The sequence below is a fragment of the Castor canadensis genome, chromosome 14 (genome assembly GCF_047511655.1).
Source record: "Castor canadensis chromosome 14, mCasCan1.hap1v2, whole genome shotgun sequence".
NCBI classification, from domain to species: Eukaryota; Metazoa; Chordata; class Mammalia; order Rodentia; family Castoridae; genus Castor; species Castor canadensis.
The window spans coordinates 47,927,646-47,999,734 of record NC_133399.1 but is presented as its reverse complement, the minus strand read 5'-3'; the positions used below and the strand labels follow the sequence as shown (position 1 = coordinate 47,999,734).

At 41.7% G+C, this 72,089-nt stretch overlaps 5 long non-coding RNA genes across 5 annotated transcripts; all 5 read left to right on the top strand.

Moving 5' to 3' along the window:
* Nucleotides 1-13,580: 13,580 nt before the first annotated feature.
* On the top strand, nt 13,581-19,326 carry LOC141416413 (uncharacterized). Its single transcript, XR_012441141.1, has 3 exons — nt 13,581-13,710; nt 16,366-16,544; nt 18,772-19,326. It is a non-coding gene; the product is annotated as an uncharacterized lncRNA (long non-coding RNA).
* Nucleotides 19,327-32,372: 13,046 nt separating this feature from the next.
* On the top strand, nt 32,373-37,400 carry LOC141416412 (uncharacterized). Its single transcript, XR_012441140.1, has 2 exons — nt 32,373-32,457; nt 37,297-37,400. It is a non-coding gene; the product is annotated as an uncharacterized lncRNA (long non-coding RNA).
* Nucleotides 37,401-38,193: 793 nt separating this feature from the next.
* LOC141416411 (uncharacterized) lies at nt 38,194-43,225 on the top strand. The gene is made up of 2 exons (XR_012441139.1): nt 38,194-38,278; nt 43,122-43,225. It is a non-coding gene; the product is annotated as an uncharacterized lncRNA (long non-coding RNA).
* Nucleotides 43,226-55,661: 12,436 nt separating this feature from the next.
* LOC141416410 (uncharacterized) lies at nt 55,662-60,692 on the top strand. Its single transcript, XR_012441138.1, has 2 exons — nt 55,662-55,746; nt 60,589-60,692. It is a non-coding gene; the product is annotated as an uncharacterized lncRNA (long non-coding RNA).
* A 793-nt stretch (nt 60,693-61,485) lies between these two features.
* Nucleotides 61,486-66,517, top strand: LOC141416409 (uncharacterized). Its single transcript, XR_012441137.1, has 2 exons — nt 61,486-61,570; nt 66,414-66,517. It is a non-coding gene; the product is annotated as an uncharacterized lncRNA (long non-coding RNA).
* Nucleotides 66,518-72,089: the final 5,572 nt, after the last annotated feature.

The window sequence follows — 72,089 nt, the reverse complement described above, 5'->3', positions numbered from 1 at the left end:
GGCCTTTGGAACTTCTTGATATTCCATTTTTGTTAAATGACTTGAAATCCCTTTTCAGAATACATTTGGGAAATACTTGGCCTTTATGATTCACAGAGTCCTTTCTAAATGAAATATGGTTTCCCTTTCATTCAATTTGTTCAAATCACAAGATAATTCTTCTTTGAAGTTATTCACATCAGTTACTGATCCTCATTTTTAGGGATTTTTTATTGTACAATTCAAGTAAGAATTTTTATGCACAATATCTGTAATTGGCATATTATGTTAAATTAGCCATTGCTAAAATTGTTTTGTTTTATTTCTTTTTTTGTTCTTTTTTTTCATTTTTCTTTTATTATTCATATGTGCATACAACTAAAATTGTTTGCAGACAAAATTTTTCTTCTTCATGCACCAGCCCTGCTTTCCTTGGGAATATTTTCACACTGAAGTAATATATTTCTCTGAGTCAGTCAGTATGACGACTTTGTATTTTGACAGACTTGTATTTGATGTCAGATTTCACATAAGGGAAGCCATTGTGTTGATTCCTGAGAGAACCTAATCTAATGTGTAAGCATTAGAAAAAAAATGTGAGGAGAAGCAATAAAATCAAATCTGTGATTATATTTTGATGTATCTTGACCAGATTTATAGTTCAAAGTTTCATAAGAAAATGGAATTTATATAATATCTAGGATATATGTTTAATTCAGACAGTGGATTAAATGTACTTTTCTATTTCAACATTCTATACCTTTTTTATGTTTCATTGAAGAAAGAATGTTGGAGGACATGTGCATAACCTGAAAACCACTGATAGCAGCAGGAAATTAGTGAGCTAACCCTTGGTATTACAACTGGGCTCCTCAGTATAATTGCTCAGGATTATGCACCCTCTGGTTCACAGTCTGTATGCTTAGGTTTTGTAGACGTATACGTAACTAATGACTCACTCGAATGTATAGAGCCACTTCAGAAAACTCTGAATTGCTCTCAGATTTGTCTGTGCACAGTATTACAAGTTCTGGGATAACTGATACAGGTAAGGTAGGATTTTTGAATCAGCTAATGAACTTTGAAAATTATATTTTGCCACATGGATTCTGATTAGTTGAATTCTGTTAGATTCCACTTTCTTTTGATCAGCTAAATGAACAAATTTTTATTTTGCCCTTTTGAAAACAAGGGTATTCTGAAATAATTATATTCTCAGCATGAAAGAAGATTTTTATTCATAGTCCTACTTAAAATTAAATCTTTTCCCAGTCCAAACTATCAAAGAAGAATACCTAAACACTGTCTCTATTTCACAAGTATTCCACTAAAATGTGTGATATTTTATTAGAGTTACACTGAATTTATGAACTAACTACAACAGAATTGGCATCTCAGTGCCATTATCTCATGTGTAAGTTTTATTGAACTCTTATTTACTGTTTCCTTTAATGTGACTTGATGAGCAATTTATAATTTTCTGTTTACATGTTTTACACGTATTTTGTGATTATTTCTGGAAGACTTATTTTATAGCACTCTCCTGAGGTTTGTTTGGAGACTGTACTAATGTCTTGTAAAACAGGAATATGGAAGTCAAAACGTTAAAAATCTTTTGTAATCATCCTGTTATAAATAATGTAAAATTAAGTAATGGCAATAAAGGTTTAAACAATAAAAGGATATTTGAAGAGGAAGATATCATCTTCATAATCCTTGGTGTTATCAATCTCTTTCACGAACTGAGGGTATAAAATGTGGGAAGTAAAATGGTAAATGAGAAATCAAAAAGTAGCAATACCTATGCACCTTGCATGCAGTGTTATCTCAATTCTCAATTTTCTGAGCTAGTAGACTAACATTTTGACCTATAAATTGTGCTAAGGGATTAAAATTCATAATGAGAAATATATTTTATTTCTCAATTGTTTCATCTCCCATCTTGAACTTATTTTTATTCAAGGCAACTAGACCAAGTCTAAATGTTCTTTTCATGAACTGGACAACATTTGCATTACATGAATAGATAAATAAGCAAAGTCTGTAAGAATGTACAAAATCATTTAACTAAGCAAAACATGCATATAACTCAAACTCAAATGGTGTAAATAATAAATGCTGAAACTTGACTCAGCCAAAAATTCCCCAATCTTGCCAATATAAGAATAATTATATACTTTTATTTAATATATTCAGTGTGCTATATTGACCTTTCAACTTCAGTCAATTTTGAAGATCAAAGAAGTAAATGTGAGAATTCTGGTTCATAGTTATTCAGAGATTTTAAAAGTGAAACTATATTGCTGCCTTAGGCAATATTGCCAATAAAAAGAAAGAGTTTGCTATCTGAAAGTTTGTCAATAAAATGAGTTACTCATCCTGATTCTCTCTGCATAGAATGATAGATAATATTAGTATCAGAAATTTTGAAAGGCTCTAACATTTAGGATCAGTGTATTTATTTCTGTGGTAAATATGCCTTTCTTTTTGTACTGACTTCCATCTTTTCTCAAGCTTCTAGTCACTAACCTTTCTAAGCAAACAAATTAAGAGAAATCACATATAAATTCTGTGCTCAAAATAATTAGAAACTTTTCCATTTAGCAAAGTGTAAGCACAGCTAAATTTGTGGAGGAAACAATTTGAGGATCTAAGATGAACTTGAGCCTCCACTCCAGTAGTTTGTTGATAAGTTTATGTTCACCATGGTTGTGAGTACACTTTGATAAAAAAAAGCGTCAATAAATTGGGCCTGGAATAAATTTTTTTCTTACCTCTCTTCAGCAATTACCAAGTAGCCTTTGCCTCCTGCTGACTTTCAGAGACTGTCAAGTGGCTATGAATCTAGTTGATTGACAACAAAATTCTTCAATGCACTCTTAAGAAGTAACTGCTCCATTGATCTTGAACTTGGGTTTATGAATAATATAGTAAGCTCTCAGTTTGTTCAATAAATTATTAATAAGGACATCTTACTAATAATAAGATATTATATTTGATGATTCTTCCAGGCAACATATAAATAATAGTTTCTAGTTTTATAAAGGGAATGTGTCTATAAGTTTGGCATATAATATTTTATTTGAACTTTGTAGCATTTTATAGAAGACTGGGTTAGATTTACTGTTTACTTTTAATGTCACTTCAATCCAGTGGGTAAACCATTCAAGTACCATAACTGAAACTAATTTCTTCATATTGTTTCTCTATGTCCATCCTTAATTGTATCTGAAGTTACCTATTGATTTTACATTCTATCATACAGTGTTGTTCATTCCAACTGGTCATCACTTATAATCAGTGTCCACTGTTGGGTTTCTTGAAACATCATCTGATAAACTAATCCTAGTATAAGTTCTCAGCCAAGATGTCAGGTGGAGATAGAGCCTCAGGATGTAAGGAAAATAGATATTTGAAATTGATGACTCATTAACTTATATACTTTTAATTTTGTGTTTGGTGTGCTCCTGATTTTATTACATTAGTATACAATTTTCAATACTTTCTTGGTTTAATAACCAAACTTGTGTCACATGCACTTGATTTATTAATATATATTTTTAAATTTATCTATTTATTAGCTTTGACCTTATGTTCAGTTTCTCTGGTTGCTCATCTTAAGTCCATTTTTATCTTTCTGAATCTCTTTGACATTAATGTGGCATGATTCAAGCTATGCAATAATTTGTCATTTCATTTTGTCAGCACCTGCAGGCTTACATGTTTTCAAAAGCTTTTGATAAAATTGTTTCAGCAATTTACTTTGTGATTTGGTTACTCTAGTTGCCAGAAATAAGTATAGGATCAAATTTTACCAAGTGACCATGAGGCATTATCCCATTAATTTTTACCTGTGTTCCTATAATCTGAGATCTTGGATGGTCTGTCCAGACTCAGTCAATCTAGAATACTATTTGCTCGGCAAGAGCTCTACCACTTGATCCACCCTAGCAGACACTTTATGTGGTTTTTTCCTTCTGAAATAGGGTCTCAAGAATTATTTGCCTGGGCTGACTTCAAACTACAATCCTCCTGATCTCTGCCTCCTGAATAGTTAGGATTACAGGCATTTTTTTATAACTGTGTAGCACTTCCTATGATTTGGATGCTGAATGTCCCCTAAAATTTAATGTTTGAAAGGCTTAGTCCCCATAGCATGGCATGCACTGTAGTGTACATTTTGAAAGAGGACCTAAGGAGATCCAAGATAGTGAATAGGTTATGGAAGCAGAAAGCCTAACCTCTGTGTCTCCAAACCTGGATTACTCTGACTGGTTCTAGCCAAAATAACAACTGCTATCTACTCATTGCAGGAAAAATTTCAAAGACTGATCCACAAGTCAGCCTTTAATTGTATCTAACAGCTGTAACCTGCTGCACAGCCAGAAAGGTAGGTCCAGCCCCAGGGAAACCCTCCTTTCCCATAGCGATTTTTTTCTATCCTCTTTTCATTTTTTCTTTCCTTCTCTTCTCTTTCCTTCTTCAAGCATAAATAAAGCACCAACCAGAATCAAACCATCAATACTCTGAACCCCTAGTCCATGGAAAGCTTCCCCATGCCACCTTACACTGAAAAAATTTGGAGCCATTCCTCACTGCTGCCACCACCACCAACTTCAAATCTGCCTGCAAGTCATTTGACAGAAAAACAGGTGAGTACCACGCACCACACAGAACTGCCCCAGCCACTACCAGGAGCATAAATCAGCACAGCCCCTGGGCACAATGACCCCCACCTAATAAAACTGAATAACAAAGAGTGAACTCACTCCCCGAAGCAGAGCAGGAAGTGGATCACAGAAATCATCTCCTGAGCCAGTGAGCAGCACCCAAAATTGAACTGCCCCACAAACTGAAAGTCAAACAGTGAAATGTCATAGCACATGAGGAGCAGAGGGGGCTGATGGAACATTGAACCTGCCCCAAAGAAAGGGGGCAGGGCAAATAAATAAGCCCCCAGCATGGAAATCCCAGTACACAAACACAGTGAAAAGCCATCTCCAAAGCAGGGCAAGTAGTGGATTGCAGAGCTGACATCCTGACCTAGAGACCACATTCAAAACTGAACTGCCCCACCCTGCTGGGGGAGGAGCTGAGCAACAGCTGCAGCCAAAGGGTAACAGCTATCAGCTGGGGAAATCAATAGTTCTGACCACCCTGCATGATCACGATCTCAATTTAACTGGTATACAGAAAAACAAAACACTAGCCACAAGAGAATCACCTAGTGAGACCATGTCAGAGCTTCTGCTTATATGACGATAAGAGGACCGGATGCTGGAGGAATAACTCCAGAACCTTAAACTAAAACTGAAATTCTATTGTTCCCAAACCTGGTGTTTTTGTTGTTGTTGTTTATTTTGCCACGTTTTTTGTTTTTTGTTTGTTTTGTTATTGTGTGTACTCTATCTTTATTTCTATTCCTATTGTCTCTTTTTTCTATACTATCAACTGTACCATCATCATCTTCTCATCCCCACTCTCATCCCCTTCACTCTCCCTCCTTCTCCTATGCTAAAATCCATTGTTTTCCTTCCCAAGAACTAATTCTGCCCCTTCTCACCCACTCTCTCCCCCTGCTTTCACTTTCTCCTCTCATTCTCTCCCAGCCTGTCACCAGACTACCCTTCCATCCTACACACTCATCCCCAACTGATCAACCTACTATACCAACATTACACATCCCCAAACCCTTGCAATCCCTGGCACAAGCACCCTCCACTACAACAACAGAAATACACCCAAACACACAAGGACCATAAAAAACCAGCAGGCCTGCACTGCTTCCCACACTCACCCACCTCACTTCCCACATCCCCTTTTACTGCCACCTTATCCAACTCCCCAAATTGCTATACCTAGCCAAAAAAACATTAACCCCCCAACTTGCACTACTTACAAATAATTACCACCAAGGGGCCTTCTATATAACATATAAACTACTGGTTGGGTGTTGAACCTGTGAAATAGTTGTTACTAAATTACACCCAGACCAGGGACAGAAATAGCACACCAACCTAACTAAGAACCAAGACAGGCACAAAACAAAAATTAAATTAGTGGAAAGAAAACAGGTGACTAAAACCACCAACTAACCTATCAAGAACATAGTTGCACAGTACCAAGTGGAGCAATGGGAAGAACAAAAAGGGATGGAAACTATGTTCCTCAAAAAATTAATTTAATACAGGATTCAGAGGAAAATGAATAAAATGGATACCCAGCTCCTGACCCCAACAAAACAAAGATAAACAACACCAAGGAACCCAGCAATGCCCTAAAAACATCCTCAAAGAAGAAATCCTGCAAGTAATCACTGAGAATTTCATGGAGAAAATACTAGACATGGTCAACCAAAATGTACAAGATGCACTAAAGAAATTTCAAGACCCCAAAAATAAAGAATACAAGAAGACACAGAAATAATAAGTGAACTCATAGTTGGTCTAAATAAGCACCAAAGTGAAACAGAGAACTCTATGGAGAGATAAATGAATTAATGATGAAAACAGAAAATATTAAAGAGGAAGAGACTCCTGATATGGAAAACCTCAGAAAAAAGAATGAAACAAACACAAAACACAATGGAAGTGCACTCCAGCAGACTAGAAAAAGCAGAAGACAGAAACTCAGAACTCAAAGATAAAATAGAAGTTAAAGAAAAAACTGAAGAGCTATTAGTCAAACAACTCAAGACCTGTGAAAGGAATAGGCAAGAAGTCATGGACTCCTCCATCAAGAGACTAAACCTGAGAATCACGGGCATTGCATAAGGAGAAGAGGTCCAAGTAAAAGGGATTAATAATATATTCAATAATATAATAACAGAATATTTCCCAAATCTTGATAAAGTTATGCCCATTCACGTACAGGAAGCCTCCAGTAGAACCTCCCATCAACACATTATCATTAAAACAATAAGCACAGAAAATAGAGAAAGAATACTGAAGGCTGTAAGAGAGAGAAAAAAGCAAATAACATATAAACGTAAACCCATCAAAATCAAAGCAAATTTCATGGAAACATTAAAAGCAAGGAGGGCATGGAGTGAGGTATTCTGGGCACTGAATGGAAATACCTTCAACCCTAGGATACTCTACCCAGCAAAATTATCATTCTAAATAGAGGGAGCAATAAACATTTTTCACAATAAGCAGAAACTAAAACAATATATGACTACCAAGCCACCACTACAAATGATTGTCCAAGGAATTCTGCACACAGAAGATGAAAAAAAACTAGCAGCACACCATGAGATTGGTTGTTCAGGGTGAGCCCCTAAAATCAACGCCACCTGTGTACCACAGTGAGATCCAGGGTGGCCTGTTCTGCTCGGTGTGTTCCAGGCCCAAAAAGGTCACAAAAGCCTGTGGACACTCCAAACCGTGGGGTATGGTAGCTTAGGCTAGCAGGTGAAGAATGGAATGCCCCAATCCTGTCGTGCTAATGTCACCCATGTGCTCCTGCTGTCCCTGCCCCATTTCCCTAGGCCCCACTTAACTGAGAAGTCTTCCACACAAGACAGGGGCACATACCTCCAGCTTCTTCCTGCTTGGCTGGCTGGGCTGCCATAGCAACAGGCCAGGCAGGAGCTTCCTCAGGACTCTTCAAGTTCCAGGGGCTGTGAGCCCACTGTGACATCACCACCAAGACTTTTCTGATTGGTCAGACTGCATAAGCAGTCCCTCTAGGCCCTGCCCCCTCCCAGCTCCAGCCACTTGTGTGGCAGTTTCCTGGCAAGATCTTCTGATCTCAGGATCGCTTTTCTCCTTCAGGTTTCCTAGTCAGCTTGTTCAAGGTTCAAGTGGGATGACACTTCTGTCCTGTTCCAAAGAACTCCCAATCTGGAACCCGCATTTTGGAGATCAGGAAGTGATTCTGGTGGTAAGTACAAAAACACCTCAAAGCCTTTGCAGTTCTATCAGCAAGGAAAACTCCCTCTACATTGGATGAGGCAATTTCCCTCCCAGAACTACATCTCCCATCATGTGGGAGGTTATTCCCTTATGTGAGGAAAAACATAGTACAGTGGGAACCAGGGGGTTGTGTTTCCAGGCTTCTGTGTTCCTAACTCCATCAAAACATGCAAATGCACACACTGGCTGCCAAGAGCTTCAAAGTGACCACAAGAATGCACTTCATGTTGACAAAGAAATTAATTCACTTTGATCCAAGAAATACACTGGCACACACAGTGTGTAGTCAAGGAATGCTTAATATTCCCCAGTCAGTGAAATTGTTACCATCTCTCCAGTGAACACCAGCTTTGAGGAACACCAGAAACTATGGAATACCATGAAGCACTCAGGAAGGACATTCATTTCTACAAAGATTCTCTCACAGACAAAATGCTACACCTTTCATTTATGGAACTGAACACATAAAGTCAGAGCGACTCAAGGCTGTTCCTCAAAGTGACTTCAGGAACTAACCTACCTTCTACCAATCAGTGATGCCAAATTGAACAAGATATCTCTCTCTCTCACACACACACACATACACACACACACACACACAAAGTGATGATATCCTAATTGTTATCTAGTAAATGAATTTCTTAACTTCTATCTACTTAATAGTCACGTTGAACAATACCAGAAGTCATTGAGCAACAGAACACCCTGGTGCATTCCATCTATTCCCAAAGTGTTAAAGACAGATTTTGATTCAAGGAGTCTTATGCATGCCTAAAGAGTGGATATGCTCAATGAGTGTGAAATAGTGTGTAGTATGAGAATTTATTAGAAAGAGCAAAGAAATTAATACACTGTGACACTAAAAGTATTACACACACAAACACACACACACACGCTGGTGTTATCTGTGGGGGATCAGAGTGATTGAGGTGACCTACTATTGCCTGCCCTGGCCTGGCCTATGTCCCTTTTGAGGTCCTTTGGTAAATTTTCCAGAAGCATCTCGGTTGAGGGTTGACCCAGTATCACTTGATATGGTCTATGCCTCCACTCTGGGCTCTCTTGCAGCCTGAACCTCCACACAGTGGGAGATAGCAAGAGAAGGTTCTTTTATCTACATGGTCTCCAGAAAAATGATCTGGCTACAGTTGGTTTGGAATGTGGGTATCTGGTCATCAGGGTTTAACATTCTATGGTCCATCATCCAGAAAGTGAGGGCTTCTCTAGTGGTACTCACAACTGAAACTCTTCTTCAGACAAGCCCTCCCCAAGGTCTAGTAGGATGTTGCACCCCTACCCCCCAGTCTAGCTCATAGGATAGGTTGGCATAGTCTGACTCACACAGCCCACCCCAGTGGTCTGTGTACCGTCACTGTTCCAATATTGGGGACACAGAGCTGGGGTCAGAGATGGCACCTACATTAATTAAACCAGGTATGTGACTCTCAGCAGAGCATTAGAGATCTCAGGACCTTCCCAGTCTTCCTGATTGCTCCCTGGGGGAGCATCCTAGCATCCAATTCCCAGGAAGTCATCAGTTTTTCATCGTGTCTAGTACCTGTATTTCCTGTGACACTTTCTGGCAGTTGATTCCTGTAGGCAATGCACTAAATGAGTATTGGGAAATTTAGAAGAAGGGAAGCAATAAGAATGGAATATAGATTCGATGAGGTGTTGCACAACTATAATTTCAAAACTAGGGAGGATGAGGCTGGGAGTATTAAAGTTCATATCCAGGCTGGGCTAGATAGCCATACATGGACTCTAAAAAAAACCAGAGAACCCCAAGTTAACATAGACTTGAGTTCCATGGCTTTATCTAGAGAAAATCAAAAGTGTGTACACAGAGACAAATACATACAGACACACAATGGCTTATATGAACACAAACTCATGTGCACACAGAGACGCTTACACATTTGCAAACAGATGCAGATAAGTACAAATGCTGTCACAGAAGTTCATGTGCACATGTGTGATTAGACCCACACATAAATGCACACTGAGGCAAAAATACATGCACACACATTCATCCTAATCCCAGGGTCCCTAAGGTGACCACAACTTCTCTTTTCCCTCTCAAAGAGCTACCCAGTTGCTAGTCAAACACTTAGCCTCCTTTCCTGCAATTCCAACATCCATTGCTAACCTGTCTACACAATACCTTGGTATGGATCCTCCTTGTCCCACTCATAAAATGAGTGTGGGCAGCTATCTCATGACTCAACCTTGATTTTGAAATCCTGGCACAGGCAACAAATGAGGTCATCTATGTCTTGGTCGTAGGCACCAAGGAAAGGCAGGAGCTGGTGATGAGGCTGCAGTGGGGCTCATGTGTTCAAGGCCCCTGTGTCTCTTCTGTGCTTCTAGGGACAGGGAAGCACTAACTGAAAACTGTTTCTGGAGATCAATCCTCTGAGGAACCAACACCTTCAGGGAAAGGAAGCAGTGACTGAACCCTGTGGTGACTGTGGTCATCCGCTGAGTGCTGGACTAATTGTACATGTTTGTGTAACAATAATGCGTGTGACAAAGATGTGTCACATTTGTAACTTGTCAATCCCAGTCTCTGTCGATATGTGATTCAAGCAGAAGTGCTGCTTAAAAAGGTGGTGCCCATCTGGTTTCAGTGGGACATGAAGTACAAGAATTACCTAGCACCCAGCATCCACACCACCATCAATCAGTTTGACACCATGGTTTCCTCTGTCATCACCACCTCCCTGGGAGATCAGAGCATGAAGGACTCAGATCAAGCCTGGGTGGTGGAACACTGGATTGAGGTAGCCAGGGTATTCTGCAAAAGAACTAGCCAAGAAGGATACCACAGTAAGATCTGCACAATCCCTCAAGTGTCTCCAAAAGATTGAAAATCTCTCAGGTTGCTGGTAGCTAGGACTCATTTCAGGACAATTTCTCACACTTGGCTCTCAAAGTCAGATTTATACTTAATATTCAAATCAACTCTATTCAATAGTCTAGGGCTTACCTTAGTGCTGAACGGGACAACACATACAAGGAAACAAGTTAAGGGGAGGACATGATACATGGTGTATTATTTACAATTTAAAAAATAAACACTACATTCCTATAGTTCCTTTTGGATATGTATTTGCCAAATGCATGGATGCTATTTTACTTTACCTGCCAATCTTTGAAGTAGAATCACCCAGGGTAGTTAGTTGTGAATTTCTCTTCAGGTGACCCTAAATCAGCACTATCATATTAAAAACAAAAATACATTGTTAACAGCATGACCTATTTTCTGAACACACAGACATTTTCATTGGAAAATAACTAGAAAACAAAGAAATGCAAATAGCAAAAAAAAAAAAACCCAACATGTTCCTTACTTCACATTCTATTTTTAACACTTTGTGTACTTCTGCTTCATTTTGTATGTAAACATATAAATTTTAAAATGCAATCTGTGTGGGGTGGTTCAAGTCACAGAGTGCCTGCCTAGCAAGTGCAAGGTCCTTAGTTCAAATTCCAGTCCTGTAAAAAGACAAAACAAAATCACAATTTAGACAACCCTATGGGTATAATTAGGTATCTTTTTCCCAATCATCATTACATTCTTTTAGAACACTACTTGACTGCTGTACCATACATTCCATAGATCCATAATTCATTTATAGTCGCCCACTGCACTGTAGGTGAATGAGTAGCACAGAATTAAGCAGGAGGCCTTTCTCCTTATTTTTGCTTCCACACAAGTGCTCTGCTCCAGCAGCCATCTCAGGGCTCTTTCATGGCAGATGGACCATAAGTCCCACTGGGATATTCATTTTTATGTGGTGCTGGATCACACGCAGGACCTCATGCATGCTGGGCTCTACCACTGAGCTATACACTCCTAAATGTTTCCCATTCTTAAAGTTTCCAAAGTAATCATTTCTCCTTGAAAAATTAACTTGAGAATTTTAACCCTAAAAGCTCTAGTGCAGTGGCACATGCTTATAATCCCAGCTTCTGTGGATGAATAGATGGAAGGTTTGTGTTTTGAGGTCAGCCCAAGCAAAAGTTAGAGAGACTCTACTATATCTAAAAACAAGTCAGGCGTGGTGGATCAATCCTATAATCCCAAATACTTGGGATCATCTCCATCTGAGGCCAGTCCAGGCCAAAGATGTGGTGGGGGAGAGAGAGAAAGAGAGAAAGAGAGAAAGAGAGAAAGAGAGAAAGAGAGAAAGAGAGAAAGAAAGAGAGAGAGAGAGAGAGAGAGAGAGAGGGAGAGGGAGAGGGAGAGGGAGAGGGAGAGAGAGAGAGAGAGAGAGAGAGAGAGAGAGAGAGAGAGAGAGAAAATAAGTGCAAGATCCTATCTCAAAAACAATGTAAAAGCAAAAGGACCAGTGGTGTGGCTCAAGTGAAGTGGGAGCATGCTTGCCTAGTTAGCTCATGGCCCTGAGTACCAACCACAAAATAAGAACAAAATTACAAGACAAAAGCTGCAATGGTTCTTATACTGTCTTGTTCTAAAGTCTCATGCATAATTATTCTTATGCCTCTGATATGGATATCTTCCCCTTATGTCTTTGAATGACACTAGCATTAACAGTTAAAATCAGTATAAGCAACTCAGGAGCATCTATTGAAATTTAAATATATACAACTTTATATACGCAACTTCACTTTTTGCCACGAACCCGGGGGGAAACACTTGAGCATCTATAAGAGACATCCTCAAGGATCATCTACAATCATGAAAAGCTGGAAGCAGTCATCAGTGGGACAGGACCAATTGCACTGTGGTACAGCCATTTTTGAAAATCATACAACAGTCATGACAAAGGAGGGGAATGTCTACATGAGCATAGAAGGTTGTGCAAACAGAAAATAAACATTTTACTATCTTAAAGTACACACATGCAAATGCACTGAATTCTATTTCTATGAGGTCTGGGGTTAAAGAGAGTCAGACTTGAGAGGGGATTCAGCTGAACTTGCAATGTGTGAATTTGCTAATAGCACATTACTTGATAATTTTAAATAAATGAAGTGAATATATAAAACGGATAACAATGTAAAGAAATAGTGATTAATTCCATGTAGGTCAAACCTTACCTGTGCAAAAAGTTCTCTTTTGCTAGTTGAATTTGTAGTATTCCACCCTTCCATTTCATTTAAAAATATTAAATAATATTTTTGCAGCACACATGTTTTCTAAATATTTAGTAACAGGAGAACTACACTTGTTTATCACAGAGACACCTAAAAAGTAGAAGAGCCAGCTTTGGTTATTCATTCCTATAATCACAGCTACTCAGGAGGGGACAGCAAGAAATACTGTGGCTTACTGCACAAGCAGGAAATCAAGTTGCTTTGGAGAAGGATGACGTCGTTGGAGGACTTGCAGACAGACTAGTGAGGTGGAGTCTTCAAGGGATGAGCGCCTGGATTCCTGGAGATGTGGCCATGGTCAGCTGAGGGTCCACGCTGTCCTCCTGCATGCGCGGTACCAGGCGCCGGGGCGAGCAGGGCCCCAGTCCTGGAGTCTCAGGCTGCTGCCAGCATTCTCAGCGCCAGGCAGGGGCATAAGTGTACTAGAAAATTAGACAAGTTTACTCAACTTTGTTCACTGCAAAGTGCCTACTGACAGGAGGCCGGCAGGGGGCGCCCTGGAGCAGCGCCTACGCTGGAAGCTCGAGAAGGGCAGGGCCTCAGCACGGACTCCACGCCCACTGGCAGGCCTTGGCTTACTGTATTGGCCCCACAGCCAGGCAGCGCTCGCCCCACAAGCCCAGGCAGTCTCAGAAAGTGGGCAAGGTGATCAGCGTGGGGTGATGGCACTCCGGAGTAGGGCTTGGCAATGGTAGGTCCCTCTTCCTATCTGAGGAGCGTCCTGTTGGCCCGGGCGGTGGGGACGGGTCGGGAAGTAGGGGTGGGGGGAAATAGGGGAGGTGGTGGGGTCAGGCAGGACATTGAGTCAGGTTGCGGGGTCAGGCAGGAGGTGCGTCGGGCTCCCCCATGGGGAGGGACGGTCAGGCAGTGGGTCTGGCTGCGGGCAGCGGGGGTCAGGCGGGAGGTGTTTGGCTGCAGACGGCGGGGGTCAGGCGTGCGGTGCGTCGGGTTGCCGGGGTCAGCGGGCGGCGGGGGTCAGACGGGAGGTGCGTTGGGCTGCTGACGGCAGAGGTCAGGCGTGCGATGCGTCTGGCAGTGGACGGCGAAGGTCAGGCGTGCAGTGCGTCGGGTTGCCGGGGTCAGTTGGCAGCGTGGTCAGGTGGGAGGTGCGTCGGGCTGCCGGCATGGGGGGGGTGGTCAGGCAGTGGGTCTGGCTGCGGCAGCGGGGTCAGGCGGGAAGTGCGGCAGGCTGCGGACGGCGGGAGTCAGGCGGGGGGTGCGTTGGGCTGCGGACAGCGGGGGTTAGGCATGCGGTGCGTCGGGTTGCCGGGGTCAGCTGGCGGTGTGGTCAGGTGGGAGGTGCGTCGGGCTGCAGGCCGCTGGGGTTGGGCAGGAGGTGTGTCTGGCTGCAGGCGGTGGGGGTCAGGTGGGAGGTGCTTCAGGATGAGCACGGCGGGGGGTCAGGTGGGAGGTGCTTCGGGATGAGCGCGGCGGGGGTCAGGCGGGAGGTATGTTGGGCTGAGAGAGGCGGGGGTTAGGTGGGATGTGCGTCGGGATGGTGGCGGTGTGGGTCAGGCTGGAGGTACCGGGGTGCGGGGGTCAGGCTTGCGGTGCGTCGGGTTGTGAGCAGCGGGGTCAGGCGAGCGGTGCATCGGGCGGGGGTCAGGCATGCAGTGCTTCAGGTGGCGGGGGTCAGGCGGGAGGTGGTCGGACTGCAGGCAGGGTGGGTCAGGCGGGAGGTTCTGCGGGCGGCGGGGATCAGGCATGCAGTGTGTTGGGTTGTGGGCGGCGGGGTCAGGCGGGAGGTGGTCGGGCTGCAGGCGGAGTGGGTCAGGCAGGAGGTACTTCAGGATGTGCTCGGCAGGGGTCAGGCGGGAGGTGCTTCAGGATGTGCGCGGCGGGGTCAGGCGTGCAGTGCTTTAGGCGGCGCGGGTCAGGCGGAGGTGCGTGTGGGGATGCTGGTGGCGAGTGCAGGCTGGAGGTGCATAAGGCTGCAGGCGGCAGGGATCAGGCGTGCGATGCGTAGGGTTGTGGGCGACGGGGTCAGGCGAGCGGTGCATCGGGCAGCGGGGGTCAGGCGGTAGGTGGTTGGGCTGCAGGCGGCGTGGGTCAGGCGGGAGGTGGGTCAGGATGCTAGCGGCGGGGGTCAGGCGTGCAGTGCGTCGGGTTATGGTTGGCGGGGTCAGGCGTGCGGTGCGGCGTGCGGCGGAGGTCAGGTGGGAAGTGCACAGGGCTGCGGGCATCTGGGTCAGGCAGTGCGTTGGGCTGCGCGTGGCAGGGGTCAGTCAGGAGGTGTTTCCGAATGAGGGCGGCGGGGGTCAGGCTTGAGGTGCGTGGGGATGCCTGTGGCCTGGGTAAGGCGGGAGGCGCACCGGGATGGGGGCGGCGGAGGTCAGGCGTGCGGTGGGTCAGGTTGTGGGCAGCGGGGTCAGGCGAGAGGTGCATCAGGCGGCGGGTGTCAGGCGTGCTGGTGCGTCCTGCCTCGGAGGTCAGGCGGGAGGTGGTCCGGCTGCAGGCAGCGTGGGTCAGGCGGGAGGTGCGCCAGGATGCGGGCGGAGGGGGTCAGGCGTGTGGTGCTTAGGGCTGTGGGTGGTGCATCCATCCGGCTGTGGGCGGCGTCGGTCAGGCGTCGGTGTGTCGGGTTTTGGGGGTCAGCGTGCAGTGCATCGAGTTGTGGGCAGCGGGGGACAGGCATGTGGTGTGTCGGGGTTCTGGGGTCAGCGTGCCCTGCATTGGGTTGCAGGCGGCATGGGTCAGCAGGCAGTGCGTTGGGCGGTGGGGGGATCAGGCGTGCAGTACCTCGGACACGGGGTGGGCGTCGCTGGGGTCCGGCCCCAGACCCCAGAGGAAGCACAGCCATGGATAACCTTGGAGCAGCACTGCGTAGAGAGCTGGTGGTCTTGGTGCAGAAGAAGGCTCAGAGCTCCAACTTGAAGCTTATGAACTCTGTGCTGTGGGGCAGGAACAGTTGGAAGGTGTTGCCCCGCCCTTGGTGCTCTTTGCTGGTGACAGGGGAAAGCAAGTCACACCTTCTCCTCCTGCCCTGAAGCCACTGCCTCTTCCCCCAGAACTGGTCTGAGGCTCAATGAGCCCTGACAAGGCTCCTGCTGCACTGCTGTCCTGGAGAGCAGCTCTGCGACCAGGGCTACTGTGGGTGCTTGTAGATGCTGTTTTGAGACCAGGTTTGTCACTGTGTTTCCCAGGGCTACAAATTCAGTACTATGATTTGGGGGTAATGATGGTATAGAAATGATGGTATAGGTCACATTGGTATTCAGAAAATTCTGAGGTTGAATGTGGAGAGATTATGAGGAACAAAATGAGAATGTTTTTAGCAAAATTGTGTATTATCTGAAATAATTGTTAGTAGTTGGAATAACTGTTTCTAATATTTGCTTTTTTACAGAATCATTTCAGAAAATCTGCAGATCATATTCTGTGGTGGGATGGATTCTTCTGAAGACTTGAGAAGTCAGCGTGGACATTTAAAACAAGAACTGTCATTTCTAAGTATGCTGACTGCTTTCAGTGCGAGAAATTCCTTCAGGAAGACAAGGACTACCAAGCTCTGAGAGGACAGAAAGGGTGAGCATTGTTTCAGTCCAGAAGAAGTTTTGAAGCTCACTGTATTATGCACAGGAACTTGGTTGTCAAACGTTGATTTAGGATTCTGCAAGTTCACTGTCACGGTGTACTTGTAAATGAAGGCATCTTTTGCACACCACATTTGCTCAATACTTTTTTTGTGGCACGAGGGTGCGAATTCAGACTTTGTGTCTGCTAGGGAGGCTCTCTAACTCTGAAGCCACATTCCAGCTTCAACACTCTTAAAGTTGCCTAAGGTAAATATTAACAGCACAGTGTCTTTAAGAACCTTTCTAGTCAAGTAAGTGGTATGGGATTTTTGTGTTTTAACACAACTTTATTTATTCTTTTAAGTATTGGGAATTGAATCTAGGGCTTCATGCATGCTAGGCAAGTGCTCTACCACTTGAACCCTGCCACCAGCTTAATTTTGATTTTTTGAGACATGAGCTTGCTGTGTAGCCCAGGCTGGCCTCCTACCTCAGATGCTCGATTGCTGACATTATAGGTATGTGCCATTAAACCCAGATTTTAATTAATAAGTCTTACAATTTGTTGCTCACTCACATGAAAGCTGTCTCACTGTAGTGCACTATCATTACATATAGTCAATAAATGTTCAGCCACTGAAGCTTTTTCCAGAAGGAAGATATCTGGTCTTAAAGAATAAGTTTTATTGCCAAATGTCTATGGTGCTCTGACAGATAAGAGGTAGCTAATTTAACCTTGCAACTGGATAACTAGATATTAGGAACTTTGGTTGGACAAGAATTACAATATTTGAGCAGAAATCATTTTTGGAAGAGGTTTCTGATTTTTCTACTGAAATAACTCTTAGGAGAGGGAGAGGCAGCTCACTGCAGGGATATTTTGAATTATTTATAGAGATGGAGTGATGGAATTTAGAGACCTTAATTACTTGAAAGGAAGAGATGGGTGCTGAATGTACGGAGAGTATAGACTGGTGGAGTGGCTCAAGCAGTTAGAGTGCCTGACTACCATGCCTGAGGCCCTGAGTTCAAATTTCATTACCACTGCAAAAAGAAATAGAGTGAGGCTAGCCAGATGTAAAATTTCAGGGTCTTAAAAAAACTCCTGTAGCTAGAAAGGAGATTTCAGACAAAGATATTTCAAAAGATGAAATAATTTTCTACTCTATGAGTAGTATGTACTTATTTTAGCAAACTTGGAAAAGAATAAAACTTATAATAAAGAATATATATACACACTCACATACATTTTTCCCCTCTGTGCTGAGGATTAAACCCAGGACCTTTGCACATACTGGGCAAGTGTTCTACAACTGAGCTACATCTCTGACCCAAGAAGTAGTATTTTAAAGCCATCAATCAAAATAGTTGTGAGAATGATTAGTGATATAATTTGGCAAGAGGAGTGGTACTGGAAGAGAAGCATTTTGAGCAGTAAAAGAATGCAGTCTGATGCAAGTACGCAAGTGGAATCTAGATGTGAATAAACTGTGATTATACAGTTTTTTGTATCACTGGTTTTCAGACTTTCTTTTCTTTTTTTCACACAAAAAAGCCTGCCCTTTAAAAATACTTAGATGATATCACAAAAAGCAGAACAGCTGATGAGCTTCACAGCATAAAAATGCCTGAGAGCCCTGGCATTGAAGATTATATTCACCTGGGTTATGCTTTGTTACAAAATATAAAAAAAAGATTGGCAGGTAAAAGTGACTGTTCCTGAGGCCAAGTGATACAGCATTGTTCAAAATGGTATTTATAATTCTATTTTTTGACAGCTTTTTGACATACTGAGCAAATTGACAGACAAAAAGCTTGATCTGCATTTGATGTCATCACATGTTTACTTAATCAACAAATTCATATTGTGTCTGCCTGAGTCACTGGGTCAGGTGCTGTTGGAAAGTCAATAATTTGAAGTCATCTCTTTCAATTGACATAATTGTGCTGTTACAGTTCCTCTGGATTATTAATGAATACATTAGAAGCCAGTCAATCAAATAGTAGTATTTGAGGAAAGTATCCTTTGAGGCGGTTATGTTTTCATTTCTCCAAACATTGTTAGAATTGTTTAGGAATTTCCTTTAGTGCACATGATCATTGTTTTGAGTATCCTCAGTTTTGTTTCCTAATGAGTTGGGTTATAAAATAATGAGTTTGAAATTAAAAATTAAGTGTACCTGCATGTATTAACAATGTAAGAACAGTTTTTCATTTAATTTTTGTTTTTTTTCCAGTGCTGGTGATTGAACCCAGTTCCTTGACTATGCTAGGCAAGTAAGGCATTCTCAGATTCTGTTCTTTTTAAAAATTTCTGATAATCATGGTGTTTGAAGTCAGGGTCTCTTACTTGCATGGTAGCTGCTCTACCACTTGAGCCATACCCCTATCCCATTTTTCTTTTAGTTATTTTTCAGCTATGGTCTCTTGAGTTTTTACCCAGGGTGGGCCCTCAGACCTTGATCCTCCTCCCTATGCCACATCACACAGATTGGATTATTTTGGGGGTGGTGGGACTTGGGACACCAATAAGAAAACAGGCACACAATAACATGCTCAGCTTACTGTTTGAGATGGGGTCTTGCTAACTGTGGGATTTTATTTTGTAGTATTGGGGTTTGATCTCAGGGCATTGTAATTGCTAGGCAGGGAGTATACCATTTGAGCCATATCACTAGCCCAGGTCTCATTAACTTTTTGCTTTCCCTGGATTAGAACTGTGATCATCTGCCTACCAAGTAGCTGGTATTGCTACAAACATGAATCACTCTGCCCAGCCTCTGTTCTTAAGAATTTTTTTCATGACTTCTCAGCACTGTAACAATGAGGAGTGTTCTTAACCATTTTAAGAGCTCTAAAATTATATGGTGAAGCATGAAAGTGTGGGCTCCATATTTGATTATTTGGAAGAAAATTAGTGGTGTTCGCTAATTTTGTTAAAAATATACTCAATGCTTAAATTCTTTTTCTAAATTTCCTGAAGACTAGAGCTCTAAATAGACTTTTTTGGTTTTGGTGGGATGTTGGGACTGGTAATACTGGCATTGAAACTCAGGGCTTTTCACTTGCAAAGCAGTTGCTCTACCCTTTTAGCAACACCTCCTGTCAAATTTCTATAAATCTTTAGATTAAAGAAGTACAGTGAACCCCGAAAAGAATAAACAGAGCCAAACCATCCAACACCAATCACTATATTGTTTAGGAATGGATCGGTATGTGATAAAAAACCCATAGTAATGTACCTGAAATTTGGGCTGTTTGCCCGTGACGTATACCTGCATTTCTCTCACCTCAGCAGGTAGAAACAGGAGGATCGCAGTTCAAAGCCAGCTCTTGCAAATATTTATCACAAGCCTCTGTTGAAAATACTCAACGCACAGAAGGTGTGCTGGAGTGGTATGGTTTTTCTTTTTTGAAATATTGTCTATTGAGTACTGTTGTACTGGGTATATGTTGTTACATTTACAAAAGTTTTTTACACTATGTCATAGTTAAAATCGTCCCTTCCATCATTTTCCTTTATTATCTCTCTCCCTATTCCTGGAATAGTTTCACAGGTCTCATGTTTGCATTTTCATACATGAGTACACAATATTTCCATCCTATTCACCCTCACAACCATTTACTAATAATCCTCCGTGCTCCCAATGTAACTAACCCCGAGACAAGACCAGGTTTACTTTCTTGTGTTGTGTTTTTTATTAGTTTATATGTTTGTGTTTGGTGGGACTGGGTCTGTTTTCTTCTTTTGAAAAAAAATGATATTTTTTTGTTTAAGATAGGACTATAGGGAGTTTCACTGTGACATTTCCATGTACATACGTCTTATGATCCTAATTGTTTCATCCCTTCCTGTTGTCCTTTTTACTTTATTCCCCTTCCATTTCTGATGTATAGAAAATACATCAACCGTATTCACATTCTTAACTTCGTTCTTTTAAATGTTCTCCCTCCCATTAGGGACTCCCCGTCAGATGGAGTTGTTTTTCATAGCAATCTTTGTATATTTATTGGGCCTATATTCTACATCTGAGAGAAAACATGCAGTGTTTGGTTTCAGAACCTGGCTAATTTCACTTAAGATAATGTCCATTTCCATCCATTTCTCTGCAAAGGATAAAATCTCATTCTTTATTGTGGCTGAATCAAATTCCATTGAAAATTCTTGTTTTTCTAATTTACAGATAAAAAGAAAGTTATGCAGTGACACAGATTATGAGGAAATTACCACATGGTTTCTGTTCCACTGGAATTTCAGATTCCACAAACTCAGGTGAGTTAAGGAGCATGTTTGATCAGAGATCTTTCTCTGTGAGGTAAACAACTCCCATACCCCCGCTTCTAGCAGTGACTGAGTTGAGGACGAGTTCATGAGCCCTGGGTCCCTTAGCATGTATGTATCATTGAAGCATTTTTTGTCAGCAACCCAGCAAATGCACTGGTAGGATTTTTGCAGAGGCCATAGATGCTTTATTGCAGGGCAGATGTCAAGATGCCCCTGGGCTTTCAGTGTAAGCCCCTGAGTTTATGGAGGCCTCTTGGATGCCACCAGTAGTTAGCAGATGGGCCTGTCATCTTCCATGTGTTAGTTACCTATATGTGTGTAACAAATTCCTCCAACTTTTAGCATAGTAAACAAGAAAACATAATTCACTCATTTTCTGTGGGTCAGGCATTTGGGAAGTGGCCAGTTGAGCAAAAGTGACCCAAAATGTTAGTAGAATAGGAGAAGCCAAACTGACCGTATATGTCATTTAGACCAACCTTCTTATTTGATAGGGAAATGTATGCAGAGAGTTTGAATGATTACCTGTGCTGGTGCAGCTATTTTCAGAGGTGTTTGGAGCACAGGGCTCTGTTCCTCACATCTGCTGTTGGGTGATGTGAGTGTGATGTCAGTGCTATAATGTTTGTGAGGAGGTATGAGATCATGAGAACTAACATGCATAGTCAGTCATTTGGGTGTTAGTTTGTGGGAAACCTGGCCGATCAAGTTTGGTTGTGTAACTTCTGTCTGTGAAGGTCAGTGAAATGAACACAATGATTAAAAACACTTTTTTCCATTCCTGAGTTTTAACAAACTTACTGTAGTGGGGGTACATTGTGACTTTTGCCAAAGTTCTTATAATATGCCATAGTTGAATTCATCCCTCCACATTCTCCTTTATTCTCTCTCACCGTATTCCTGGAATAGTTTCATCACGTCTCGTTTTTCCATTTTCATACATGAGTATATAATATTTATACCATATCCTACACCCTTTCCTTATATCCTCACCCCTCCGACAAGTAACAACTCCCTATACAGGACCTATTTTCCATTTCTGTTACCAAAAATCCCTTTTTGTGTTTATTTTGTTTTAGTGTGGGGGGCAGAACTGGGGCTTGAACTCAGGGACTCTATCTTGAGGCAGTTCACCAGCCCCTTTTTTGTGATAGGTGTTTTTGAGACAGGGTCTTGCAAACTATTTGCCCAAGCTGTGTTTGAACCAAGATCTTCCTTATCTCTCCCTTCTGAGTCACAGGGACTGCGGGTGTGAGCCACTGGTGACCCGCACGTTTTTGTTTGTTTAATTAAGATAGCTTTACGGGATGTTTTATTGTGACATTTGCTCATACATATATAGCGTTATGCATATATATATATGTACACGTTATAACACAAATTGGGTCATTCCCTCTATTTTTTGCTTTTCTACTTTATTCTCCTTCTTATGGTAGTTTCAAAAGTTTTTAAAAGTCTGCATTCCTCTACAGAAAGCACAACAACCATATTGACCTGGTTAACCTCCTCCTTTTACCCTCTCTCTCTCATAAATGAGCTCCCCTTAGACCTGTTGTTCATACTACTGCTTGTATGTGTGTCAGGTCTCTAGTGCATGTGTGAGAAAAAACATGTGGCCTTTGGTTTCCCCAACCTGACTAATTTAACTTAAGGTGATGTTCTCTAGTTCCATCCATTTACCTGCAAACAACAAAATTTCATGCTTATTTAAGGCTGAATAAAATTCCATTGTGTGTAAATGCCACAGTTTTGGATCCATGTATCAGTTGTGAGGCATCTTGGCTGTTTACATATGTTAGCTGTTGTGAGTAATGCTGCAGTAAACATGGATGTGCAGGTGTCTGTCTTGTTACCTGGCTTTCATTCATTCAGGTATATCCCTATGAATGATAATGCTGGATCACACAGCAATTCTACTTTGAGTTTCGAGAAGCCTCCATATTGTTTTCCACAGTTGTTGTACTAATTTGCATTCCCACTAACTGCATATGAGGGTTCCATTTTTTTAGACATCCTTGAAAACATTAAGTGTTTCTATTCTTGATTGCCATTACAATGGGAGTGGTTTGGAATCTTGGTATGGTTTTCATTTTTGTTTTCTTTCTGACGAGCGATGGTGACCATTTCTTTATGTAGTTGTAGGTCCTTTGGACTTCTGCCTTGGAACAAGCTCTGTTAAGTTCATTTGTGTATTTCTTCATTGGGTCACTGATTTTTACGGGAATTTAGTCTTTGAGTATATTCTCGGTATTAATTTCAGTCAGATGTATACCTGGCAAAGATTTCCCCATTCTGGAGCCTTGGTTTCTGCTTCTATTCCTCACCACGTCATCTCAAGGTGTGGTTCTAGTGGACTGGCAAGGGAGGAAAAGGTTCCATGGAGGCACAGCACAGACACCTGTTGATCTGATATAAATTCTTCTCTGGTCTGCAGAGTACATCAAAGCACAGGCAGTGAAGGTTGGAAGGAATTCAGCTCATTCACCGGTGTTTCCAGGTGTTCATAAGTATGGGTTCTGCTGAAAGGTACTGTTTTTCATTTAAGCCCAGAAATTGACTTCCACAAAGTGGTTAATATTCATGGGTCACATTCATTGTGTGGGTGTGTTTGTGTGTGGGGCCGCATGTGTGGTTGAAAATAGTTCCTGGATCATTGTCCGTGGATGCTGTGTTCCTAATAATGCCAGTCAGGAATGCTCTTTCGGAAGGCAGTAATTTTGGGTTTTTCTCTGTGTTGTTACTCCCTAGGTAAACTGTAATCAATTCACTGAGGAGGAAAGATTCAGGGATCGTTGAATATGTGCAGGGTATGAGAGGCTATCGTGATGCATATATGTATGTGCCTCGTTACCCTGCTAGAAGTGATTTGAGTTCAAGTGATGGCTTCGGACACTGACTCTCGGTTAGCCTTTAGTTGTTCCTTGGCATAATGGTGGTAGTATGTCTTCCTTCCAAGGACAATGTTGGAACTGATGTCACTTCTTGGGTTTTTCTAAGTTTGATCCTTCCTAAAGTGCTTAAAGTGTCGCCTCAGTAGGGTAACGCCAGGATTTCAGCCTTTGCAGATAACATTCGTCTTGCGTTGAATAGAGGCCAGGCTCCTGGGTGTCTGTGTCTACCTTTCTGTGTGCCTTTCTTGTGTGTATGTGTCTGTCTTTGTCTGTGTGCTTAATATTTCTCATTTGTTCATGTATTAATTTCTTTGCTATTTGTCATAAATTCTCATATTACCAATTGTTTCACACTCTTTGAGTGTATCCGCTGCTTAGGCATGCAGAAGTGTCTTTGAATCAAAATCTATGATTAACGTTGAGGAAATAGATGGAACGAACAAGGCTGGGTGATGTTCTATGACTTCTGGTCTTGCACAAAGTTGTAATTAACTCCATAGAATGTAAGAAATTCACATACAAGATAAATATTAGTATGTCACTCATTCTCTGTGTGTGAGTGTGTGTGGGATGTTTGTTGTTTAGTTTCCTACCACTGGTTGGTAGAATATAGGTTCCTTCCCCAAGTCACTTGAGGAACAGCCTTGTGTGGCACTGACTTTATGTCTTGGGTTCCATGAATGAAAGGTGAACTGTGATGTCCCTCAGAGAACCATTGCAGATTTGAATGTCCTTCCTGGGAGTTTCATGTTTCTTCCATAGGTTGTGGTGTTCCTGAAATCTGCCATTCTTCCGAGAGGTGGTAAGCATTTCAGTCACTAGAGAACCCTAAGCATTCCTTGGCTATAGCGTGTGTGTGCCTGTGTACTTCTCAGATCAAAGTGAAGTAATTTCTGTGTCGTTAGGAAGTGAATTCTTGTGGTCACCTTGAGGCTCTTGGCAGCCAGTGTGTGCTTTTGCGTGTTTTGTTCAAGTTAGGAACACTGTAGGCTGGAAGACAGCCCCAGGTCCTCACTCTGTGACATTTTGGGTCAGTTAAGGGAATACCCTCCCAGATGATGGGAGATGTAGTTCTGAGAAGGAAGTTGCCTCATCCAAGGTTCAGGGAGTTTTCCTGGCTTATTTACCTTCAAAGGGCTTGAGGTGTTTGTGTACTCACCAGGTGAAAGCCTTCCTGTCCTCCAAAGTGTGGGGTCCAGATTGGGAGTAGTTTGGAAGAAGTCAGAAATGTCATGCCAGTTGAACCTTGAATGATCTGAGGAGGGAACGTGGAGGAGAAAAGCAATTCCCAGATCACAAGTTCTTGCCAGGAAACTGCCACACAAATGGCTAGAGACTGAAGGGAGAGGGGCCATAGAGGCAGTGCTTACGTGGTCTGACCAATCAGGACAGACTTGGTTGTGATGTCACAGTGGGATCCCAGCCACTGCAACATACACATTCCCGAGGCAGCTCCTGCCTGGCCTCTTGCTGTGGTAGCACAGCCAGCCAAGCATGGAGAAGCTGGAGGTAGGTGCCACTGTCTCGTGTGGAAGACTTCTCTTTTATTTGGGTCCTCGATATACGGGGCACACGTGGCCTGAGCACACGGGTGACCTGAGCATCCTAGGATCGGGTGATACCATTCCTCAGTAGAGATCTTCATAAACTTTTTTGGTTTTGGTGGAACTGTTGGGACTGGTAATACTGGCGTTGAAACTCAATGCTTTTCACTTGCAAAGCAGTTGCTCTACCCTTTTAGCAACACCTCCTGTCAAATTTCTATAAATCTTTAGATTAAAGAAGTACAGTGAACCCCGAAAAGAATAAACAGAGCCAAACCATCCAACACCAATCACTATATTGTTTAGGAATGGATCGGTATGTGATAAAAAACCCATAGTAATGTACCTGAAATTTGGGCTGTTTGCCCGTGACGTATACCTGCATTTCTCTCACCTCAGCAGGTAGAAACAGGAGGATCGCAGTTCAAAGCCAGCTCTTGCAAGTATTTTCCACAAGCCTCTGTTGAAAATACTCAACGCACAGAAGGTGTGCTGGAGTGGTATGGTTTTTCTTTTTTTAAATATTGTTTATTGAGTACTGTTGTACTGGGTATATGTTGTTACATTTACAAAAGTTTTTTACACTATGTCATAGTTAAAATCATCCCTTCCATCATTTTCCTTTATTATCTCCCTCCCTATTCCTGGAATAGTTTCACAGGTCTCATGTTTCCATTTTCATACATGAGTACACAATATTTCCATCCTATTCACCCTCACAACCATTTACTAATAATCCTCCCTGCTCCCAATGTAACTAACCGCGAGACAAGTCCAGGTTTACTTTCTTGTGTTGTGTTTTTTATTAGTTTATATGTTTGTGTTTGGTGGGACTGGGTCTGTTTTCTTCTTTTGAAAAAAAATGATAATTTTTTGTTTAAGATAGGTCTATAGGGAGTTTCACTGTGACATTTCCATGTACATACGTCTTATGATCCTAATTGTTTCATCCCTTCCTGTTGTCCTTTTTACTTTATTCCCCTTCCATTTTTGATGTATAGAAAATACATCAACCGACCTTATTCACATTCTTAACTTCGTTCTTTTAAATGTTCTCCCTCCCATTAGGGACTCCCCGTCAGATTGAGTTGTTTTTCATAGCACTCTTTGTATATTTATTGGGTCTATATTCTACATCTGAGAGAAAACATGCAGTGTTTGGTTTCAGAACCTGGCTAATTTCACTTAAGATAATGTCCATTTCCATCCATTTCTCTGCAAAGGATAAAATCTCATTCTTTATTGTGGCTGAATCAAATTCCATTGAAAATTCTTGTTTTTCTAATTTACAGATAAAAAGAAAGTTATGCAGTGACACAGATTATCAGGAAATTACCACATGGTTTCTGTTCCACTGGAATTTCAGATTCCACAAACTCAGGTGAGTTAAGGAGCATGTTTGATCAGAGATCTTTCTCTGTGAGGTAAACAACTCCCATACCCCCGCTTCTAGCAGTGACTGAGTTGAGGACGAGTTCATGAGCCCTGGGTCCCTTAGCATGTATGTATCATTGAAGCATTTTTTGTCAGCACCTCAGCAAATGCACTGGTAGGATTTTTGCAGAGGCCATAGATGCTTTATTGCAGGGCAGATGTCAAGATGCCCCTGGGCTTTCAGTGTAAGCCCCTGAGTTTATGGAGGCCTCTTGGATGCCACCAGTAGTTAGCAGATGGGCCTGTCATCTTCCATGTGTTAGTTACCTATATGTGTGTAACAAATTCCTCCAACTTTTAGCATAGTAAACAAGAAAACATAATTCACTCATTTTCTGTGGGTCAGGCATTTGGGAAGTGCCCAGTTGAGCAAAAGTGACCCAAAATGTTAGTAGAATAGGAGCAGCCAAACTGACCTTACATGTCATTTAGACCAACCTTCTTATTTCATAGGGAAATGTATGCAGAGAGTTTGAATGATTACCTGTGCTGGTGCAGCTATTTTCAGAGGTGTTTGGAGCACAGGGCTCTGTTCCTCACATCTGCTGTTGGGTGATGTGAGTGTGATGTCAGTGCTATAATGTTTGTGAGGAGGTATGAGGTCATGAGAACTAACATGCATAGTCAGTCATTTGGGTGTTAGTTTGTGGGAAACCTGGCCGATTAAGTTTGGTTGTGTAACTTCTGTCTGTGAAGGTCAGTGAAATGAACACAATGATTAAAAACACTTTTTTCCATTCCTGAGTTCTAACAAACTTACTGTAGTGGGGGTACATTGTGACTTTTGCCAAAGTTCTTATAATATGCCATAGTTGAATTCATCCCTCCACATTCTCCTTTATTCTCTCTCACCGTATTCCTGGAATAGTTTCATCACGTCTCGTTTTTCCATTTTCATACCTGAGTATATAATATTTATACCATATCCTACACCCTTTCCTTATATCCTCACCCCTCCCACAAGTAACAACTCCCTATACAGGACCTATTTTCCATTTCTGTTACCAAAAATCCCTTTTTGTGTTTATTTTGTTTTAGTGTGGGGGGCAGAACTGGGGCTTGAACTCAGGGACTCTACCTTGAGGCAGTTCACCAGCCGTTTTTTTGTGATAGGTGTTTTTGAGACAGGGTCTTGCAAACTATTTGCCCAAGCTGTGTTTGAACCAAGATCTTCCTTATCTCTCCCTTCTGAGTCACAGGGACTGCGGGTGTGAGCCACTGGTGACCCGCACATTTTTGTTTAATTAAGATAGCTATACGGGATGTTTCATTGTGACATTTGCTCATACATATATAGCTCTATGCATATATATATATGTACACGTTATAACACAAATTGGGTCATTCCCTCTATTTTTTGCTTTTCTACTTTATTCTCCTTCTTATGGTAGTTTCAAAAGTTTTTAAAAGTCTGCATTCCTCTACAGAAAGCACAACAACCATATTGACCTGGTTAACCTCCTCCTTTTACCCTCTCTCTCTCATAAATGAGCTCCCCTTAGACCTGTTGTTCATACTACTGCTTGTATGTGTGTCAGGTCTCTAGTGCATGTGTGAGAAAAAACATGTGGCCTTTGGTTTCCCCAACCTGACTAATTTAACTTAAGGTGATGTTCTCTAGTTCCATCCATTTACCTGCAAACAACAAAACTTCATGCTTATTTAAGGCTGAATAAAATTCCATTGTGTGTAAATGCCACAGTTTTGGATCCATGTATCAGTTGAGAGGCATCTTGGCTGTTTACATATGTTAGCTGTTGTGAGTAATGCTGCAGTAAACATGGATGTGCAGGTGTCTGTCTTGTTACCTGGCTTTCATTCATTCAGGTATATCCCTATGAATGATAATGCTGGATCACACAGCAATTCTACTTTGAGGTTCGAGAAGCCTCCATATTGTTTTCCACAGTTGTTGTACTAATTTGCATTCCCACTAACTGCATATGAGGGTTCCTTTTTTTTAGACATCCTTGAAAACATTAGTTGTTTGTATTCTTGATAGCCATTACAATGGGAGTGGTTTGGAATCTTGGTATGGTTTTCATTTTTGTTTTCTTTCTGACGAGCGATGGTGAGCATTTCTTTACGTAGTTGTAGGTCCTTTGGACTTCTGCCTTGGAACAAGCTCTGTTATGTTCATTTGTGTATTTCTTCATTGGGTCACTGATTTTTACGGGAATTTAGTTTTTGAGTATATTCTCGGTATTAATTTCAGTCAGATGTATACCTGGCAAAGATTTCCCCATTCTGGAGCCTTGGTTTCTGCTTCTATTCCTCACCACGTCATCTCAAGGTGTGGTTCTAGTGGACTGGCAAGGGAGGAAAAGGTTCCATGGAGGCACAGCACAGACACCTGTTGATCTGATATAAATTCTTCTCTGGTCTGCAGAGTACATCAAAGCACAGGCAGTGAAGGTTGGAAGGAATTCAGCTCATTCACCGGTGTTTCCAGGTGTTCATAAGTATGGGTTCTGCTGAAAGGTACTTTTTTTCATTTAAGCCCAGAAATTGACTTCCACAAAGTGGTTAATATTCATGGGTCACATTCATTGTGTGGGTGTGTTTGTGTGTGGGGCCGCATGTGTGGTTGAAAATAGTTCCTGGATCATTGTCCGTGGATGCTGTGTTCCTAATAATGCCAGTCAGGAATGCTCTTTCGGAAGGCAGTAATTTTGGGTTTTTCTCTGTGTTGTTACTCCCTAGGTAAACTGTAATCAATTCACTGAGGAGGAAAGATTCAGGGATCGTTGAATATGTGCAGGGTATGAGAGGCTATCGTGATGCATATATGTATGTGCCTCGTTACCCTGCTAGAAGTGATTTGAGTTCAAGTGATGGCTTCGGACACTGACTCTCGGTTAGCCTTTAGTTGTTCCTTGGCATAATGGTGGTAGTATGTCTTCCTTCCAAGGACAATGTTGGAACTGATGTCACTTCTTGGGTTTTTCTAAGTTTGATCCTTCCTAAAGTGCTTAAAGTGTCGCCTCAGTAGGGTAACGCCAGGATTTCAGCCTTTGCAGATAACATTCGTCTTGCGTTGAATAGAGGCCAGGCTCCTGGGTGTCTGTGTCTACCTTTCTGTGTGCCTTTCTTGTGTGTATGTGTCTGTCTTTGTCTGTGTGCTTAATATTTCTCATTTGTTCATGTATTAATTTCTTTGCTATTTGTCATAAATTCTCATATTACCAATTGTTTCACACTCTTTGAGTGTATCCGCTGCTTAGGCATGCAGAAGTGTCTTTGAATCAAAATCTATGATTAACGTTGAGGAAATAGATGGAACGAACAAGGCTGGGTGATGTTCTATGACTTCTGGTCTTGCACAAAGTTGTAATTAACTCCATAGAATGTAAGAAATTCACATACAAGATAAATATTAGTATGTCACTCATTCTCTGTGTGTGAGTGTGTGTGGGATGTTTGTTGTTTAGTTTCCTACCACTGGTTGGTAGAATATAGGTTCCTTCCCCAAGTCACTTGAGGAACAGCCTTGTGTGGCACTGACTTTATGTCTTGGGTTCCATGAATGAAAGGTGAACTGTGATGTCCCTCAGAGAACCATTGCAGATTTGAATGTCCTTCCTGAGAGTTTCATGTTTCTTCCATAGGTTGTGGTGTTCCTGAAATCTGCCATTCTTCCGAGAGGTGGTAAGCATTTCAGTCACTAGAGAACCCTAAGCATTCCTTGGCTATAGCGTGTGTGTGCCTGTGTACTTCTCAGATCAAAGTGAAGTAATTTCTGTGTCGTTAGGAAGTGAATTCTTGTGGTCACCTTGAGGCTCTTGGCAGCCAGTGTGTGCTTTTGCGTGTTTTGTTCAAGTTAGGAACACTGTAGGCTGGAAGGCAGCCCCAGGCCCTCACTCTGTGATATTTTGGGTCAGTTAAGGGAATACCCTCCCAGATGATGGGAGATGTAGTTCTGAGAAGGAAGTTGCCTCATCCAAGGTTCAGGGAGTTTTCCTGGCTTATTTACCTTCAAAGGGCTTGAGGTGTTTGTGTACTCACCAGGTGAAAGCCTTCCTGTCCTCCAAAGTGTGGGGTCCAGATTGGGAGTAGTTTGGAAGAAGTCAGAAATGTCATGCCAGTTGAACCTTGAATGATCTGAGGAGGGAACGTGGAGGAGAAAAGCAATTCCCAGATCACAAGTTCTTGCCAGGAAACTGCCACACAAATGGCTAGAGACTGAAGGGAGAGGGGCCATAGAGGCAGTGCTTACGTGGTCTGACCAATCAGGACAGACTTGGTTGTGATGTCACAGTGGGATCCCAGCCACTGCAACATACACATTCCCGAGGCAGCTCCTGCCTGGCCTCTTGCTATGGTAGCACAGCCAGCCAAGCATGGAGAAGCTGGAGGTAGGTGCCACTGTCTCGTGTGGAAGACTTCTCTTTTATTTGGGTCCTCGATATACGGGGCACACGTGGCCTGAGCACACGGGTGACCTGAGCATCCTAGGATCAGGTGATACCATTCCTCAGTAGAGATCTTCATAAACTTTTTTGGTTTTGGTGGAACTGTTGGGACTGGTAATACTGGCGTTGAAACTCAATGCTTTTCACTTGCAAAGCAGTTGCTCTACCCTTTTAGCAACACCTCCTGTCAAATTTCTATAAATCTTTAGATTAAAGAAGTACAGTGAACCCCGAAAAGAATAAACAGAGCCAAACCATCCAACACCAATCACTATATTGTTTAGGAATGGATCGGTATGTGATAAAAAACCCATAGTAATGTACCTGAAATTTGGGCTGTTTGCCCGTGACGTATACCTGCATTTCTCTCACCTCAGCAGGTAGAAACAGGAGGATCGCAGTTCAAAGCCAGCTCTTGCAAGTATTTTCCACAAGCCTCTGTTGAAAATACTCAACGCACAGAAGGTGTGTTGGAGTGGTATGGTTTTTCTTTTTTTAAATATTGTTTATTGAGTACTGTTGTACTGGGTATATGTTGTTACATTTACAAAAGTTTTTTCCACTATGTCATAGTTAAAATCATCCCTTCCATCATTTTCCTTTATTATCTCCCTCCCTATTCCTGGAATAGTTTCACAGGTCTCATGTTTCCATTTTCATACATGAATACACAATATTTCCATCCTATTCACCCTCACAACCATTTACTAATAATCCTCCCTGCTCCCAATGTAACTAACCGCGAGACAGGTCCAGGTTTACTTTCTTGTGTTGTGTTTTTTATTAGTTTATGTTTGTGTTTGGTGGGACTGGGTCTGTTTTCTTCTTTTGAAAAAAAATGATAATTTTTTGTTTAAGATAGGTCTATAGGGAGTTTCACTGTGACATTTCCATGTACATACGTCTTATGATCCTAATTGTTTCATCCCTTCCTGTTGTCCTTTTTACTTTATTCCCCTTCCATTTTTGATGTATAGAAAATACATCAACCGACCTTATTCACATTCTTAACTTCGTTCTTTTAAATGTTCTCCCTCCCGTTAGGGACTCCCCGTCAGATTGAGTTGTTTTTCATAGCACTCTTTGTATATATATTGGGTCTATATTCTACATCTGAGAGAAAACATGCAGTGTTTGGTTTCAGAACCTGGCTAATTTCACTTAAGATAATCTCCATTTCCATCCATTTCTCTGCAAAGGATAAAATCTCATTCTTTATTGTGGCTGAATCAAATTCCATTGAAAATTCTTGTTTTTCTAATTTACAGATAAAAAGAAAGTTATGCAGTGACACAGATTATCAGGAAATTACCACATGGTTTCTGTTCCACTGGAATTTCAGATTCCACAAACTCAGGTGAGTTAAGGAGCATGTTTGATCAGAGATCTTTCTCTGTGAGGTAAACAACTCCCATACCCCCGCTTCTAGCAGTGACTGAGTTGAGGACGAGTTCATGAGCCCTGGGTCCCTTAGCATGTATGTATCATTGAAGCATTGTTTGTCAGCACCCCAGCAAATGCACTGGTAGGATTTTTGCAGAGGCCATAGATGCCTTATTGCAGGGCAGATGTCAAGATGCCCCTGGGCTTTCAGTGTAAGCCCCTGAGTTTATGGAGGCCTCTTGGATGCCACCAGTAGTTAGCAGATGGGCCTGTCATCTTCCATGTGTTAGTTACCTATATGTGTGTAACAAATTCCTCCAACTTTTAGCATAGTAAACAAGAAAACATAATTCACTCATTTTCTGTGGGTCAGGCATTTGGGAAGTGCCCAGTTGAGCAAAAGTGACCCAAAATGTTAGTAGAATAGGAGAAGCCAAACTGACCTTACATGTCATTTAGACCAACCTTCTTATTTGATAGGGAAATGTATGCAGAGAGTTTGAATGATTACCTGTGCTGGTGCAGCTATTTTCAGAGGTGTTTGGAGCACAGGGCTCTGTTCCTCACATCTGCTGTTGGGTGATGTGAGTGTGATGTCAGTGCTATAATGTTTGTGAGGAGGTATGAGGTCATGAGAACTAACATGCATAGTCAGTCATTTGGGTGTTAGTTTGTGGGAAACCTGGCCGATTAAGTTTGGTTGTGTAACTTCTGTCTGTGAAGGTCAGTGAAATGAACACAATGATTAAAAACACTTTTTTCCATTCCTGAGTTCTAACAAACTTACTGTAGTGGGGGTACATTGTGACTTTTGCCAAAGTTCTTATAATATGCCATAGTTGAATTCATCCCTCCACATTCTCCTTTATTCTGTCTCACCGTATTCCTGGAATAGTTTCATCACGTCTCGTTTTTCCATTTTCATACCTGAGTATATAATATTTATACCATATCCTACACCCTTTCCTTATATCCTCACCCCTCCCACAAGTAACAACTCCCTATACAGGACCTATTTTCCATTTCTGTTACCAAAAATCCCTTTTTGTGTTTATTTTGTTTTAGTGTGGGGGGCAGAACTGGGGCTTGAACTCAGGGACTCTACCTTGAGGCAGTTCACCAGCCGTTTTTTTGTGATAGGTGTTTTTGAGACAGGGTCTTGCAAACTATTTGCCCAAGCTGTGTTTGAACCAAGATCTTCCTTATCTCTCCCTTCTGAGTCACAGGGACTGCGGGTGTGAGCCACTGGTGACCCGCACATTTTTGTTTAATTAAGATAGCTATACGGGATGTTTCATTGTGACATTTGCTCATACATATATAGCTCTATGCATATATATATATGTACACGTTATAACACAAATTGGGTCATTCCCTCTATTTTTTGCTTTTCTACTTTATTCTCCTTCTTATGGTAGTTTCAAAAGTTTTTAAAAGTCTGCATTCCTCTACAGAAAGCACAACAACCATATTGACCTGGTTAACCTCCTCCTTTTACCCTCTCTCTCTCATAAATGAGCTCCCCTTAGACCTGTTGTTCATACTACTGCTTGTATGTGTGTCAGGTCTCTAGTGCATGTGTGAGAAAAAACATGTGGCCTTTGGTTTACCCAACCTGACTAATTTAACTTAAGGTGATGTTCTCTAGTTCCATCCATTTACCTGCAAACAACAAAACTTCATGCTTATTTAAGGCTGAATAAAATTCCATTGTGTGTAAATGCCACAGTTTTGGATCCATGTATCAGTTGAGAGGCATCTTGGCTGTTTACATATGTTAGCTGTTGTGAGTAATGCTGCAGTAAACATGGATGTGCAGGTGTCTGTCTTGTTACCTGGCTTTCATTCATTCAGGTATATCCCTATGAATGATAATGCTGGATCACACAGCAATTCTACTTTGAGGTTCGAGAAGCCTCCATATTGTTTTCCACAGTTGTACTAATTTGCATTCCCACTAACTGCATATGAGGGTTCCTTTTTTTTAGACATCCTTGAAAACATTAGTTGTTTGTATTCTTGATAGCCATTACAATGGGAGTGGTTTGGAATCTTGGTATGGTTTTCATTTTTGTTTTCTTTCTGACGAGCCATGGTGAGCATTTCTTTATGTAGTTGTAAGTCCTTTGGACTTCTGCCTTGGAACAAGCACTGTTATGTTCATTTGTGTATTTCTTCATTGGGTCTCTGATTTTTACGGGAATTTAGTTTTTGAGTATATTCTCGGTATTAATTTCAGTCAGATGTATACCTGGCAAAGATTTCCCCATTCTGGAGCCTTGGTTTCTGCTTCTATTCCTCACCACGTCATCTCAAGGTGTGGTTCTAGTGGACTAGCAAGGGAGGAAAAGGTTCCATGGAGGCACAGCACAGACACCTGTTGATCTGATATAAATTCTTCTCTGGTCTGCAGAGTACATCAAAGCACAGGCAGTGAAGGTTGGAAGGAATTCACCTCATTCACCGGTGTTTCCAGGTGTTCATAAGTATGGGTTCTGCTGAAAGGTACTTTTTTTCATTTAAGCCCAGAAATTGACTTCCACAAAGTGGTTAATATTCATGGGTCACATTCATTGTGTGGGTGTGTTTGTGTGTGGGGCCGCATGTGTGGTTGAAAATAGTTCCTGGATCATTGTCCGTGGATGCTGTGTTCCTAATAATGCCAGTCAGGAATGCTCTTTCGGAAGGCAGTAATTTTGGGTTTTTCTCTGTGTTGTTACTCCCTAGGTAAACTGTAATCAATTCACTGAGGAGGAAAGATTCAGGGATCGTTGAATATGTGCAGGGTATGAGAGGCTATCGTGATGCATATATGTATGTGCCTCGTTACCCTGCTAGAAGTGATTTGAGTTCAAGTGATGGCTTCGGACACTGACTCTCAGTTAGCCTTTAGTTGTTCCTTGGCATAATGGTGGTAGTATGTCTTCCTTCCAAGGACAATGTTGGAACTGATGTCACTTCTTGGGTTTTTCTAAGTTTGATCCTTCCTAAAGTGCTTAAAGTGTCGCCTCAGTAGGGTAACGCCAGGATTTCAGCCTTTGCAGATAACATTCGACTTGCGTTGTATAGAGGCCAGGCTCCTGGGTGTCTGTGTCTACCTTTCTGTGTGCCTTTCTTGTGTGTATGTGTCTGTCTTTGTCTGTGTGCTTAATATTTCTCATTTGTTCATGTATTAATTTCTTTGCTATTTGTCATAAATTCTCATATTACCAATTGTTTCACACTCTTTGAGTGTATCCGCTGCTTAGGCATGCAGAAGTGTCTTTGAATCAAAATCTATCATTAACGTTGAGGAAATAGATGGAACGAACAAGGCTGGGTGATGTTCTATGACTTCTGGTCTTGCACAAAGTTGTAATTAACTCCATAGAATGTAAGAAATTCACATACAAGATAAATATTAGTATGTCACTCATTCTCTGTGTGTGAGTGTGTGTGGGATGTTTGTTGTTTAGTTTCCTACCACTGGTTGGTAGAATATAGGTTCCTTCCCCAAGTCACTTGAGGAACAGCCTTGTGTGGCACTGACTTTATGTCTTGGGTTCCATGAATGAAAGGTGAACTGTGATGTCCCTCAGAGAACCATTGCAGATTTGAATGTCCTTCCTGAGAGTTTCATGTTTCTTCCATAGGTTGTGGTGTTCCTGAAATCTGCCATTCTTCCGAGAGGTGGTAAGCATTTCAGTCACTAGAGAACCCTAAGCATTCCTTGGCTATAGCGTGTGTGTGCCTGTGTACTTCTCAGATCAAAGTGAAGTAATTTCTGTGTCGTTAGGAAGTGAATTCTTGTGGTCACCTTGAGGCTCTTGGCAGCCAGTGTGTGCTTTTGCGTGTTTTGTTCAAGTTAGGAACACTGTAGGCTGGAAGACAGCCCCAGGTCCTCACTCTGTGACATTTTGGGTCAGTTAAGGGAATACCCTCCCAGATGATGGGAGATGTAGTTCTGAGAAGGAAGTTGCCTCATCCAAGGTTCAGGGAGTTTTCCTGGCTTATTTACCTTCAAAGGGCTTGAGGTGTTTGTGTACTCACCAGGTGAAAGCCTTCCTGTCCTCCAAAGTGTGGGGTCCAGATTGGGAGTAGTTTGGAAGAAGTCAGAAATGTCATGCCAGTTGAACCTTGAATGATCTGAGGAGGGAACGTGGAGGAGAAAAGCAATTCCCAGATCACAAGTTCTTGCCAGGAAACTGCCACACAAATGGCTAGAGACTGAAGGGAGAGGGGCCATAGAGGCAGTGCTTACGTGGTCTGACCAATCAGGACAGACTTGGTTGTGATGTCACAGTGGGATCCCAGCCACTGCAACATACACATTCCCGAGGCAGCTCCTGCCTGGCCTCTTGCTGTGGTAGCACAGCCAGCCAAGCATGGAGAAGCTGGAGGTAGGTGCCACTGTCTCGTGTGGAAGACTTCTCTTTTATTTGGGTCCTCGATATACGGGGCACACGTGGCCTGAGCACACGGGTGACCTGAGCATCCTAGGATCGGGTGATACCATTCCTCAGTAGAGATCTTCATAAACTTTTTTGGTTTTGGTGGAACTGTTGGGACTGGTAATACTGGCGTTGAAACTCAATGCTTTTCACTTGCAAAGCAGTTGCTCTACCCTTTTAGCAACACCTCCTGTCAAATTTCTATAAATCTTTAGATTAAAGAAGTACAGTGAACCCCGAAAAGAATAAACAGAGCCAAACCATCCAACACCAATCACTATATTGTTTAGGAATGGATCGGTATGTGATAAAAAACCCATAGTAATGTACCTGAAATTTGGGCTGTTTGCCCGTGACGTATACCTGCATTTCTCTCACCTCAGCAGGTAGAAACAGGAGGATCGCAGTTCAAAGCCAGCTCTTGCAAGTATTTTCCACAAGCCTCTGTTGAAAATACTCAACGCACAGAAGGTGTGCTGGAGTGGTATGGTTTTTCTTTTTTTAAATATTGTTTATTGAGTACTGTTGTACTGGGTATATGTTGTTACATTTACAAAAGTTTTTTACACTATGTCATAGTTAAAATCATCCCTTCCATCATTTTCCTTTATTATCTCCCTCCCTATTCCTGGAATAGTTTCACAGGTCTCATGTTTCCATTTTCATACATGAGTACACAATATTTCCATCCTATTCACCCTCACAACCATTTACTAATAATCCTCCCTGCTCCCAATGTAACTAACCGCGAGACAAGTCCAGGTTTACTTTCTTGTGTTGTGTTTTTTATTAGTTTATATGTTTGTGTTTGGTGGGACTGGGTCTGTTTTCTTCTTTTGAAAAAAAGTGATAATTTTTTGTTTAAGATAGGTCTATAGGGAGTTTCACTGTGACATTTCCATGTACATACGTCTTATGATCCTAATTGTTTCATCCCTTCCTGTTGTCCTTTTTACTTTATTCCCCTTCCATTTTTGATGTATAGAAAATACATCAACCGACCTTATTCACATTCTTAACTTCGTTCTTTTAAATGTTCTCCCTCCCATTAGGGACTCCCCGTCAGATTGAGTTGTTTTTCATAGCACTCTTTGTATATTTATTGGGTCTATATTCTACATCTGAGAGAAAACATGCAGTGTTTGGTTTCAGAACCTGGCTAATTTCACTTAAGATAATGTCCATTTCCATCCATTTCTCTGCAAAGGATAAAATCTCATTCTTTATTGTGGCTGAATCAAATTCCATTGAAAATTCTTGTTTTTCTAATTTACAGATAAAAAGAAAGTTATGCAGTGACACAGATTATCAGGAAATTACCACATGGTTTCTGTTCCACTGGAATTTCAGATTCCACAAACTCAGGTGAGTTAAGGAGCATGTTTGATCAGAGATCTTTCTCTGTGAGGTAAACAACTCCCATACCCCCGCTTCTAGCAGTGACTGAGTTGAGGACGAGTTCATGAGCCCTGGGTCCCTTAGCATGTATGTATCATTGAAGCATTTTTTGTCAGCACCTCAGCAAATGCACTGGTAGGATTTTTGCAGAGGCCATAGATGCTTTATTGCAGGGCAGATGTCAAGATGCCCCTGGGCTTTCAGTGTAAGCCCCTGAGTTTATGGAGGCCTCTTGGATGCCACCAGTAGTTAGCAGATGGGCCTGTCATCTTCCATGTGTTAGTTACCTATATGTGTGTAACAAATTCCTCCAACTTTTAGCATAGTAAACAAGAAAACATAATTCACTCATTTTCTGTGGGTCAGGCATTTGGGAAGTGCCCAGTTGAGCAAAAGTGACCCAAAATGTTAGTAGAATAGGAGCAGCCAAACTGACCTTACATGTCATTTAGACCAACCTTCTTATTTGATAGGGAAATGTATGCAGAGAGTTTGAATGATTACCTGTGCTGGTGCAGCTATTTTCAGAGGTGTTTGGAGCACAGGGCTCTGTTCCTCACATCTGCTGTTGGGTGATGTGAGTGTGATGTCAGTGCTATAATGTTTGTGAGGAGGTATGAGGTCATGAGAACTAACATGCATAGTCAGTCATTTGGGTGTTAGTTTGTGGGAAACCTGGCCGATTAAGTTTGGTTGTGTAACTTCTGTCTGTGAAGGTCAGTGAAATGAACACAATGATTAAAAACACTTTTTTCCATTCCTGAGTTCTAACAAACTTACTGTAGTGGGGGTACATTGTGACTTTTGCCAAAGTTCTTATAATATGCCATAGTTGAATTCATCCCTCCACATTCTCCTTTATTCTCTCTCACCGTATTCCTGGAATAGTTTCATCACGTCTCGTTTTTCCATTTTCATACCTGAGTATATAATATTTATACCATATCCTACACCCTTTCCTTATATCCTCACCCCTCCCACAAGTAACAACTCCCTATACAGGACCTATTTTCCATTTCTGTTACCAAAAATCCCTTTTTGTGTTTATTTTGTTTTAGTGTGGGGGGCAGAACTGGGGCTTGAACTCAGGGACTCTACCTTGAGGCAGTTCACCAGCCGTTTTTTTGTGATAGGTGTTTTTGAGACAGGGTCTTGCAAACTATTTGCCCAAGCTGTGTTTGAACCAAGATCTTCCTTATCTCTCCCTTCTGAGTCACAGGGACTGCGGGTGTGAGCCACTGGTGACCCGCACATTTTTGTTTAATTAAGATAGCTATACGGGATGTTTCATTGTGACATTTGCTCATACATATATAACTCTATGCATATATATATATGTACACGTTATAACACAAATTGGGTCATTCCCTCTATTTTTTGCTTTTCTACTTTATTCTCCTTCTTATGGTAGTTTCAAAAGATTTTAAAAGTCTGCATTCCTCTACAGAAAGCACAACAACCATATTGACCTGGTTAACCTCCTCCTTTTACCCTCTCTCTCTCATAAATGAGCTCCCCTTAGACCTGTTGTTCATACTACTGCTTGTATGTGTGTCAGGTCTCTAGTGCATGTGTGAGAAAAAACATGTGGCCTTTGGTTTCCCCAACCTGACTAATTTAACTTAAGGTGATGTTCTCTAGTTCCATCCATTTACCTGCAAACAACAAAACTTCATGCTTATTTAAGGCTGAATAAAATTCCATTGTGTGTAAATGCCACAGTTTTGGATCCATGTATCAGTTGAGAGGCATCTTGGCTGTTTACATATGTTAGCTGTTGTGAGTAATGCTGCAGTAAACATGGATGTGCAGGTGTCTGTCTTGTTACCTGGCTTTCATTCATTCAGGTATATCCCTATGAATGATAATGCTGGATCACACAGCAATTCTACTTTGAGGTTCGAGAAGCCTCCATATTGTTTTCCACAGTTGTTGTACTAATTTGCATTCCCACTAACTGCATATGAGGGTTCCTTTTTTTTTAGACATCCTTGAAAACATTAGTTGTTTGTATTCTTGATAGCCATTACAATGGGAGTGGTTTGGAATCTTGGTATGGTTTTCATTTTTGTTTTCTTTCTGACGAGCGATGGTGAGCATTTCTTTATGTAGTTGTAGGTCCTTTGGACTTCTGCCTTGGAACAAGCTCTGTTATGTTCATTTGTGTATTTCTTCATTGGGTCACTGATTTTTACGGGAATTTAGTTTTTGAGTATATTCTCGGTATTAATTTCAGTCAGATGTATACCTGGCAAAGATTTCCCCATTCTGGAGCCTTGGTTTCTGCTTCTATTCCTCACCACGTCATCTCAAGGTGTGGTTCTAGTGGACTGGCAAGGGAGGAAAAGGTTCCATGGAGGTACAGCACAGACACCTGTTGATCTGATATAAATTCTTCTCTGGTCTGCAGAGTACATCAAAGCACAGGCAGTGAAGGTTGGAAGGAATTCAGCTCATTCACCGGTGTTTCCAGGTGTTCATAAGTATGGGTTCTGCTGAAAGGTACTTTTTTTCATTTAAGCCCAGAAATTGACTTCCACAAAGTGGTTAATATTCATGGGTCACATTCATTGTGTGGGTGTGTTTGTGTGTGGGGCCGCATGTGTGGTTGAAAATAGTTCCTGGATCATTGTCCGTGGATGCTGTGTTCCTAATAATGCCAGTCAGGAATGCTCTTTCGGAAGGCAGTAATTTTGGGTTTTTCTCTGTGTTGTTACTCCCTAGGTAAACTGTAATCAATTCACTGAGGAGGAAAGATTCAGGGATCGTTGAATATGTGCAGGGTATGAGAGGCTATCGTGATGCATATATGTATGTGCCTCGTTACCCTGCTAGAAGTGATTTGAGTTCAAGTGATGGCTTCGGACACTGACTCTCGGTTAGCCTTTAGTTGTTCCTTGGCATAATGGTGGTAGTATGTCTTCCTTCCAAGGACAATGTTGGAACTGATGTCACTTCTTGGGTTTTTCTAAGTTTGATCCTTCCTAAAGTGCTTAAAGTGTCGCCTCAGTAGGGTAACGCCAGGATTTCAGCCTTTGCAGATAACATTCGTCTTGCGTTGAATAGAGGCCAGGCTCCTGGGTGTCTGTGTCTACCTTTCTGTGTGCCTTTCTTGTGTGTATGTGTCTGTCTTTGTCTGTGTGCTTAATATTTCTCATTTGTTCATGTATTAATTTCTTTGCTATTTGTCATAAATTCTCATATTACCAATTGTTTCACACTCTTTGAGTGTATCCGCTGCTTAGGCATGCAGAAGTGTCTTTGAATCAAAATCTATGATTAACGTTGAGGAAATAGATGGAACGAACAAGGCTGGGTGATGTTCTATGACTTCTGGTCTTGCACAAAGTTGTAATTAACTCCATAGAATGTAAGAAATTCACATACAAGATAAATATTAGTATGTCACTCATTCTCTGTGTGTGAGTGTGTGTGGGATGTTTGTTGTTTAGTTTCCTACCACTGGTTGGTAGAATATAGGTTCCTTCCCCAAGTCACTTGAGGAACAGCCTTGTGTGGCACTGACTTTATGTCTTGGGTTCCATGAATGAAAGGTGAACTGTGATGTCCCTCAGAGAACCATTGCAGATTTGAATGTCCTTCCTGAGAGTTTCATGTTTCTTCCATAGGTTGTGGTGTTCCTGAAATCTGCCATTCTTCCGAGAGGTGGTAAGCATTTCAGTCACTAGAGAACCCTAAGCATTCCTTGGCTATAGCGTGTGTGTGCCTGTGTACTTCTCAGATCAAAGTGAAGTAATTTCTGTGTCGTTAGGAAGTGAATTCTTGTGGTCACCTTGAGGCTCTTGGCAGCCAGTGTGTGCTTTTGCGTGTTTTGTTCAAGTTAGGAACACTGTAGGCTGGAAGGCAGCCCCAGGCCCTCACTCTGTGATATTTTGGGTCAGTTAAGGGAATACCCTCCCAGATGATGGGAGATGTAGTTCTGAGAAGGAAGTTGCCTCATCCAAGGTTCAGGGAGTTTTCCTGGCTTATTTACCTTCAAAGGGCTTGAGGTGTTTGTGTACTCACCAGGTGAAAGCCTTCCTGTCCTCCAAAGTGTGGGGTCCAGATTGGGAGTAGTTTGGAAGAAGTCAGAAATGTCATGCCAGTTGAACCTTGAATGATCTGAGGAGGGAACGTGGAGGAGAAAAGCAATTCCCAGATCACAAGTTCTTGCCAGGAAACTGCCACACAAATGGCTGGAGACTGAAGGGAGAGGGGCCATAGAGGCAGTGCTTACGTGGTCTGACCAATCAGGACAGACTTGGTTGTGATGTCACAGTGGGATCCCAGCCACTGCAACATACACATTCCCGAGGCAGCTCCTGCCTGGCCTCTTGCTGTGGTAGCACAGCCAGCCAAGCATGGAGAAGCTGGAGGTAGGTGCCACTGTCTCGTGTGGAAGACTTCTCTTTTATTTGGGTCCTCGATATACGGGGCACACGTGGCCTGAGCACACGGGTGACCTGAGCATCCTAGGATCGGGTGATACCATTCCTCAGTAGAGATCTTCATAAACTTTTTTGGTTTTGGTGGAACTGTTGGGACTGGTAATACTGGCGTTGAAACTCAATGCTTTTCACTTGCAAAGCAGTTGCTCTACCCTTTTAGCAACACCTCCTGTCAAATTTCTATAAATCTTTAGATTAAAGAAGTACAGTGAACCCCGAAAAGAATAAACAGAGCCAAACCATCCAACACCAATCACTATATTGTTTAGGAATGGATCGGTATGTGATAAAAAACCCATAGTAATGTACCTGAAATTTGGGCTGTTTGCCCGTGACGTATACCTGCATTTCTCTCACCTCAGCAGGTAGAAACAGGAGGATCGCAGTTCAAAGCCAGCTCTTGCAAGTATTTTCCACAAGCCTCTGTTGAAAATACTCAACGCACAGAAGGTGTGCTGGAGTGGTATGGTTTTTCTTTTTTTAAATATTGTTTATTGAGTACTGTTGTACTGGGTATATGTTGTTACATTTACAAAAGTTTTTTACACTATGTCATAGTTAAAATCATCCCTTCCATCATTTTCCTTTATTATCTCCCTCCCTATTCCTGGAATAGTTTCACAGGTCTCATGTTTCCATTTTCATACATGAGTACACAATATTTCCATCCTATTCACCCTCACAACCATTTACTAATAATCCTCCCTGCTCCCAATGTAACTAACCGCGAGACAAGTCCAGGTTTACTTTCTTGTGTTGTGTTTTTTATTAGTTTATATGTTTGTGTTTGGTGGGACTGGGTCTGTTTTCTTCTTTTGAAAAAAAATGATAATTTTTTGTTTAAGATAGGTCTATAGGGAGTTTCACTGTGACATTTCCATGTACATACGTCTTATGATCCTAATTGTTTCATCCCTTCCTGTTGTCCTTTTTACTTTATTCCCCTTCCATTTTTGATGTATAGAAAATACATCAACCGACCTTATTCACATTCTTAACTTCGTTCTTTTAAATGTTCTCCCTCCCATTAGGGACTCCCCGTCAGATTGAGTTGTTTTTCATAGCACTCTTTGTATATTTATTGGGTCTATATTCTACATCTGAGAGAAAACATGCAGTGTTTGGTTTCAGAACCTGGCTAATTTCACTTAAGATAATGTCCATTTCCATCCATTTCTCTGCAAAGGATAAAATCTCATTCTTTATTGTGGCTGAATCAAATTCCATTGAAAATTCTTGTTTTTCTAATTTACAGATAAAAAGAAAGTTATGCAGTGACACAGATTATCAGGAAATTACCACATGGTTTCTGTTCCACTGGAATTTCAGATTCCACAAACTCAGGTGAGTTAAGGAGCATGTTTGATCAGAGATCTTTCTCTGTGAGGTAAACAACTCCCATACCCCCGCTTCTAGCAGTGACTGAGTTGAGGACGAGTTCATGAGCCCTGGGTCCCTTAGCATGTATGTATCATTGAAGCATTTTTTGTCAGCACCTCAGCAAATGCACTGGTAGGATTTTTGCAGAGGCCATAGATGCTTTATTGCAGGGCAGATGTCAAGATGCCCCTGGGCTTTCAGTGTAAGCCCCTGAGTTTATGGAGGCCTCTTGGATGCCACCAGTAGTTAGCAGATGGGCCTGTCATCTTCCATGTGTTAGTTACCTATATGTGTGTAACAAATTCCTCCAACTTTTAGCATAGTAAACAAGAAAACATAATTCACTCATTTTCTGTGGGTCAGGCATTTGGGAAGTGCCCAGTTGAGCAAAAGTGACCCAAAATGTTAGTAGAATAGGAGCAGCCAAACTGACCTTACATGTCATTTAGACCAACCTTCTTATTTGATAGGGAAATGTATGCAGAGAGTTTGAATGATTACCTGTGCTGGTGCAGCTATTTTCAGAGGTGTTTGGAGCACAGGGCTCTGTTCCTCACATCTGCTGTTGGGTGATGTGAGTGTGATGTCAGTGCTATAATGTTTGTGAGGAGGTATGAGGTCATGAGAACTAACATGCATAGTCAGTCATTTGGGTGTTAGTTTGTGGGAAACCTGGCCGATTAAGTTTGGTTGTGTAACTTCTGTCTGTGAAGGTCAGTGAAATGAACACAATGATTAAAAACACTTTTTTCCATTCCTGAGTTCTAACAAACTTACTGTAGTGGGGGTACATTGTGACTTTTGCCAAAGTTCTTATAATATGCCATAGTTGAATTCATCCCTCCACATTCTCCTTTATTCTCTCTCACCGTATTCCTGGAATAGTTTCATCACGTCTCGTTTTTCCATTTTCATACCTGAGTATATAATATTTATACCATATCCTACACCCTTTCCTTATATCCTCACCCCTCCCACAAGTAACAACTCCCTATACAGGACCTATTTTCCATTTCTGTTACCAAAAATCCCTTTTTGTGTTTATTTTGTTTTAGTGTGGGGGGCAGAACTGGGGCTTGAACTCAGGGACTCTACCTTGAGGCAGTTCACCAGCCGTTTTTTTGTGATAGGTGTTTTTGAGACAGGGTCTTGCAAACTATTTGCCCAAGCTGTGTTTGAACCAAGATCTTCCTTATCTCTCCCTTCTGAGTCACAGGGACTGCGGGTGTGAGCCACTGGTGACCCGCACATTTTTGTTTAATTAAGATAGCTATACGGGATGTTTCATTGTGACATTTGCTCATACATATATAGCTCTATGCATATATATATATGTACACGTTATAACACAAATTGGGTCATTCCCTCTATTTTTTGCTTTTCTACTTTATTCTCCTTCTTATGGTAGTTTCAAAAGTTTTTAAAAGTCTGCATTCCTCTACAGAAAGCACAACAACCATATTGACCTGGTTAACCTCCTCCTTTTACCCTCTCTCTCTCATAAATGAGCTCCCCTTAGACCTGTTGTTCATACTACTGCTTGTATGTGTGTCAGGTCTCTAGTGCATGTGTGAGAAAAAACATGTGGCCTTTGGTTTCCCCAACCTGACTAATTTAACTTAAGGTGATGTTCTCTAGTTCCATCCATTTACCTGCAAACAACAAAACTTCATGCTTATTTAAGGCTGAATAAAATTCCATTGTGTGTAAATGCCACAGTTTTGGATCCATGTATCAGTTGAGAGGCATCTTGGCTGTTTACATATGTTAGCTGTTGTGAGTAATGCTGCAGTAAACATGGATGTGCAGGTGTCTGTCTTGTTACCTGGCTTTCATTCATTCAGGTATATCCCTATGAATGATAATGCTGGATCACACAGCAATTCTACTTTGAGGTTCGAGAAGCCTCCATATTGTTTTCCACAGTTGTTGTACTAATTTGCATTCCCACTAACTGCATATGAGGGTTCCTTTTTTTTAGATATCCTTGAAAACATTAGTTGTTTGTATTCTTGATAGCCATTACAATGGGAGTGGTTTGGAATCTTGGTATGGTTTTCATTTTTGTTTTCTTTCTGACGAGCGATGGTGAGCATTTCTTTACGTAGTTGTAGGTCCTTTGGACTTCTGCCTTGGAACAAGCTCTGTTATGTTCATTTGTGTATTTCTTCATTGGGTCACTGATTTTTACGGGAATTTAGTTTTTGAGTATATTCTCGGTATTAATTTCAGTCAGATGTATACCTGGCAAAGATTTCCCCATTCTGGAGCCTTGGTTTCTGCTTCTATTCCTCACCACGTCATCTCAAGGTGTGGTTCTAGTGGACTGGCAAGGGAGGAAAAGGTTCCATGGAGGCACAGCACAGACACCTGTTGATCTGATATAAATTCTTCTCTGGTCTGCAGAGTACATCAAAGCACAGGCAGTGAAGGTTGGAAGGAATTCAGCTCATTCACCGGTGTTTCCAGGTGTTCATAAGTATGGGTTCTGCTGAAAGGTACTTTTTTTCATTTAAGCCCAGAAATTGACTTCCACAAAGTGGTTAATATTCATGGGTCACATTCATTGTGTGGGTGTGTTTGTGTGTGGGGCCGCATGTGTGGTTGAAAATAGTTCCTGGATCATTGTCCGTGGATGCTGTGTTCCTAATAATGCCAGTCAGGAATGCTCTTTCGGAAGGCAGTAATTTTGGGTTTTTCTCTGTGTTGTTACTCCCTAGGTAAACTGTAATCAATTCACTGAGGAGGAAAGATTCAGGGATCGTTGAATATGTGCAGGGTATGAGAGGCTATCGTGATGCATATATGTATGTGCCTCGTTACCCTGCTAGAAGTGATTTGAGTTCAAGTGATGGCTTCGGACACTGACTCTCGGTTAGCCTTTAGTTGTTCCTTGGCATAATGGTGGTAGTATGTCTTCCTTCCAAGGACAATGTTGGAACTGATGTCACTTCTTGGGTTTTTCTAAGTTTGATCCTTCCTAAAGTGCTTAAAGTGTCGCCTCAGTAGGGTAACGCCAGGATTTCAGCCTTTGCAGATAACATTCGTCTTGCGTTGAATAGAGGCCAGGCTCCTGGGTGTCTGTGTCTACCTTTCTGTGTGCCTTTCTTGTGTGTATGTGTCTGTCTTTGTCTGTGTGCTTAATATTTCTCATTTGTTCATGTATTAATTTCTTTGCTATTTGTCATAAATTCTCATATTACCAATTGTTTCACACTCTTTGAGTGTATCCGCTGCTTAGGCATGCAGAAGTGTCTTTGAATCAAAATCTATGATTAACGTTGAGGAAATAGATGGAACGAACAAGGCTGGGTGATGTTCTATGACTTCTGGTCTTGCACAAAGTTGTAATTAACTCCATAGAATGTAAGAAATTCACATACAAGATAAATATTAGTATGTCACTCATTCTCTGTGTGTGAGTGTGTGTGGGATGTTTGTTGTTTAGTTTCCTACCACTGGTTGGTAGAATATAGGTTCCTTCCCCAAGTCACTTGAGGAACAGCCTTGTGTGGCACTGACTTTATGTCTTGGGTTCCATGAATGAAAGGTGAACTGTGATGTCCCTCAGAGAACCATTGCAGATTTGAATGTCCTTCCTGAGAGTTTCATGTTTCTTCCATAGGTTGTGGTGTTCCTGAAATCTGCCATTCTTCCGAGAGGTGGTAAGCATTTCAGTCACTAGAGAACCCTAAGCATTCCTTGGCTATAGCGTGTGTGTGCCTGTGTACTTCTCAGATCAAAGTGAAGTAATTTCTGTGTCGTTAGGAAGTGAATTCTTGTGGTCACCTTGAGGCTCTTGGCAGCCAGTGTGTGCTTTTGCGTGTTTTGTTCAAGTTAGGAACACTGTAGGCTGGAAGACAGCCCCAGGCCCTCACTCTGTGATATTTTGGGTCAGTTAAGGGAATACCCTCCCAGATGATGGGAGATGTAGTTCTGAGAAGGAAGTTGCCTCATCCAAGGTTCAGGGAGTTTTCCTGGCTTATTTACCTTCAAAGGGCTTGAGGTGTTTGTGTACTCACCAGGTGAAAGCCTTCCTGTCCTCCAAAGTGTGGGGTCCAGATTGGGAGTAGTTTGGAAGAAGTCAGAAATGTCATGCCAGTTGAACCTTGAATGATCTGAGGAGGGAACGTGGAGGAGAAAAGCAATTCCCAGATCACAAGTTCTTGCCAGGAAACTGCCACACAAATGGCTAGAGACTGAAGGGAGAGGGGCCATAGAGGCAGTGCTTACGTGGTCTGACCAATCAGGACAGACTTGGTTGTGATGTCACAGTGGGATCCCAGCCACTGCAACATACACATTCCCGAGGCAGCTCCTGCCTGGCCTCTTGCTGTGGTAGCACAGCCAGCCAAGCATGGAGAAGCTGGAGGTAGGTGCCACTGTCTCGTGTGGAAGACTTCTCTTTTATTTGGGTCCTCGATATACGGGGCACACGTGGCCTGAGCACACGGGTGACCTGAGCATCCTAGGATCGGGTGATACCATTCCTCAGTAGAGATCTTCATAAACTTTTTTGGTTTTGGTGGAACTGTTGGGACTGGTAATACTGGCGTTGAAACTCAATGCTTTTCACTTGCAAAGCAGTTGCTCTACCCTTTTAGCAACACCTCCTGTCAAATTTCTATAAATCTTTAGATTAAAGAAGTACAGTGAACCCCGAAAAGAATAAACAGAGCCAAACCATCCAACACCAATCACTATATTGTTTAGGAATGGATCGGTATGTGATAAAAAACCCATAGTAATGTACCTGAAATTTGGGCTGTTTGCCCGTGACGTATACCTGCATTTCTCTCACCTCAGCAGGTAGAAACAGGAGGATCGCAGTTCAAAGCCAGCTCTTGCAAGTATTTTCCACAAGCCTCTGTTGAAAATACTCAACGCACAGAAGGTGTGTTGGAGTGGTATGGTTTTTCTTTTTTTAAATATTGTTTATTGAGTACTGTTGTACTGGGTATATGTTGTTACATTTACAAAAGTTTTTTCCACTATGTCATAGTTAAAATCATCCCTTCCATCATTTTCCTTTATTATCTCCCTCCCTATTCCTGGAATAGTTTCACAGGTCTCATGTTTCCATTTTCATACATGAATACACAATATTTCCATCCTATTCACCCTCACAACCATTTACTAATAATCCTCCCTGCTCCCAATGTAACTAACCGCGAGACAGGTCCAGGTTTACTTTCTTGTGTTGTGTTTTTTATTAGTTTATGTTTGTGTTTGGTGGGACTGGGTCTGTTTTCTTCTTTTGAAAAAAAATGATAATTTTTTGTTTAAGATAGGTCTATAGGGAGTTTCACTGTGACATTTCCATGTACATACGTCTTATGATCCTAATTGTTTCATCCCTTCCTGTTGTCCTTTTTACTTTATTCCCCTTCCATTTTTGATGTATAGAAAATACATCAACCGACCTTATTCACATTCTTAACTTCGTTCTTTTAAATGTTCTCCCTCCCGTTAGGGACTCCCCGTCAGATTGAGTTGTTTTTCATAGCACTCTTTGTATATATATTGGGTCTATATTCTACATCTGAGAGAAAACATGCAGTGTTTGGTTTCAGAACCTGGCTAATTTCACTTAAGATAATCTCCATTTCCATCCATTTCTCTGCAAAGGATAAAATCTCATTCTTTATTGTGGCTGAATCAAATTCCATTGAAAATTCTTGTTTTTCTAATTTACAGATAAAAAGAAAGTTATGCAGTGACACAGATTATCAGGAAATTACCACATGGTTTCTGTTCCACTGGAATTTCAGATTCTACAAACTCAGGTGAGTTAAGGAGCATGTTTGATCAGAGATCTTTCTCTGTGAGGTAAACAACTCCCATACCCCCGCTTCTAGCAGTGACTGAGTTGAGGACGAGTTCATGAGCCCTGGGTCCCTTAGCATGTATGTATCATTGAAGCATTGTTTGTCAGCACCCCAGCAAATGCACTGGTAGGATTTTTGCAGAGGCCATAGATGCTTTATTGCAGGGCAGATGTCAAGATGCCCCTGGGCTTTCAGTGTAAGCCCCTGAGTTTATGGAGGCCTCTTGGATGCCACCAGTAGTTAGCAGATGGGCCTGTCATCTTCCATGTGTTAGTTACCTATATGTGTGTAACAAATTCCTCCAACTTTTAGCATAGTAAACAAGAAAACATAATTCACTCATTTTCTGTGGGTCAGGCATTTGGGAAGTGGCCAGTTGAGCAAAAGTGACCCAAAATGTTAGTAGAATAGGAGAAGCCAAACTGACCGTATATGTCATTTAGACCAACCTTCTTATTTGATAGGGAAATGTATGCAGAGAGTTTGAATGATTACCTGTGCTGGTGCAGCTATTTTCAGAGGTGTTTGGAGCACAGGGCTCTGTTCCTCACATCTGCTGTTGGGTGATGTGAGTGTGATGTCAGTGCTATAATGTTTGTGAGGAGGTATGAGGTCATGAGAACTAACATGCATAGTCAGTCATTTGGGTGTTAGTTTGTGGGAAACCTGGCCGATTAAGTTTGGTTGTGTAACTTCTGTCTGTGAAGGTCAGTGAAATGAACACAATGATTAAAAACACTTTTTTCCATTCCTGAGTTCTAACAAACTTACTGTAGTGGGGGTACATTGTGACTTTTGCCAAAGTTCTTATAATATGCCATAGTTGAATTCATCCCTCCACATTCTCCTTTATTCTGTCTCACCGTATTCCTGGAATAGTTTCATCACGTCTCGTTTTTCCATTTTCATACCTGAGTATATAATATTTATACCATATCCTACACCCTTTCCTTATATCCTCACCCCTCCCACAAGTAACAACTCCCTATACAGGACCTATTTTCCATTTCTGTTACCAAAAATCCCTTTTTGTGTTTATTTTGTTTTAGTGTGGGGGGCAGAACTGGGGCTTGAACTCAGGGACTCTACCTTGAGGCAGTTCACCAGCCGTTTTTTTGTGATAGGTGTTTTTGAGACAGGGTCTTGCAAACTATTTGCCCAAGCTGTGTTTGAACCAAGATCTTCCTTATCTCTCCCTTCTGAGTCACAGGGACTGCGGGTGTGAGCCACTGGTGACCCGCACATTTTTGTTTAATTAAGATAGCTATACGGGATGTTTCATTGTGACATTTGCTCATACATATATAGCTCTATGCATATATATATATGTACACGTTATAACACAAATTGGGTCATTCCCTCTATTTTTTGCTTTTCTACTTTATTCTCCTTCTTATGGTAGTTTCAAAAGTTTTTAAAAGTCTGCATTCCTCTACAGAAAGCACAACAACCATATTGACCTGGTTAACCTCCTCCTTTTACCCTCTCTCTCTCATAAATGAGCTCCCCTTAGACCTGTTGTTCATACTACTGCTTGTATGTGTGTCAGGTCTCTAGTGCATGTGTGAGAAAAAACATGTGGCCTTTGGTTTCCCCAACCTGACTAATTTAACTTAAGGTGATGTTCTCTAGTTCCATCCATTTACCTGCAAACAACAAAACTTCATGCTTATTTAAGGCTGAATAAAATTCCATTGTGTGTAAATGCCACAGTTTTGGATCCATGTATCAGTTGAGAGGCATCTTGGCTGTTTACATATGTTAGCTGTTGTGAGTAATGCTGCAGTAAACATGGATGTGCAGGTGTCTGTCTTGTTACCTGGCTTTCATTCATTCAGGTATATCCCTATGAATGATAATGCTGGATCACACAGCAATTCTACTTTGAGGTTCGAGAAGCCTCCATATTGTTTTCCACAGTTGTACTAATTTGCATTCCCACTAACTGCATATGAGGGTTCCTTTTTTTTAGACATCCTTGAAAACATTAGTTGTTTGTATTCTTGATAGCCATTACAATGGGAGTGGTTTGGAATCTTGGTATGGTTTTCATTTTTGTTTTCTTTCTGACGAGCGATGGTGAGCATTTCTTTATGTAGTTGTAGGTCCTTTGGACTTCTGCCTTGGAACAAGCACTGTTATGTTCATTTGTGTATTTCTTCATTGGGTCTCTGATTTTTACGGGAATTTAGTTTTTGAGTATATTCTCGGTATTAATTTCAGTCAGATGTATACCTGGCAAAGATTTCCCCATTCTGGAGCCTTGGTTTCTGCTTCTATTCCTCACCACGTCATCTCAAGGTGTGGTTCTAGTGGACTAGCAAGGGAGGAAAAGGTTCCATGGAGGCACAGCACAGACACCTGTTGATCTGATATAAATTCTTCTCTGGTCTGCAGAGTACATCAAAGCACAGGCAGTGAAGGTTGGAAGGAATTCACCTCATTCACCGGTGTTTCCAGGTGTTCATAAGTATGGGTTCTGCTGAAAGGTACTTTTTTTCATTTAAGCCCAGAAATTGACTTCCACAAAGTGGTTAATATTCATGGGTCACATTCATTGTGTGGGTGTGTTTGTGTGTGGGGCCGCATGTGTGGTTGAAAATAGTTCCTGGATCATTGTCCGTGGATGCTGTGTTCCTAATAATGCCAGTCAGGAATGCTCTTTCGGAAGGCAGTAATTTTGGGTTTTTCTCTGTGTTGTTACTCCCTAGGTAAACTGTAATCAATTCACTGAGGAGGAAAGATTCAGGGATCGTTGAATATGTGCAGGGTATGAGAGGCTATCGTGATGCATATATGTATGTGCCTCGTTACCCTGCTAGAAGTGATTTGAGTTCAAGTGATGGCTTCGGACACTGACTCTCAGTTAGCCTTTAGTTGTTCCTTGGCATAATGGTGGTAGTATGTCTTCCTTCCAAGGACAATGTTGGAACTGATGTCACTTCTTGGGTTTTTCTAAGTTTGATCCTTCCTAAAGTGCTTAAAGTGTCGCCTCAGTAGGGTAACGCCAGGATTTCAGCCTTTGCAGATAACATTCGACTTGCGTTGTATAGAGGCCAGGCTCCTGGGTGTCTGTGTCTACCTTTCTGTGTGCCTTTCTTGTGTGTATGTGTCTGTCTTTGTCTGTGTGCTTAATATTTCTCATTTGTTCATGTATTAATTTCTTTGCTATTTGTCATAAATTCTCATATTACCAATTGTTTCACACTCTTTGAGTGTATCCGCTGCTTAGGCATGCAGAAGTGTCTTTGAATCAAAATCTATCATTAACGTTGAGGAAATAGATGGAACGAACAAGGCTGGGTGATGTTCTATGACTTCTGGTCTTGCACAAAGTTGTAATTAACTCCATAGAATGTAAGAAATTCACATACAAGATAAATATTAGTATGTCACTCATTCTCTGTGTGTGAGTGTGTGTGGGATGTTTGTTGTTTAGTTTCCTACCACTGGTTGGTAGAATATAGGTTCCTTCCCCAAGTCACTTGAGGAACAGCCTTGTGTGGCACTGACTTTATGTCTTGGGTTCCATGAATGAAAGGTGAACTGTGATGTCCCTCAGAGAACCATTGCAGATTTGAATGTCCTTCCTGAGAGTTTCATGTTTCTTCCATAGGTTGTGGTGTTCCTGAAATCTGCCATTCTTCCGAGAGGTGGTAAGCATTTCAGTCACTAGAGAACCCTAAGCATTCCTTGGCTATAGCGTGTGTGTGCCTGTGTACTTCTCAGATCAAAGTGAAGTAATTTCTGTGTCGTTAGGAAGTGAATTCTTGTGGTCACCTTGAGGCTCTTGGCAGCCAGTGTGTGCTTTTGCGTGTTTTGTTCAAGTGAGGAACACTGTAGGCTGGAAGACAGCCCCAGGTCCTCACTCTGTGACATTTTGGGTCAGTTAAGGGAATACCCTCCCAGATGATGGGAGATGTAGTTCTGAGAAGGAAGTTGCCTCATCCAAGGTTCAGGGAGTTTTCCTGGCTTATTTACCTTCAAAGGGCTTGAGGTGTTTGTGTACTCACCAGGTGAAAGCCTTCCTGTCCTCCAAAGTGTGGGGTCCAGATTGGGAGTAGTTTGGAAGAAGTCAGAAATGTCATGCCAGTTGAACCTTGAATGATCTGAGGAGGGAACGTGGAGGAGAAAAGCAATTCCCAGATCACAAGTTCTTGCCAGGAAACTGCCACACAAATGGCTAGAGACTGAAGGGAGAGGGGCCATAGAGGCAGTGCTTACGTGGTCTGACCAATCAGGACAGACTTGGTTGTGATGTCACAGTGGGATCCCAGCCACTGCAACATACACATTCCCGAGGCAGCTCCTGCCTGGCCTCTTGCTATGGTAGCACAGCCAGCCAAGCATGGAGAAGCTGGAGGTAGGTGCCACTGTCTCGTGTGGAAGACTTCTCTTTTATTTGGGTCCTCGATATACGGGGCACACGTGGCCTGAGCACACGGGTGACCTGAGCATCCTAGGATCGGGTGATACCATTCCTCAGTAGAGATCTTCATAAACTTTTTTGGTTTTGGTGGAACTGTTGGGACTGGTAATACTGGCGTTGAAACTCAATGCTTTTCACTTGCAAAGCAGTTGCTCTACCCTTTTAGCAACACCTCCTGTCAAATTTCTATAAATCTTTAGATTAAAGAAGTACAGTGAACCCCGAAAAGAATAAACAGAGCCAAACCATCCAACACCAATCACTATATTGTTTAGGAATGGATCGGTATGTGATAAAAAACCCATAGTAATGTACCTGAAATTTGGGCTGTTTGCCCGTGACGTATACCTGCATTTCTCTCACCTCAGCAGGTAGAAACAGGAGGATCGCAGTTCAAAGCCAGCTCTTGCAAGTATTTTCCACAAGCCTCTGTTGAAAATACTCAACGCACAGAAGGTGTGTTGGAGTGGTATGGTTTTTCTTTTTTTAAATATTGTTTATTGAGTACTGTTGTACTGGGTATATGTTGTTACATTTACAAAAGTTTTTTACACTATGTCATAGTTAAAATCATCCCTTCCATCATTTTCCTTTATTATCTCCCTCCCTATTCCTGGAATAGTTTCACAGGTCTCATGTTTCCATTTTCATACATGAGTACACAATATTTCCATCCTATTCACCCTCACAACCATTTACTAATAATCCTCCCTGCTCCCAATGTAACTAACCGCGAGACAAGTCCAGGTTTACTTTCTTGTGTTGTGTTTTTTATTAGTTTATATGTTTGTGTTTGGTGGGACTGGGTCTGTTTTCTTCTTTTGAAAAAAAATGATAATTTTTTGTTTAAGATAGGTCTATAGGGAGTTTCACTGTGACATTTCCATGTACATACGTCTTATGATCCTAATTGTTTCATCCCTTCCTGTTGTCCTTTTTACTTTATTCCCCTTCCATTTTTGATGTATAGAAAATACATCAACCGACCTTATTCACATTCTTAACTTCGTTCTTTTAAATGTTCTCCCTCCCATTAGGGACTCCCCGTCAGATTGAGTTGTTTTTCATAGCACTCTTTGTATATTTATTGGGTCTATATTCTACATCTGAGAGAAAACATGCAGTGTTTGGTTTCAGAACCTGGCTAATTTCACTTAAGATAATGTCCATTTCCATCCATTTCTCTGCAAAGGATAAAATCTCATTCTTTATTGTGGCTGAATCAAATTCCATTGAAAATTCTTGTTTTTCTAATTTACAGATAAAAAGAAAGTTATGCAGTGACACAGATTATCAGGAAATTACCACATGGTTTCTGTTCCACTGGAATTTCAGATTCCACAAACTCAGGTGAGTTAAGGAGCATGTTTGATCAGAGATCTTTCTCTGTGAGGTAAACAACTCCCATACCCCCGCTTCTAGCAGTGACTGAGTTGAGGACGAGTTCATGAGCCCTGGGTCCCTTAGCATGTATGTATCATTGAAGCATTTTTTGTCAGCACCTCAGCAAATGCACTGGTAGGATTTTTGCAGAGGCCATACATGCTTTATTGCAGGGCAGATGTCAAGATGCCCCTGGGCTTTCAGTGTAAGCCCCTGAGTTTATGGAGGCCTCTTGGATGCCACCAGTAGTTAGCAGATGGGCCTGTCATCTTCCATGTGTTAGTTACCTATATGTGTGTAACAAATTCCTCCAACTTTTAGCATAGTAAACAAGAAAACATAATTCACTCATTTTCTGTGGGTCAGGCATTTGGGAAGTGCCCAGTTGAGCAAAAGTGACCCAAAATGTTAGTAGAATAGGAGCAGCCAAACTGACCTTACATGTCATTTAGACCAACCTTCTTATTTGATAGGGAAATGTATGCAGAGAGTTTGAATGATTACCTGTGCTGGTGCAGCTATTTTCAGAGGTGTTTGGAGCACAGGGCTCTGTTCCTCACATCTGCTGTTGGGTGATGTGAGTGTGATGTCAGTGCTATAATGTTTGTGAGGAGGTATGAGGTCATGAGAACTAACATGCATAGTCAGTCATTTGGGTGTTAGTTTGTGGGAAACCTGGCCGATTAAGTTTGGTTGTGTAACTTCTGTCTGTGAAGGTCAGTGAAATGAACACAATGATTAAAAACACTTTTTTCCATTCCTGAGTTCTAACAAACTTACTGTAGTGGGGGTACATTGTGACTTTTGCCAAAGTTCTTATAATATGCCATAGTTGAATTCATCCCTCCACATTCTCCTTTATTCTCTCTCACCGTATTCCTGGAATAGTTTCATCACGTCTCGTTTTTCCATTTTCATACCTGAGTATATAATATTTATACCATATCCTACACCCTTTCCTTATATCCTCACCCCTCCCACAAGTAACAACTCCCTATACAGGACCTATTTTCCATTTCTGTTACCAAAAATCCCTTTTTGTGTTTATTTTGTTTTAGTGTGGGGGGCAGAACTGGGGCTTGAACTCAGGGACTCTACCTTGAGGCAGTTCACCAGCCGTTTTTTTGTGATAGGTGTTTTTGAGACAGGGTCTTGCAAACTATTTGCCCAAGCTGTGTTTGAACCAAGATCTTCCTTCTCTCTCCCTTCTGAGTCAAAGGGACTGCGGGTGTGAGCCACTGGTGACCCGCACATTTTTGTTTAATTAAGATAGCTATACGGGATGTTTCATTGTGACATTTGCTCATACATATATAGCTCTATGCATATATATATATGTACACGTTATAACACAAATTGGGTCATTCCCTCTATTTTTTGCTTTTCTACTTTATTCTCCTTCTTATGGTAGTTTCAAAAGTTTTTAAAAGTCTGCATTCCTCTACAGAAAGCACAACAACCATATTGACCTGGTTAACCTCCTCCTTTTACCCTCTCTCTCTCATAAATGAGCTCCCCTTAGACCTGTTGTTCATACTACTGCTTGTATGTGTGTCAGGTCTCTAGTGCATGTGTGAGAAAAAACATGTGGCCTTTGGTTTCCCCAACCTGACTAATTTAACTTAAGGTGATGTTCTCTAGTTCCATCCATTTACCTGCAAACAACAAAACTTCATGCTTATTTAAGGCTGAATAAAATTCCATTGTGTGTAAATGCCACAGTTTTGGATCCATGTATCAGTTGAGAGGCATCTTGGCTGTTTACATATGTTAGCTGTTGTGAGTAATGCTGCAGTAAACATGGATGTGCAGGTGTCTGTCTTGTTACCTGGCTTTCATTCATTCAGGTATATCCCTATGAATGATAATGCTGGATCACACAGCAATTCTACTTTGAGGTTCGAGAAGCCTCCATATTGTTTTCCACAGTTGTTGTACTAATTTGCATTCCCACTAACTGCATATGAGGGTTCCTTTTTTTTAGACATCCTTGAAAACATTAGTTGTTTGTATTCTTGATAGCCATTACAATGGGAGTGGTTTGGAATCTTGGTATGGTTTTCATTTTTGTTTTCTTTCTGACGAGCCATGGTGAGCATTTCTTTATGTAGTTGTAGGTCCTTTGGACTTCTGCCTTGGAACAAGCACTGTTATGTTCATTTGTGTATTTCTTCATTGGGTCTCTGATTTTTACGGGAATTTAGTTTTTGAGTATATTCTCGGTATTAATTTCAGTCAGATGTATACCTGGCAAAGATTTCCCCATTCTGGAGCCTTGGTTTCTGCTTCTATTCCTCACCACGTCATCTCAAGGTGTGGTTCTAGTGGACTAGCAAGGGAGGAAAAGGTTCCATGGAGGCACAGCACAGACACCTGTTGATCTGATATAAATTCTTCTCTGGTCTGCAGAGTACATCAAAGCACAGGCAGTGAAGGTTGGAAGGAATTCACCTCATTCACCGGTGTTTCCAGGTGTTCATAAGTATGGGTTCTGCTGAAAGGTACTTTTTTTCATTTAAGCCCAGAAATTGACTTCCACAAAGTGGTTAATATTCATGGGTCACATTCATTGTGTGGGTGTGTTTGTGTGTGGGGCCGCATGTGTGGTTGAAAATAGTTCCTGGATCATTGTCCGTGGATGCTGTGTTCCTAATAATGCCAGTCAGGAATGCTCTTTCGGAAGGCAGTAATTTTGGGTTTTTCTCTGTGTTGTTACTCCCTAGGTAAACTGTAATCAATTCACTGAGGAGGAAAGATTCAGGGATCGTTGAATATGTGCAGGGTATGAGAGGCTATCGTGATGCATATATGTATGTGCCTCGTTACCCTGCTAGAAGTGATTTGAGTTCAAGTGATGGCTTCGGACACTGACTCTCAGTTAGCCTTTAGTTGTTCCTTGGCATAATGGTGGTAGTATGTCTTCCTTCCAAGGACAATGTTGGAACTGATGTCACTTCTTGGGTTTTTCTAAGTTTGATCCTTCCTAAAGTGCTTAAAGTGTCGCCTCAGTAGGGTAACGCCAGGATTTCAGCCTTTGCAGATAACATTCGACTTGCGTTGTATAGAGGCCAGGCTCCTGGGTGTCTGTGTCTACCTTTCTGTGTGCCTTTCTTGTGTGTATGTGTCTGTCTTTGTCTGTGTGCTTAATATTTCTCATTTGTTCATGTATTAATTTCTTTGCTATTTGTCATAAATTCTCATATTACCAATTGTTTCACACTCTTTGAGTGTATCCGCTGCTTAGGCATGCAGAAGTGTCTTTGAATCAAAATCTATCATTAACGTTGAGGAAATAGATGGAACGAACAAGGCTGGGTGATGTTCTATGACTTCTGGTCTTGCACAAAGTTGTAATTAACTCCATAGAATGTAAGAAATTCACATACAAGATAAATATTAGTATGTCACTCATTCTCTGTGTGTGAGTGTGTGTGGGATGTTTGTTGTTTAGTTTCCTACCACTGGTTGGTAGAATATAGGTTCCTTCCCCAAGTCACTTGAGGAACAGCCTTGTGTGGCACTGACTTTATGTCTTGGGTTCCATGAATGAAAGGTGAACTGTGATGTCCCTCAGAGAACCATTGCAGATTTGAATGTCCTTCCTGAGAGTTTCATGTTTCTTCCATAGGTTGTGGTGTTCCTGAAATCTGCCATTCTTCCGAGAGGTGGTAAGCATTTCAGTCACTAGAGAACCCTAAGCATTCCTTGGCTATAGCGTGTGTGTGCCTGTGTACTTCTCAGATCAAAGTGAAGTAATTTCTGTGTCGTTAGGAAGTGAATTCTTGTGGTCACCTTGAGGCTCTTGGCAGCCAGTGTGTGCTTTTGCGTGTTTTGTTCAAGTTAGGAACACTGTAGGCTGGAAGACAGCCCCAGGTCCTCACTCTGTGACATTTTGGGTCAGTTAAGGGAATACCCTCCCAGATGATGGGAGATGTAGTTCTGAGAAGGAAGTTGCCTCATCCAAGGTTCAGGGAGTTTTCCTGGCTTATTTACCTTCAAAGGGCTTGAGGTGTTTGTGTACTCACCAGGTGAAAGCCTTCCTGTCCTCCAAAGTGTGGGGTCCAGATTGGGAGTAGTTTGGAAGAAGTCAGAAATGTCATGCCAGTTGAACCTTGAATGATCTGAGGAGGGAACGTGGAGGAGAAAAGCAATTCCCAGATCACAAGTTCTTGCCAGGAAACTGCCACACAAATGGCTAGAGACTAAAGGGAGAGGGGCCATAGAGGCAGTGCTTACGTGGTCTGACCAATCAGGACAGACTTGGTTGTGATGTCACAGTGGGATCCCAGCCACTGCAACATACACATTCCCGAGGCAGCTCCTGCCTGGCCTCTTGCTGTGGTAGCACAGCCAGCCAAGCATGGAGAAGCTGGAGGTAGGTGCCACTGTCTCGTGTGGAAGACTTCTCTTTTATTTGGGTCCTCGATATACGGGGCACACGTGGCCTGAGCACACGGGTGACCTGAGCATCCTAGGATCGGGTGATACCATTCCTCAGTAGAGATCTTCATAAACTTTTTTGGTTTTGGTGGAACTGTTGGGACTGGTAATACTGGCGTTGAAACTCAATGCTTTTCACTTGCAAAGCAGTTGCTCTACCCTTTTAGCAACACCTCCTGTCAAATTTCTATAAATCTTTAGATTAAAGAAGTACAGTGAACCCCGAAAAGAATAAACAGAGCCAAACCATCCAACACCAATCACTATATTGTTTAGGAATGGATCGGTATGTGATAAAAAACCCATAGTAATGTACCTGAAATTTGGGCTGTTTGCCCGTGACGTATACCTGCATTTCTCTCACCTCAGCAGGTAGAAACAGGAGGATCGCAGTTCAAAGCCAGCTCTTGCAAGTATTTTCCACAAGCCTCTGTTGAAAATACTCAACGCACAGAAGGTGTGCTGGAGTGGTATGGTTTTTCTTTTTTTAAATATTGTTTATTGAGTACTGTTGTACTGGGTATATGTTGTTACATTTACAAAAGTTTTTTACACTATGTCATAGTTAAAATCATCCCTTCCATCATTTTCCTTTATTATCTCCCTCCCTATTCCTGGAATAGTTTCACAGGTCTCATGTTTCCATTTTCATACATGAGTACACAATATTTCCATCCTATTCACCCTCACAACCATTTACTAATAATCCTCCCTGCTCCCAATGTAACTAACCGCGAGACAAGTCCAGGTTTACTTTCTTGTGTTGTGTTTTTTATTAGTTTATATGTTTGTGTTTGGTGGGACTGGGTCTGTTTTCTTCTTTTGAAAAAAAGTGATAATTTTTTGTTTAAGATAGGTCTATAGGGAGTTTCACTGTGACATTTCCATGTACATACGTCTTATGATCCTAATTGTTTCATCCCTTCCTGTTGTCCTTTTTACTTTATTCCCCTTCCATTTTTGATGTATAGAAAATACATCAACCGACCTTATTCACATTCTTAACTTCGTTCTTTTAAATGTTCTCCCTCCCATTAGGGACTCCCCGTCAGATTGAGTTGTTTTTCATAGCACTCTTTGTATATTTATTGGGTCTATATTCTACATCTGAGAGAAAACATGCAGTGTTTGGTTTCAGAACCTGGCTAATTTCACTTAAGATAATGTCCATTTCCATCCATTTCTCTGCAAAGGATAAAATCTCATTCTTTATTGTGGCTGAATCAAATTCCATTGAAAATTCTTGTTTTTCTAATTTACAGATAAAAAGAAAGTTATGCAGTGACACAGATTATCAGGAAATTACCACATGGTTTCTGTTCCACTGGAATTTCAGATTCCACAAACTCAGGTGAGTTAAGGAGCATGTTTGATCAGAGATCTTTCTCTGTGAGGTAAACAACTCCCATACCCCCGCTTCTAGCAGTGACTGAGTTGAGGACGAGTTCATGAGCCCTGGGTCCCTTAGCATGTATGTATCATTGAAGCATTTTTTGTCAGCACCTCAGCAAATGCACTGGTAGGATTTTTGCAGAGGCCATAGATGCTTTATTGCAGGGCAGATGTCAAGATGCCCCTGGGCTTTCAGTGTAAGCCCCTGAGTTTATGGAGGCCTCTTGGATGCCACCAGTAGTTAGCAGATGGGCCTGTCATCTTCCATGTGTTAGTTACGTATATGTGTGTAACAAATTCCTCCAACTTTTAGCATAGTAAACAAGAAAACATAATTCACTCATTTTCTGTGGGTCAGGCATTTGGGAAGTGCCCAGTTGAGCAAAAGTGACCCAAAATGTTAGTAGAATAGGAGCAGCCAAACTGACCTTACATGTCATTTAGACCAACCTTCTTATTTGATAGGGAAATGTATGCAGAGAGTTTGAATGATTACCTGTGCTGGTGCAGCTATTTTCAGAGGTGTTTGGAGCACAGGGCTCTGTTCCTCACATCTGCTGTTGGGTGATGTGAGTGTGATGTCAGTGCTATAATGTTTGTGAGGAGGTATGAGGTCATGAGAACTAACATGCATAGTCAGTCATTTGGGTGTTAGTTTGTGGGAAACCTGGCCGATTAAGTTTGGTTGTGTAACTTCTGTCTGTGAAGGTCAGTGAAATGAACACAATGATTAAAAACACTTTTTTCCATTCCTGAGTTCTAACAAACTTACTGTAGTGGGGGTACATTGTGACTTTTGCCAAAGTTCTTATAATATGCCATAGTTGAATTCATCCCTCCACATTCTCCTTTATTCTCTCTCACCGTATTCCTGGAATAGTTTCATCACGTCTCGTTTTTCCATTTTCATACCTGAGTATATAATATTTATACCATATCCTACACCCTTTCCTTATATCCTCACCCCTCCCACAAGTAACAACTCCCTATACAGGACCTATTTTCCATTTCTGTTACCAAAAATCCCTTTTTGTGTTTATTTTGTTTTAGTGTGGGGGGCAGAACTGGGGCTTGAACTCAGGGACTCTACCTTGAGGCAGTTCACCAGCCGTTTTTTTGTGATAGGTGTTTTTGAGACAGGGTCTTGCAAACTATTTGCCCAAGCTGTGTTTGAACCAAGATCTTCCTTATCTCTCCCTTCTGAGTCACAGGGACTGCGGGTGTGAGCCACTGGTGACCCGCACATTTTTGTTTAATTAAGATAGCTATACGGGATGTTTCATTGTGACATTTGCTCATACATATATAACTCTATGCATATATATATATGTACACGTTATAACACAAATTGGGTCATTCCCTCTATTTTTTGCTTTTCTACTTTATTCTCCTTCTTATGGTAGTTTCAAAAGATTTTAAAAGTCTGCATTCCTCTACAGAAAGCACAACAACCATATTGACCTGGTTAACCTCCTCCTTTTACCCTCTCTCTCTCATAAATGAGCTCCCCTTAGACCTGTTGTTCATACTACTGCTTGTATGTGTGTCAGGTCTCTAGTGCATGTGTGAGAAAAAACATGTGGCCTTTGGTTTCCCCAACCTGACTAATTTAACTTAAGGTGATGTTCTCTAGTTCCATCCATTTACCTGCAAACAACAAAACTTCATGCTTATTTAAGGCTGAATAAAATTCCATTGTGTGTAAATGCCACAGTTTTGGATCCATGTATCAGTTGAGAGGCATCTTGGCTGTTTACATATGTTAGCTGTTGTGAGTAATGCTGCAGTAAACATGGATGTGCAGGTGTCTGTCTTGTTACCTGGCTTTCATTCATTCAGGTATATCCCTATGAATGATAATGCTGGATCACACAGCAATTCCACTTTGAGGTTCGAGAAGCCTCCATATTGTTTTCCACAGTTGTTGTACTAATTTGCATTCCCACTAACTGCATATGAGGGTTCCTTTTTTTTTAGACATCCTTGAAAACATTAGTTGTTTGTATTCTTGATAGCCATTACAATGGGAGTGGTTTGGAATCTTGGTATGGTTTTCATTTTTGTTTTCTTTCTGACGAGCGATGGTGAGCATTTCTTTATGTAGTTGTAGGTCCTTTGGACTTCTGCCTTGGAACAAGCTCTGTTATGTTCATTTGTGTATTTCTTCATTGGGTCACTGATTTTTACGGGAATTTAGTTTTTGAGTATATTCTCGGTATTAATTTCAGTCAGATGTATACCTGGCAAAGATTTCCCCATTCTGGAGCCTTGGTTTCTGCTTCTATTCCTCACCACGTCATCTCAAGGTGTGGTTCTAGTGGACTGGCAAGGGAGGAAAAGGTTCCATGGAGGTACAGCACAGACACCTGTTGATCTGATATAAATTCTTCTCTGGTCTGCAGAGTACATCAAAGCACAGGCAGTGAAGGTTGGAAGGAATTCAGCTCATTCACCGGTGTTTCCAGGTGTTCATAAGTATGGGTTCTGCTGAAAGGTACTTTTTTTCATTTAAGCCCAGAAATTGACTTCCACAAAGTGGTTAATATTCATGGGTCACATTCATTGTGTGGGTGTGTTTGTGTGTGGGGCCGCATGTGTGGTTGAAAATAGTTCCTGGATCATTGTCCGTGGATGCTGTGTTCCTAATAATGCCAGTCAGGAATGCTCTTTCGGAAGGCAGTAATTTTGGGTTTTTCTCTGTGTTGTTACTCCCTAGGTAAACTGTAATCAATTCACTGAGGAGGAAAGATTCAGGGATCGTTGAATATGTGCAGGGTATGAGAGGCTATCGTGATGCATATATGTATGTGCCTCGTTACCCTGCTAGAAGTGATTTGAGTTCAAGTGATGGCTTCGGACACTGACTCTCGGTTAGCCTTTAGTTGTTCCTTGGCATAATGGTGGTAGTATGTCTTCCTTCCAAGGACAATGTTGGAACTGATGTCACTTCTTGGGTTTTTCTAAGTTTGATCCTTCCTAAAGTGCTTAAAGTGTCGCCTCAGTAGGGTAACGCCAGGATTTCAGCCTTTGCAGATAACATTCGTCTTGCGTTGAATAGAGGCCAGGCTCCTGGGTGTCTGTGTCTACCTTTCTGTGTGCCTTTCTTGTGTGTATGTGTCTGTCTTTGTCTGTGTGCTTAATATTTCTCATTTGTTCATGTATTAATTTCTTTGCTATTTGTCATAAATTCTCATATTACCAATTGTTTCACACTCTTTGAGTGTATCCGCTGCTTAGGCATGCAGAAGTGTCTTTGAATCAAAATCTATGATTAACGTTGAGGAAATAGATGGAACGAACAAGGCTGGGTGATGTTCTATGACTTCTGGTCTTGCACAAAGTTGTAATTAACTCCATAGAATGTAAGAAATTCACATACAAGATAAATATTAGTATGTCACTCATTCTCTGTGTGTGAGTGTGTGTGGGATGTTTGTTGTTTAGTTTCCTACCACTGGTTGGTAGAATATAGGTTCCTTCCCCAAGTCACTTGAGGAACAGCCTTGTGTGGCACTGACTTTATGTCTTGGGTTCCATGAATGAAAGGTGAACTGTGATGTCCCTCAGAGAACCATTGCAGATTTGAATGTCCTTCCTGAGAGTTTCATGTTTCTTCCATAGGTTGTGGTGTTCCTGAAATCTGCCATTCTTCCGAGAGGTGGTAAGCATTTCAGTCACTAGAGAACCCTAAGCATTCCTTGGCTATAGCGTGTGTGTGCCTGTGTACTTCTCAGATCAAAGTGAAGTAATTTCTGTGTCGTTAGGAAGTGAATTCTTGTGGTCACCTTGAGGCTCTTGGCAGCCAGTGTGTGCTTTTGCGTGTTTTGTTCAAGTTAGGAACACTGTAGGCTGGAAGACAGCCCCAGGCCCTCACTCTGTGATATTTTGGGTCAGTTAAGGGAATACCCTCCCAGATGATGGGAGATGTAGTTCTGAGAAGGAAGTTGCCTCATCCAAGGTTCAGGGAGTTTTCCTGGCTTATTTACCTTCAAAGGGCTTGAGGTGTTTGTGTACTCACCAGGTGAAAGCCTTCCTGTCCTCCAAAGTGTGGGGTCCAGATTGGGAGTAGTTTGGAAGAAGTCAGAAATGTCATGCCAGTTGAACCTTGAATGATCTGAGGAGGGAACGTGGAGGAGAAAAGCAATTCCCAGATCACAAGTTCTTGCCAGGAAACTGCCACACAAATGGCTGGAGACTGAAGGGAGAGGGGCCATAGAGGCAGTGCTTACGTGGTCTGACCAATCAGGACAGACTTGGTTGTGATGTCACAGTGGGATCCCAGCCACTGCAACATACACATTCCCGAGGCAGCTCCTGCCTGGCCTCTTGCTGTGGTAGCACAGCCAGCCAAGCATGGAGAAGCTGGAGGTAGGTGCCACTGTCTCGTGTGGAAGACTTCTCTTTTATTTGGGTCCTCGATATACGGGGCACACGTGGCCTGAGCACACGGGTGACCTGAGCATCCTAGGATCGGGTGATACCATTCCTCAGTAGAGATCTTCATAAACTTTTTTGGTTTTGGTGGAACTGTTGGGACTGGTAATACTGGCGTTGAAACTCAATGCTTTTCACTTGCAAAGCAGTTGCTCTACCCTTTTAGCAACACCTCCTGTCAAATTTCTATAAATCTTTAGATTAAAGAAGTACAGTGAACCCCGAAAAGAATAAACAGAGCCAAACCATCCAACACCAATCACTATATTGTTTAGGAATGGATCGGTATGTGATAAAAAACCCATAGTAATGTACCTGAAATTTGGGCTGTTTGCCCGTGACGTATACCTGCATTTCTCTCACCTCAGCAGGTAGAAACAGGAGGATCGCAGTTCAAAGCCAGCTCTTGCAAGTATTTTCCACAAGCCTCTGTTGAAAATACTCAACGCACAGAAGGTGTGCTGGAGTGGTATGGTTTTTCTTTTTTTAAATATTGTTTATTGAGTACTGTTGTACTGGGTATATGTTGTTACATTTACAAAAGTTTTTTACACTATGTCATAGTTAAAATCATCCCTTCCATCATTTTCCTTTATTATCTCCCTCCCTATTCCTGGAATAGTTTCACAGGTCTCATGTTTCCATTTTCATACATGAGTACACAATATTTCCATCCTATTCACCCTCACAACCATTTACTAATAATCCTCCCTGCTCCCAATGTAACTAACCGCGAGACAAGTCCAGGTTTACTTTCTTGTGTTGTGTTTTTTATTAGTTTATATGTTTGTGTTTGGTGGGACTGGGTCTGTTTTCTTCTTTTGAAAAAAAATGATAATTTTTTGTTTAAGATAGGTCTATAGGGAGTTTCACTGTGACATTTCCATGTACATACGTCTTATGATCCTAATTGTTTCATCCCTTCCTGTTGTCCTTTTTACTTTATTCCCCTTCCATTTTTGATGTATAGAAAATACATCAACCGACCTTATTCACATTCTTAACTTCGTTCTTTTAAATGTTCTCCCTCCCATTAGGGACTCCCCGTCAGATTGAGTTGTTTTTCATAGCACTCTTTGTATATTTATTGGGTCTATATTCTACATCTGAGAGAAAACATGCAGTGTTTGGTTTCAGAACCTGGCTAATTTCACTTAAGATAATGTCCATTTCCATCCATTTCTCTGCAAAGGATAAAATCTCATTCTTTATTGTGGCTGAATCAAATTCCATTGAAAATTCTTGTTTTTCTAATTTACAGATAAAAAGAAAGTTATGCAGTGACACAGATTATCAGGAAATTACCACATGGTTTCTGTTCCACTGGAATTTCAGATTCCACAAACTCAGGTGAGTTAAGGAGCATGTTTGATCAGAGATCTTTCTCTGTGAGGTAAACAACTCCCATACCCCCGCTTCTAGCAGTGACTGAGTTGAGGACGAGTTCATGAGCCCTGGGTCCCTTAGCATGTATGTATCATTGAAGCATTTTTTGTCAGCACCTCAGCAAATGCACTGGTAGGATTTTTGCAGAGGCCATAGATGCTTTATTGCAGGGCAGATGTCAAGATGCCCCTGGGCTTTCAGTGTAAGCCCCTGAGTTTATGGAGGCCTCTTGGATGCCACCAGTAGTTAGCAGATGGGCCTGTCATCTTCCATGTGTTAGTTACCTATATGTGTGTAACAAATTCCTCCAACTTTTAGCATAGTAAACAAGAAAACATAATTCACTCATTTTCTGTGGGTCAGGCATTTGGGAAGTGCCCAGTTGAGCAAAAGTGACCCAAAATGTTAGTAGAATAGGAGCAGCCAAACTGACCTTACATGTCATTTAGACCAACCTTCTTATTTGATAGGGAAATGTATGCAGAGAGTTTGAATGATTACCTGTGCTGGTGCAGCTATTTTCAGAGGTGTTTGGAGCACAGGGCTCTGTTCCTCACATCTGCTGTTGGGTGATGTGAGTGTGATGTCAGTGCTATAATGTTTGTGAGGAGGTATGAGGTCATGAGAACTAACATGCATAGTCAGTCATTTGGGTGTTAGTTTGTGGGAAACCTGGCCGATTAAGTTTGGTTGTGTAACTTCTGTCTGTGAAGGTCAGTGAAATGAACACAATGATTAAAAACACTTTTTTCCATTCCTGAGTTCTAACAAACTTACTGTAGTGGGGGTACATTGTGACTTTTGCCAAAGTTCTTATAATATGCCATAGTTGAATTCATCCCTCCACATTCTCCTTTATTCTCTCTCACCGTATTCCTGGAATAGTTTCATCACGTCTCGTTTTTCCATTTTCATACCTGAGTATATAATATTTATACCATATCCTACACCCTTTCCTTATATCCTCACCCCTCCCACAAGTAACAACTCCCTATACAGGACCTATTTTCCATTTCTGTTACCAAAAATCCCTTTTTGTGTTTATTTTGTTTTAGTGTGGGGGGCAGAACTGGGGCTTGAACTCAGGGACTCTACCTTGAGGCAGTTCACCAGCCGTTTTTTTGTGATAGGTGTTTTTGAGACAGGGTCTTGCAAACTATTTGCCCAAGCTGTGTTTGAACCAAGATCTTCCTTATCTCTCCCTTCTGAGTCACAGGGACTGCGGGTGTGAGCCACTGGTGACCCGCACATTTTTGTTTAATTAAGATAGCTATACGGGATGTTTCATTGTGACATTTGCTCATACATATATAGCTCTATGCATATATATATATGTACACGTTATAACACAAATTGGGTCATTCCCTCTATTTTTTGCTTTTCTACTTTATTCTCCTTCTTATGGTAGTTTCAAAAGTTTTTAAAAGTCTGCATTCCTCTACAGAAAGCACAACAACCATATTGACCTGGTTAACCTCCTCCTTTTACCCTCTCTCTCTCATAAATGAGCTCCCCTTAGACCTGTTGTTCATACTACTGCTTGTATGTGTGTCAGGTCTCTAGTGCATGTGTGAGAAAAAACATGTGGCCTTTGGTTTCCCCAACCTGACTAATTTAACTTAAGGTGATGTTCTCTAGTTCCATCCATTTACCTGCAAACAACAAAACTTCATGCTTATTTAAGGCTGAATAAAATTCCATTGTGTGTAAATGCCACAGTTTTGGATCCATGTATCAGTTGAGAGGCATCTTGGCTGTTTACATATGTTAGCTGTTGTGAGTAATGCTGCAGTAAACATGGATGTGCAGGTGTCTGTCTTGTTACCTGGCTTTCATTCATTCAGGTATATCCCTATGAATGATAATGCTGGATCACACAGCAATTCTACTTTGAGGTTCGAGAAGCCTCCATATTGTTTTCCACAGTTGTTGTACTAATTTGCATTCCCACTAACTGCATATGAGGGTTCCTTTTTTTTAGACATCCTTGAAAACATTAGTTGTTTGTATTCTTGATAGCCATTACAATGGGAGTGGTTTGGAATCTTGGTATGGTTTTCATTTTTGTTTTCTTTCTGACGAGCGATGGTGAGCATTTCTTTACGTAGTTGTAGGTCCTTTGGACTTCTGCCTTGGAACAAGCTCTGTTATGTTCATTTGTGTATTTCTTCATTGGGTCACTGATTTTTACGGGAATTTAGTTTTTGAGTATATTCTCGGTATTAATTTCAGTCAGATGTATACCTGGCAAAGATTTCCCCATTCTGGAGCCTTGGTTTCTGCTTCTATTCCTCACCACGTCATCTCAAGGTGTGGTTCTAGTGGACTGGCAAGGGAGGAAAAGGTTCCATGGAGGCACAGCACAGACACCTGTTGATCTGATATAAATTCTTCTCTGGTCTGCAGAGTACATCAAAGCACAGGCAGTGAAGGTTGGAAGGAATTCAGCTCATTCACCGGTGTTTCCAGGTGTTCATAAGTATGGGTTCTGCTGAAAGGTACTTTTTTTCATTTAAGCCCAGAAATTGACTTCCACAAAGTGGTTAATATTCATGGGTCACATTCATTGTGTGGGTGTGTTTGTGTGTGGGGCCGCATGTGTGGTTGAAAATAGTTCCTGGATCATTGTCCGTGGATGCTGTGTTCCTAATAATGCCAGTCAGGAATGCTCTTTCGGAAGGCAGTAATTTTGGGTTTTTCTCTGTGTTGTTACTCCCTAGGTAAACTGCAATCAATTCACTGAGGAGGAAAGATTCAGGGATCGTTGAATATGTGCAGGGTATGAGAGGCTATCGTGATGCATATATGTATGTGCCTCGTTACCCTGCTAGAAGTGATTTGAGTTCAAGTGATGGCTTCGGACACTGACTCTCGGTTAGCCTTTAGTTGTTCCTTGGCATAATGGTGGTAGTATGTCTTCCTTCCAAGGACAATGTTGGAACTGATGTCACTTCTTGGGTTTTTCTAAGTTTGATCCTTCCTAAAGTGCTTAAAGTGTCGCCTCAGTAGGGTAACGCCAGGATTTCAGCCTTTGCAGATAACATTCGTCTTGCGTTGAATAGAGGCCAGGCTCCTGGGTGTCTGTGTCTACCTTTCTGTGTGCCTTTCTTGTGTGTATGTGTCTGTCTTTGTCTGTGTGCTTAATATTTCTCATTTGTTCATGTATTAATTTCTTTGCTATTTGTCATAAATTCTCATATTACCAATTGTTTCACACTCTTTGAGTGTATCCGCTGCTTAGGCATGCAGAAGTGTCTTTGAATCAAAATCTATGATTAACGTTGAGGAAATAGATGGAACGAACAAGGCTGGGTGATGTTCTATGACTTCTGGTCTTGCACAAAGTTGTAATTAACTCCATAGAATGTAAGAAATTCACATACAAGATAAATATTAGTATGTCACTCATTCTCTGTGTGTGAGTGTGTGTGGGATGTTTGTTGTTTAGTTTCCTACCACTGGTTGGTAGAATATAGGTTCCTTCCCCAAGTCACTTGAGGAACAGCCTTGTGTGGCACTGACTTTATGTCTTGGGTTCCATGAATGAAAGGTGAACTGTGATGTCCCTCAGAGAACCATTGCAGATTTGAATGTCCTTCCTGAGAGTTTCATGTTTCTTCCATAGGTTGTGGTGTTCCTGAAATCTGCCATTCTTCCGAGAGGTGGTAAGCATTTCAGTCACTAGAGAACCCTAAGCATTCCTTGGCTATAGCGTGTGTGTGCCTGTGTACTTCTCAGATCAAAGTGAAGTAATTTCTGTGTCGTTAGGAAGTGAATTCTTGTGGTCACCTTGAGGCTCTTGGCAGCCAGTGTGTGCTTTTGCGTGTTTTGTTCAAGTTAGGAACACTGTAGGCTGGAAGACAGCCCCAGGCCCTCACTCTGTGATATTTTGGGTCAGTTAAGGGAATACCCTCCCAGATGATGGGAGATGTAGTTCTGAGAAGGAAGTTGCCTCATCCAAGGTTCAGGGAGTTTTCCTGGCTTATTTACCTTCAAAGGGCTTGAGGTGTTTGTGTACTCACCAGGTGAAAGCCTTCCTGTCCTCCAAAGTGTGGGGTCCAGATTGGGAGTAGTTTGGAAGAAGTCAGAAATGTCATGCCAGTTGAACCTTGAATGATCTGAGGAGGGAACGTGGAGGAGAAAAGCAATTCCCAGATCACAAGTTCTTGCCAGGAAACTGCCACACAAATGGCTAGAGACTGAAGGAAGAGGGGCCATAGAGGCAGTGCTTACGTGGTCTGACCAATCAGGACAGACTTGGTTGTGATGTCACAGTGGGATCCCAGCCACTGCAACATACACATTCCCGAGGCAGCTCCTGCCTGGCCTCTTGCTGTGGTAGCACAGCCAGCCAAGCATGGAGAAGCTGGAGGTAGGTGCCACTGTCTCGTGTGGAAGACTTCTCTTTTATTTGGGTCCTCGATATACGGGGCACACGTGGCCTGAGCACACGGGTGACCTGAGCATCCTAGGATCAGGTGATACCATTCCTCAGTAGAGATCTTCATAAACTTTTTTGGTTTTGGTGGAACTGTTGGGACTGGTAATACTGGCGTTGAAACTCAATGCTTTTCACTTGCAAAGCAGTTGCTCTACCCTTTTAGCAACACCTCCTGTCAAATTTCTATAAATCTTTAGATTAAAGAAGTACAGTGAAC